The sequence below is a fragment of the Choloepus didactylus genome, chromosome 11 (genome assembly GCF_015220235.1).
Source record: "Choloepus didactylus isolate mChoDid1 chromosome 11, mChoDid1.pri, whole genome shotgun sequence".
NCBI classification, from domain to species: domain Eukaryota; kingdom Metazoa; phylum Chordata; class Mammalia; order Pilosa; family Megalonychidae; genus Choloepus; species Choloepus didactylus.
In genome coordinates, this window is record NC_051317.1 from 79,235,185 (window position 1) to 79,307,273 (window position 72,089).

Consider the following 72,089-nt stretch of genomic DNA (forward strand, 5'->3'; position numbering starts at 1 on the left):
CCTGATTGTTGATGCCTTATCTTGGACACTTTGTGGCCTTAAGACTGTAACTTTGAACCAAATAAAACCCTTTTATAAAAACCGATCCATTTCTGGTGTTTTGCAAAAAGGCAGCATCAGCAAACTGGAACATACACTCTCCTCCAAGCCTCTCTCTCTTGTCTTTTCCTTTCAGCCTGCAGAACTTCCTTTAGTATTTCTAGTAGGACAGGTCACTTGTTAATGAACTCTCTCAGTTTCTGTTTGTGAATATTTTAAACTCTCCCTCATTTTTGTTTTTTTTTTAAATGCATTTTTAGTTGTGAACTTTAATATATATACAAAACAGTGATAACTTTCAAAATATGATTTAACAAGTAGTTAGAGAGCAAATTTCAAAGAATGTCATGGGTTACAGTTCCACTTCAGCTATTTCCATTATTGCAAAATATAACATACATACAGAAAGGTGTTAACTTTCAATATACAGCTCAACAAGCAGTTATATAGGTAATTTTAAAAATTGTTATGGGTTCCAGTTCCACCATTCAGTTCTTTCCTTATTATAAAATATAGAGTATATAAAGAAAGGTGAAGAGTTTCAAAGCACAATTCAACCCATAGCTATAGAGCAAATTTCAAAGGATGTTATTGGTTACAGTTCCACCATGTCATTTACCTCCTTCCAGCCATTCCAATACCCCAGCATCTAATATATATAAAAAGTTTCAGTATTCAAAGACCTTTGTTAAATCTTATCTTAGTTTTTTGCTATCCCTTCTTTTCACTTAATCTCTTTCTCCATCTTCAGAGGTGTCTAGTCAGTGAGAACCCTAACTTGTTCATATTGAAAGGGGGTGTCAATAGCATGGCAAAAGGGCTGCATTTCATTGTTGCTCTTAAAGACGTTGTTGCCTCAGGTTTTAGGACTTCTCTGGCATAGGAACACTGGTGGATCTAAGTTTCTGAGAGATAAAACTTAGTGAGTGAGGGGAGGCAGGGCAAGATGGTGGACTGGTGAGCTGTATGTTTTAGTTACTCCTCCAGGAAAGTAGGTAGAAAGCCAGGAACTGCATGGACTGGACACCGCAGAGCAATCTGACTTTGGACATACTTCATACAACACTCATGAAAATGTCGAACTGCTGAAATCAGCAAAATCTGTAAGTTTTTGTGGCCAGGGGACCCGCAACCCTCCCTGCCAGGCTCAGTCCTGTGGGAGGAGGGGCTGTTAGCTCCAGGAAGGAGAAGGGAGAACTGCAGTGGCAGCCCTTATCAGAAACTCATTCTACTGATCCAAACTCCAACCATAGATAGACTGAGACCAGACACCAGAGAAGCTGAGAGCAACCAGCCCAGCAGAGAGGAAACAGGCATAGAAAAAAACAACATGAAAAACTCCAAAATAAAAGCGGAGGATTTTTGGAGTTCCAGTGAACATAGAAAGGGGAAGGGCAGAGCTCAGGCCCTGAGGCTCATATGCAAATCCCAAAGAAAAGCTGATCTCCCTGCCCTGTGGACCTTTCCTTAATGGCCCTAATTGCTTTGTCTCTTAGCATTTCAATAACCCATTAGATCTCTGAGGAGGGCCCCCCCTTTTTTTAATCCTTTTTTCTTTTTCTAAAACAATTACTCTAAGAAGCCCAATACAGAAAGCTTCAAAGACTTGCAATTTGGGCAGGTCAAGACAAGAGCAGAACTAAGAGAGCTCTGAGACAAAAGGCAATAATCCAGTGGCTGAGAAAATTCACTAAACACCACAACTTCCCAAGAAAAGGGGGGTGTCCGCTCACAGCCATCATCCTGGTGGACAGGAAACACTCCTGCTGGTCGCCAGCCCCATAGCCCAGAGCTGCCCCAAACAACCCAGTGTGATGGAAGTGCTTCAAATAACAGGCACACAACACAAAACTGGACATGGACATTAGCCTTCCCTGCAACCTCAGCTGATTGTCCCAGAGCTGGGAAGGTGGAGCAGTGTGAATTAACAAAGCCCCACTCAGCCATCATTTCAGCAGACTGGGAGCCTCCCTACACAGCCCAGCAGCCCAGAACTGCCCTGGGGGGATGGTACTCACCTGTGACATAGCATAGTCATCCCTCAAAAGAGGACCAGGGGGTGCACAGCCTGGAAGAGGGGCCCACTTGCAAGTCTCAGGAGCCATGTGCCAATACCAAGGACTTGTGGGTCAGTGGCAGAGACAAACTGTGGCAGGACTGAACTGAGGGATTAGACTATTGCAGCAGCTTTAAAACTCCAGGATCACCAGGGAGATTTGATTGTTAGAGCCACCCCCAATCCCTGACTGCCCAGAAACACGCCCCATATACAGGGCGGGCAACACCAACTACACACGCAAGCTTGGTACACCAATTGGACCCCACAAGACTCACTCCGCACTCACCACAAAGGCTAAGCAGGGGAGAACTGGCTTGTGGAGAACAGGTGGCTCGTGGATGCCACCTGCTGGTTAGTTAGAGAAAGTGTACTCCATGAAGCTGTAGATCTGATAAATTAGAGATAAGGACTTCAGTTGGTCTACAAATCTTAAAAGAACCCTATCAAGTTCAGCAAATGCCAAGAGGCCAAAAACAACAAAAAATTATAAAGCATATGAAAAAACCAGATGATATGGATAACCCAAGCCCAAGCACCCAAATCAAAAGATCAGAAGAGACACAGCATCTAGAGCAGCTACTCAAAGAACTAAAGATGAACAATGAGACCATAGTATGGGATACAAAGGATATCAAGAAGACCCTAGAAGAGCATAAAGAAGACATTGCAAGACTAAATAAAAAAAAATATGATCTTATGGAAATTAAAGAAACTGTTGAGCAAATTAAAAAGATTCTGGACACTCATAGTACAAGACTAGAGGAAGTTGAACAACGAATCAGTGACCTGGAAGATGACAGAATGGAAAATGAAAGCATAAAAGAAAGAATGGGGAAAAAAATTGAAAAAATCAAAACGGACCTCAGGGATATGATAGATAATATAAAACGTCCAAATATAAGACTCATTGGTGTTTCAGAAGGGGAAGAAAAGGGTAAAGGTCTAGGAAGAGTATTCAAAGAAATTGTTGGGGAAAACTTCCCAAATCTTCTAAACAACATAAATACACAAATCATAAATGCTCAGCGAATTCCAAATAGAATAAATCCAAATAAACCCACTCCGAGACATATTCTGATCACACTGTCAAACACGGAAGAGAAGGAGCAAGTTCTGAAAGCAGCAAGAGAAAAGCAATTCACCACATACAAAGGAAACAGCATAAGACTAAGTAGTGACTACTCAGCAGCCACCATGGAGGCAAGAAGGCAGTGGCACGATATATTTAAAATTCTGAGTGAGAAAAATTTCCAGCCAAGAATACTTTATCCAGCAAAGCTCTCCTTCAAATTTGAGGGAGAGCTTAAATTTTTCACAGACAAACAAATGCTGAGAGAATTTGCTAACAAGAGACCTGCCCTACTGGAGATACTAAAGGGAGCCCTACAGACAGAGAAACAAAGAAAGGACAGAGAGACTTGGAGAAAGGTTCAGTACTAAAGAGATTCAGTATTGGTACAATAAAGGAGGGGAAAAATATGACAAACATAAACCAAAGGATAAGATGGCTGATTCAAGAAATGCCTTCACGGTTATAACGTTGAATGTAAATGGATTAAACTCCCCAATTAAAAGATATAGATTTGCAGAATGGATCAAAAAAAAATGAACCATCAATATGTTGCATACAAGAGACTCATCTTAGACACAGGGACACAAAGAAATTGAAAGTGAAAGGATGGAAAAAAATATTTCATGCAAGCTACAGCCAAAAGAAAGCAGGTGTAGCAATATTAATCTCAGATAAAATAGACTTTAAATGCAGGGATGTTTTGAGAGACAAAGAAGGCCACTACGTACTAATAAAAGGGGCAATTCAACAAGAAGAAATAACAATCATAAATGTCTATGCACCCAGTCAAGGTGCCACAAAATACATGAGAGAAACACTGGCAAAACTAAAGGAAGCAATTGATGTTTCCACAATAATTGTGGGAGACTTCAACACATCACTCTCTCCTATAGATAGATCAACCAGACAGAAGACCAATAAGGAAACTGAAAACCTAAACAATCTGATAAATGAATTAGATTTAACAGACATATACAGGACATTACATCCCAAATCACCAGGATACACATACTTTTCTAGTGCTCACGGAACTTTCTCCAGAATAGATCATATGCTGGGACATAAAACAAGCCTCAATAAATTTAAAAACATTGAAATTATTCAAAGCACATTCTCTGACCACAATGGAATACAATTAGAAGTCAATAACCATCAGAGATTTAGAAAATTCACAAATACCTGGAGGTTAAACAACGCACTCCTAAACAATCAGTGGGTTAAAGAAGAAATAGCAAGAGAAATTGCTAAATATATAGAGACGAATGAAAATGAGAACACAACATATCAAAACCTATGGGATGCAGCAAAAGCAGTACTGAGGGGGAAATTTATAGCACTAAACACATATATTAAAAAGGAAGAAAGAGCCAAAATCAAAGAACTAATGGATCAACTGAAGAAGCTAGAAAATGAACAGCAAACCAATCCTAAACCAAGTACAAGAAAAGAAATAACAAGGATTAAAGCAGAAATAAATGACATAGAGAACAAAAAAAAACAATAGAGAGGATAAATATCACCAAAAGTTGGTTCTTTGAGAAGATCAACAAGATTGACAAGCCCCTAGCTAGACTGACAGAATCAAAAAGAGAGAAGACCCATATAAACAAAATAATGAATGAAAAAGGTGACATAACTGCAGATCCCGAAGAAATTAAAGAAATCATAAGAGGATACTATGAACAAATGTATGCCAACAAACTGGATAATGTAGAGGAAATGGACAATTTCCTGGAAACATATGAACAACCTAGACTGACCAGAGAAGAAATAGAAGACCTCAATCAACCCATCACAAGCAAAGAGATCCAATCAGTCATCAAAAATCTTCCCACAAATAAATGCCCAGGGCCAGATGGCTTCACAGGGGAATTCTACCAAACTTTCCAGAAAGAACTGACACCAATCTTACTCAAACTCTTTCAAAATATTGAAGAAAATAGAACACTACCTACCTCATTTTATGAAGCTAACATCAATCTAATACCAAAACCAGGCAAAGATGCTACAAAAAAGGAAAACTACCGGCCAATCTCCCTAATGAATATAGATGCAAAAATCCTCAACAAAATACTTGCAAATCGAATCCAAAGACACATTAAAAAAATCATACACCATGACCAAGTGGGGTTCATTCCAGGCATGCAAGGATGGTTCAACATAAGAAAATCAATCAATGTATTACAACACATTAACAAGTCAAAAGGGAAAAATCAAATGATCATCTCAATAGATGCTGAAAAAGCATTTGACAAAATCCAACATCCGTTTTTGATAAAAACACTTCAAAAGGTAGGAATTGAGGGAAACTTCCTCAATATGATAAAGAGCATATATGAAAAACCCACAGCCATCATGGTACTCAATGGTGAGAGACTGAAAGTCTTCCCTCTAAGATCAGGAACAAGACAAGGATGCCCGCTGTCACCACTGTTATTCAACATTGTGCTGGAAGTGCTAGCCAGGGCAATCTGGCAAGACAAAGAAATAAAAGGCATCCAAATTGGAAAAGAAGTAAAACTGTCATTGTTTGCAGATGATATGATCTTATATCTGGAAAACCCTGAGAAATCGACGATACAGCTACTAGAGCTAATAAACCAATTTAGCAAAGTAGCGGGATACAAGATTAATGCACATAAGTCAGTAATGTTTCTATATGCTAGAAATGAACAAACTGAAGAGACACTCAAGAAAAAGATACCATTTTCAATAGCAACTAAAAAAATCAAGTACCTAGGAATAAACTTAACAAAGATGTAAAAGACCTGTACAAAGAAAACTACATAACTCTACTAAAAGAAATAGAAGGGAATCTTAAAAGACGGAAAAATATTCCATGTTCATGGATAGGAAGGCTAAATGTCATTAAGATGTCAATTCTACCCAAACTCATCTACAGATTCAATGCAATCCCAATCAAAATTCCAACAACCTACTTTGCAGACTTGGAAAAGCTAGTTATCAAATTTATTTGGAAAGTGAAGATGCCTTGAATTGCTAAAGACACTCTAAAAAAGAAAAACAAAGTGGGAGGACTTACACTCCCTGACTTTGAAGCTTATTATAAAGCCACAGTTGTCAGAACAGCATGGTACTGGCACAAAGATAGACATATAGATCAATGGAATTGAATTGAGAATTCAGAAATAGACCCTCAGATCTATGGCCGACTGATCTTTGATAAGGCCCCCAAAGTCACTGAACTGAGTCATAATGGTCTTTTCAACAAATGGGGCTGGGAGAGTTGGATATCCATATCCAAAAGAAGGAAAGAGGACCCCTACCTCACTCCCTACACAAAAATTAACTCAAAATGGACCAAAGATCTCAATATAAAAGAAAGTACCATAAAACTCCTAGAAGATAATGTAGGAAAACATCTTCAAGACCTTGTATTAGGCGGCCACTTCCTGGACTTTACACCCAAAGCACAAGCAACAAATGAAAAAAATAGATAAATGGGAACTCCTCAAGCTTAGAAGTTTCTGCACCTCAAAGGTATTTCTCAAAAAGGTAAAGAGGCAGCCAACTCAATGGGAAAAAATTTTTGGAAACCATGTATCTGACAAAAGACTGATATCTTGCATATATAAAGAAATCCTACAACTCAATGACAATAGAACTGACAGCCCAATTATAAAATGGGCAAAAGACATGAAAAGAGAGTTCTCTGAAGAGGAAATACAAATGGCCAAGAAACACATGAAAAAATGTTCAGCTTCACTTGCTATTAGAGAGATGCAAATTTAGACCACAATGAGATACCATCTAACACCGGTTAGAATGGCTGCCATTAAACAAACAGGAAACTACAAATGCTGGAGGGGATGTGGAGAAATTGGAACTCTTATTCATTGTTGGTGGGACTGTATAATGGTTCAGCCACTCTGGAAGTCAGTCTGGCAGTTCCTTAGAAAACTAGATATAGAGTTACCCTTCGATCCAGTGATTGCACTTCTCGGTATATACCCGGAAGATCGGAAAGCAGTGACACGAACAGATATCTGCACGCCAATGTTCATAGCAGCATTATTCACAATTGCCAAGAGATGGAAACAACCCAAATGTCCTTCAACAGATGAGTGGATAAATAAAATGTGGTATATACACACGATGGAATACTACACGGCAGTAAGAAGGAACGATCTCGTGAAACATATGACAACATGGATGAACTTTGAAGACATAATGCTGAGCGAAATAAGCCAGGCACAAAAAGAGAAATATTATATGCTACCACTAATGTGAACTTTGAAAAATATAAAACAAATGGTTTATAATGTAGAATGTAGGGGAACTAGCAATAGAGAGCAATTAAGGAAGGGGGAACAATAATCCAAGAAGAACAGATAAGCTATTTAACGTTCTGGGGATGCCCAGGAATGACTATGGTCTGTTAATTTCTGATAGATATAGTAGGAACAAGTTCACAGAAATGTTGCTATATTAGGTAACTTTCTTGGGGTAAAGCAGGAACACGTTGGAAGTAAAGCAGTTATCTTAGGTTAGTTGTCTTTTCCTTACTCCCTTGTTGTGGTCTCTTTGAAATGTTCTTTTATTGTATGTTTTTTTTTTAAATTTTTTTTTCATACAGTTGTTTTAAAAAAGAAAGGAAAGTTAAAAAAAAAAAAGAAAAACAAGGAAGAAAATATGTAGTGCCCCCTTGAGGAGCCTGTGGAGAATGCAGGGGTGTTGGCCTACCCCACCTCGATGGTTGCTAACATGACCACAGACATAGGGGACTGGTGGTTTGATCGGTTGAGCCCTCTACCATAGGTTTTACCCTTGGGAAGACGTTTGCTGCAAAGGAGAGGCTAGGCCTCCCTATGGTTGTGCCTAAGAGCCTCCTCCCGAATGCCTCTTTGTTGCTCAGATGTGGCCCTCTCTCTCTCTGGCTAAGCCAACTTGAAAGGTGAAATCACTGCCCTCCCCCCTACGTGGGATCAGACACCCAGGGGTGTGAATCTCCCTGGCAACGTGGAATATGACTCCCGGGGAGGAAGGTAGACCTGGCATCGTGGGACGGAGAACATCTTCTTGACCAAAAGGGGGATGTGAAAGGAAATGAAATAAGCTTCAGTGGCAGAGAGATTCCAAAAGGAGCCGAGAGGTCACTCTGGTGGGCACTCTTATGCACACTTTAGACAACCCTTTTTAGGTTCTAAAGAACTGGGGTAGCTGGTGGTGGATACCTGAAACTATCAAACTACAACCCAGAACCCATGAATCTCGAAGAGAGTTGTATAAAAATGTAGCTTATGAGGGGTGACAATGGGATTGGGAAAGCCATAAGGACCACACTCCACTTTGTCTAGTTTATGGATGGATGAGTAGAAAAATAGGGGAAGGAAACAAACAGACAAAGGTACCCAGTGTTCTTTTTTACTTCAATTGCTCTTTTTCACTTTAATTATTATTCTTGTTATTTTTGTGTGTGTGCTAATGAAGGTGTCAGGGATTGATTTAGGTGATGAATGTACAACTATGTAATGGTACTGTGAACAATCGAATGTACGATTTGTTTTGTATGACGGCGTGGTATGTGAATATATCTCAATAAAATGAGGATTAAAAAAAAACTTAGTGAGTGAATCTTTTAGGGCATCTCAGGTAGGGACCTAGGTATTTGGGGACTACTTTTGGTAAGGGCATGCATATTGTAGCCATTTGGGATCTCTAGCTGGAGCTTGCATAAGAGAAACCTTCAGGATACCCTATCAACTCTATTTGGGATCTCTCAGTCACTGTTACCTCAGCTTGCTACCTTTCTTTTTTCCCCCTTATGGTCAAGTAGGCATTTTGAATCCCCCACTGACAGAGCCAGTCCCATTCCTGGGAGTCATGTCCCACATTGCCAGGGAGATTCATTCCCATGGGAGTCATGTCCCTCATGTGGGAGAGGTTAATGAATTTATTTGTCAAGTTGGGCTTAGAGAGAGAAGGCCACATTTGAGCAACAAAAGAGGTTCCCTGGAGGTGCCTCTTAGCATAATTATAGGAGGCTCAGCTTCCCATTTAAAACCCTAAGTTTCACAAGAGCAAGCCTCAAATCGAGGGCTTCATTTATTAAGTAGTGGGTTCCTAATTTCATCCCAAGATAAATGGTCAGTTTCTTACATTATCTTCACTTAGTTGTACAATCAGCATCACTCTCACTTTAAATAATTATCATAATAGATCCCAGAGCTCTTATCAGCTGCTAATCATTCATCCCTAGTCTTAGGGTAGTGTTGGTAAGATATTCTTTTAAATATAGTCTTTAATATGTAATGGGTAGTTTTTCTACATACCCTTCTGTTGTTAACCCTCTGCACCAGTATCACACCTTATATCATGCTAACACTTATTCAGGTTTGTGGTGCTACTCAGTGGGTTACATGCCTTTAAACAACCATTTAAAAACATGTTCACTTTTAATGAGTCACTGATACTTACAATCCCATTAAAGAACCATAGTCACACCTGACCATTCCCATACCATTAAGTTCACCCTTATTATCATATCTGTGCATATTAGATTATCATTCCCCCTTTTCTAGCTTCTCTCTATCCCTAGGTTTCCCTCCCTCATTTTTGAAGGACAGTTTGTCAGATAAAGTATTCTTGACTAGCAGTTTTTCTCTTTCAGTATCTTAAATATATCATACAGCTGCCATCTCACCTCCATGAGCATCCCTTGTATGTGACAGATCATTTTCTCTCTTTTTGCTTTTCAGAATTCTCTCTTTATCTTCAGCAGTTGACAGTCTGATTAGTGTGTTCTTGGAGTAGGTCTATTCAGATTCTTTTTGGAGTACATTGTACTTCTGGGACCATATTTATGTCTTTCATAAGAGTTGGGATGTTTTCAGCCATTATTTCTTCAAATATTCTTTTGGGCAGAGGGTCAACAAAAATGCCAAAAAAACTTTGTTTTTTTTCCAGCTCCTCAAGGCTGCACTTTCCTACCATGTCCATCAAATAGTGCTCTTCAGCATCTTATTCCCTGCAGCCCTAAGAAGGTAGGATATTTTTTAGCCCTTTTTCAGCTCCACCTGTGACATGGGTCAAAGCAATGGTGTGGCTGGTGGTGCTAGTCCAGGACAGGTTAAAGCAGGGGACCCAATGGTCTAAATTCACTGGCCAATAGCTGGATCACTACTGGACCATGTCCCACTCTGTTCTTGGGGAGGAGGACGTCTGCAGCCCTCCCAGTCCGCAGGAGCCTGCCAGGCAGGGACCAGACTTGCCTTGAGGGCAGGAGATGGGCACCAGGACTCACAGCTGAGTGAGTTACTCACAGTTCTTCAGCACAGTTTCTCAGTCTCTTCATCCCACTCTTCGCTGGATGCTGCACAGTACTCCCTGGTTTCTGGAGCACTGGAACAGTTGTTTTGGACAGTTTATGCCTGTCCAGTAGCCATTTCTGGAAGAGGAGCGAGCCCTGCAGCTCCTTACTCCACCATTTGCCTGGAAGTCTACCCACTACAGCATTGTTCTTGAATCCAGAACTTCTATTAAACCTCGGCTATAAGGCCTCCAGCAAGCAGCCAGTGAGCTATAGCTAATGATAATAGTGCCCTTGAGTAGCCGACGGGGGCAGACCCACAAGTTAGATGATGGGGGTCTCAGGACAGCTGATTAGCCACTGGGCCACTCACCTGCTATTCGACCTCAGCAGAGAACCCTCTCTGGGACTGTTTTCTGATCTGTGATAGTAGAGATGATATGTACTCTGCTCATGGAAGAATTGCTGTGACAATACAGCAGGAAAAAAGACACTTAAGGTGAAAGTGCTTATAAAATCATATTTATACATTTGTTCAATGCAAGGAAAATATGAATTAGTGCCCCTCCCCCCAAATAATGACCCTCTCAGCTGATGGTGAAATTTCCAGCAATCTCAGAAAATTTGGAGTGCTGCTCTAGGTGGTTGAGTTAGCGTTAAAGTTCTTGATTTAAAGATATGTGTTATCTGTTTGCTCTTAGAAACAGTTACAACTGGCAGCAAAGGGACAGAGGCAAATAGACCCAGACACACTAAGAGCTACTGAAAAGAGCTGACATACAGAGAGGGAATAATCAGCATTCCCTATTCATTCACTGAACAAAATTTATCGGTTGCCTACCATACCTATTTTGTTCATTGCTGTATCCTCAACGCTGGGGACAAACTCACTGTCTTCAAAAGGTTTACCTTCTCATATAAAATATTAAATACAGATGTATTAGTTTATGTTAGGTAATGATTACTACAAAGAAAAATAAGGCTTCAAGATGGAAGGGGGTGGGAGGGAGGGAGAGTATTGGGGTAATTAATGCCCGCTGCTTCAGAAAACAAACCGTGCAATCTCGGCTTAGCCTCACAAAGGTTTTTTATTTTTCTTCTCACAAAGTCTGATGGGGGTCGGCGACTAAAGGAGCCAGGCTCTCTCTGTCTTATGGGAACACTATCTGAATGTAGAACTTCCCAGTTTTCCGAGAGAGAAGGAAGAGGGGCTGGAGGAGCCACAGTGGTTCAAAATGAAGTAAAGGTGCAGCATGGTGGATCTATGGGAGAGGAAGATTCCAGGCAGAGAGAACAGCAATGGAAAACCTGAGGCAGAAATGTGCTTGGTTTATACCAAAAATAACAAAGAAAGCTCAAGGTGGCGTCCTTCAATGGGAGAGAAGATTCAAAAGACAGTCAGGGGCCAGGCCACCTAAGGCCTCTCAGGCCAAGAGAAGTGTGAAAATGCAGTTGTTTGAGAACTTTCCTTTACAAAAGTATAATGAATGCATTGATGGTTATAATGATGACTGTGTAAATTAAATTATGGGTAATATGATCCATTTACTAAAGAAATCTTTTAAAAATGCATTACCGTGTTTACTTCTCTGAGTGAACAGTTATAAGTTTTTACATACTTGAGTACATTTTCTAGGGACCCAAAATGCCTCAAGGGAAATGAATTTTCCTCTCACCTGAAGCTATAGGGCCCTACACCAGCACAGCCTGCCTTGCCCTTCAAATATCCTGGCCAAGCACAAAGGTTTCCCATCAGATTGCAAAAAGGTGATGCACAAGTGCCTGCAGGTGCCTGTACAGGTGCTACAAACAACCTCAGATTCTCATCCACAGTTCCTGAACTACTGCTTCTGCAAACCACCCAACCAGTCTATAAAAACCATCACCTCCATCTCCTGAAATCTTCATCTCTGAAATTTATTTTCCATCTCCCTGCTTCAAAACTTGAACATTACAAGTTTCATGACACTGTAATTAACACTTAAACTTAAAAAGTAAGCACCACATGAATAGTAGGGATGAAACTAAATGTATTCACCTTAAATATTATAGGATTGCTGCTCATGAGTTAATAAGTAATATAAATTATATTCTAGATTTTAGTTAATGTTGACTTATGTTTCTGACCACATAAAATGTTGACATTGAAATTCAATGACTCATGTTACTTATTGTGAGAACAGTCATAAATAACCAGAATTCTCAGCTAAAGATATAATTTAGATTTTGCTTACTGAATTGCATTAGAAATAAACACTGTGGGAGGAATTCCCGTATACTGGGTTGGTGGTTTTGTGCAGGATGCTTAAATACCACAGCCCTTACAATAATTGTATACTCTTCTGGCCCATTTCCCAGATTTGCTTGAAACAGGTCAGAGGACAAGCTGAATTTAATGACATATGTATGCTGAATTCCAATTAGAGATGTCTTCAAAGGAATAATTAGGCTAGACTTAATAAGAGGGGATTATGAGAACAAAAAGCTTTGTGCAAATTATGCACTGAAGGAAAAGTTGTGAAACAAGGCAACTATAAAAGTATGGATTTGATTAATTTTGCAGGAAGTGAGTTTTGATCTACTTATATCAGAAATAATATAAATTTAGTAAGACAGAGATGACTGGAGAGGGAGGCCACTGGTCTGACATCAGGTGTACGGCTGGGAACACTGGGTCCCTTCCCGTGCACACACTTTGGAACTGTGGTTTTAGGACCCCTGTTCTCTTTGTGAAGGAGGACAGGGCTTTTGCTTTCCAAAATAAGTAGCAACAGCAAATACTTAAACTGAGCTGACCATGTACAACAGTTGCCATATATTAATCTCGCTGTGCTTCATTTCTTTATCTGTACAATGAGGATTAAATTATCTAATCCCCACAGCAACCGCAGGCTCAATTATATGATAGGCTCAAGGTCACGCAGCACTTAGTGTCAGAATGCAGATTCGAATCTTGAAGCCGGCTCGGAGGTCTGAGTTCTCATTCACAGCACTACGGGAGAGAATTCATCTTTCTGAGAAAGGGATACATGCAAAATTCTAGAACGCTTATGTTGTATGCATCCCAGCTGATTATTTTGTCAAATTACATGGCCCGAACTTTGCTCTTGTCAATCTCTTCCCCTCCTTGACAAAAGGCTCCAATGACTAGAAGAGGAACTTGAGCTGCCCTGTGTACAGTCCTCTGGCACAGGCATCTTGTCTGTCGTCTTAGTGCAAATTGCTAATAGTCGTTTGCAAAATGGACATATGGGTTGTCATTCTAAGGAGTATTCACTGAGCCCTCAGAGTGGGAACATTTATCAGGAATGCAACTCTTTTCCTTGTTTTCGAGGAAGAGTTTTTTAACTTGAAACCCCACAAAATTTCTCAGTGCGTAGCAACTTTTCTCCGCAGCGCCCTTACCCTGGCACCCTACTGCCCAGAAACTGCCGCGAGGGGGCAGTAGGGGCCGCGGAACCCGGCCGGCCCGGCGCCTCGGCCATCGCTTGCTCTCGCCTGGCGCGCGGCTCTCGGCCGTGGATTAGCTCATCTGAGGACGTGGGAGGCCGCGGGCCCCGCCCCCGGCCCGCGGTGGCGGCCCAGCGCGGCACTTGGCTCTGCAAGGCGAGAGCCGAGCGGGCGGGTGCTACCGGCGGGCCGGGGTTCTAGGGTGCTTGTTGTCTTCTGTGGTCCAGTCGGCGCACCAGGGCGCGGGCAGCACCCGGGGCCCCTAGGGCGGGCCCCGGGCTCGGGGCGGCGGGAGTCAGGGGCCTCCTGCCCGGGCGCCGGGACCATGGCGCTGCGCGCCCGGGCGCTGTACGACTTCAGGTCCGAGAACCCCGGCGAGATCTCACTGCGGGAGCACGAGGTGCTGAGCCTGTGCAGCGAGCAGGACATCGAGGGCTGGCTCGAAGGGGTCAACAGCCGCGGCGACCGCGGCCTCTTCCCGGCCTCGTACGTGCAGGTGATCCGCGCCCCCGAGCCCAGCCCCGCAGGCGACGGCGGCCCTGGCGCCCCGGCTCGCTACGCCAACGTGCCGCCCGGCGGCTTCGAGCCCCTGCCCGCGGTGCCGCCCGCCTCCTTCAAGCCGCCGGCCGACGCCTTCCAGCCGTTGCTTCAGCCTCAGCAGGCGCCGCCGCCGAGCACCTTTCAGCCGCTGGGCGCGGGCTTCCCGTACGGCGGGGGCGCCCTGCAGCCGTCGCCTCAGCAGCTCTACGGCGGCGGCGGCGGCGGCGGCGGCGGCTACCAGGCCAGCCAGGGCAGCGACGATGACTGGGACGACGAGTGGGACGACAGCTCCACGGTGGCGGACGAGCCGGGTGCGCTGGGCAGCGGCGCGTACCCGGACCTCGACGGCTCGTCGTCTGGGGTCGGCGTGGCCGGTTCGCTACCGTCTGTCGACGCGCTCTGACCTGTCGCTGGGGTCCCGCGGCGGCTCGGCGCCCCCGCCACCACCCGCAGCACCACCCGTCGGGGGCCAAGAGCTCGGCCACCGTGAGCCGCCAACCTCAACCGCTTCTCCACCTTCGTCAAGTCGGGTGGGGAGGCCTTCGTGCTCGGCAGAGGCGTCGGGCTTCGTGAAGGACGGGGAACAAGCTGTGCGTGGTGTTGGGGCCCTACGGTCCGGAGTGGCAGGAGAACCCCTACCCTTTTCCAGTGCACCATCGACGACCCCACCAAGCAGACCAAGTTTTAAGGGCATGAAGAGCTACATCTCCTACAAGCTGGTGCCCACCCACACGCAGGTGCCCGTGCACCGGCGCTACAAGCACTTCGACTGGCTGTACGCGCGCCTGGCCGAGAAGTTCCCGGTCATCTCGGTGCCCCACCTGCCCGAGAAGCAGGCCACGGGCCGCTTCGAGGAGGACTTCATCTCCAAGCGCAGGAAGGGCCTGATCTGGTGGATGAACCACATGGCCAGCCACCCGGTGCTGGCGCAGTGCGACGTCTTCCAGCACTTCCTGACGTGCCCCAGCAGCACCGACGAGAAGGCCTGGAAACAGGGCAAGAGGAAGGCCGAAAAGGATGAGATGGTGGGCGCCAACTTCTTCCTGACCCTGAGCACGCCCCCCGCTGCCGCCCTCGACCTGCAGGAGGTGGAGAGTAAGATCGACGGCTTCAAGTGTTTCACCAAGAAGATGGACGACAGCGCGCTGCAGCTCAACCACACGGCCAACGAGTTCGCGCGCAAGCAGGTGACAGGCTTCAAGAAGGAGTATCAGAAGGTGGGCCAGTCTTTCCGCGGCCTCAGCCAGGCCTTTGAGCTGGACCAGCAGGCCTTCTCGGTGGGCCTGAACCAGGCCATCGCCTTCACCGGAGATGCCTATGACGCCATCGGCGAGCTGTTCGCCGAGCAACCCAGGCAGGACCTGGACCCGGTCATGGACCTGTTAGCGCTGTATCAGGGGCACCTGGCCAACTTCCCGGACATCATCCACGTGCAAAAAGGTAAAGCTTGACCTTTAGAGCAAATGATATTGAATATGTGGGTGTGTGTGGGTTTTTTTTGTTTTGTTTTTTTTTTCCAGGTTTAAAGGGATGACTTCGAAAGAAGTACCGCTTTCAGTTTCCTGTAATATTCTACCGGTCGGGAATTGAGCAGGGATGTGCAGAGCTAGACCCTTTCCCTAAAGCATCCGGTGGATTGTCGGGCTGGTAGCATCCTTAAAGTGCCTTCCAGACAGGGAGTGAGTACTCTTCAGAGAATTTTCTGAGAGCACTTTTTATGACAGTGCTATCATTTTTTAGAGTTTGAGTAGTTGAGTAATTAGCGTCTCCAGTCTGTAATCTTGAGACTAGAATAGAATTAAATGGGAAGGCGAACCTTGTTAAGCATCCTTTTGAACACTGCAGTGGCACTTGTGATGGGTTTTGAAAGGCATGGAAATAATGGGGAAAATGCATATCTGCAAGTAAAGGTAAGTCGGCTCCCAGCCTCCACACCTCTAGAAGAATTTATCTTGGGCAACTTAGGAACTTCCTGAACAGGCTTCTTGTTTGCAGCCTTTGTAAAAATGAGGTAAAAGGCTCCCTCTAATTTCAGGAAGTCTAAAGAAAACGAATTTCTGTAAGCTTAATCATTTTTAGTTTGAAATCTATTAGCAGACCAAAATTAAGAATGTTATTTAGGAAAATAATGTAGGGAAACTACATAGTGTATAGAATCTGAGTATCTGAGAAGAGTCTTTCCAGTATTGTTTTATTGTTAATTATTAGTTGTTTTATTATTTTGTTATTAGTGACCCTAACTTTTGTTAAAGCACCAAAATTTGCAAAACAAATTTTAATACAGTAAATTAGAGCAGTAATGCCTGTCCTAACGTTACTTACTAATTTGTATAATGATGTAATGTCATGAGACCCGGGGGAGGTGTTGGAATTAGGGAGGCAGTCTTGCCTGTGGAAGCCTTCTGTCCAGTGTGGGGGGAGAGTGGGAGGAAGAAGTCATCTAATCGGACTTTGTGTGCTGGCTGGTGGAAACCACCTCAGGTCATCAGGTCTAGCCTCCCCACCAGAGGCTTTCAGTCCTAAGTCCCTCAATTCCAGGTGTGCCAGTGCATTTGTGAACAGCCGGGATCTTTGAGATATTCTTCCTTGAATTGACTAAAATTTGCCTCTCTTGAATCTCTTTTTGCCCCCTGGGACTACACAAAATAAGGCTATTCCTTATTCACATGTCACCCCTCAGACATTTGGAGACAGCAGTCTTGCTTCCTTCCCCTCTGCTTTTCTCCTTCCCCTTCCAAATGTGTGACTAGTCTTCTGACCTACTGAGGAGGGGGGTGGGGTGGAGGGCGCTCCTACAGATCCCTTGAGTGTGTCGTTACCTTTGCTGAGATGTGTCGTTACCTTTGCTGAGATGTGTGTACTCTGAAACATCTGCAGTACTAACTTTAGTTGAGAATAGTAACTTTTTCAGCAATTGGAAATTTGTAAATGACACCTAAGATTGAATTAGCTTTTTGAGCACCCATGTCCCTGCCACTTATGTTGTACTTGCTTCTACATTCACCGTCTTTTTTCTTTTTGCAAAACTTGCCATGAATCCTTGACTTACTGGCTGGTGCTAGTGGAAATGACTTTCAAGACCTTAATATAGGACTTTTTGCTTAAATTCCATTGTGTTACATCATTCTGGATCCTTGCTGCTACCTTTTTTTTTTGTTTTTTTACATATTTCTGTGTGTTTATGCAAAAGAGGGCAGAGCCAAGTACAGAACCCCTTGACACAGACTTCCCACTCCAGGATGACTCCATTCATTCACTGTATTTCGCTGTTGTTCGGGCAATACACCCAAAAATTATGGTGGCAAACTTTGTCAAGTGCCCTCCTGTGGAAATTACTTATTAGAAAAGATATGGTGTCTATCCTAAGGTCTATTTTTATTTACAGCAGTATTCTGCTTAGTCTGTTCAACCACCTAGTTTATTTTTTGAAAATCCTAGGACTGAAATTGTTGCCTGTTGCTTGGGATTTGAAAAGCCTCCTTCATTAAAACTAGGGCTGTTTTATGTTGTTGAAACATATTCAAGGACACTAAATATAATCTCTAGGAACTTCAGAAAGGACACCAGTTGATATTCAATGTAGTTTGTTTCTGTTGTACCTTGGTGTGTAATGTACAGGGAGCCTGTGTCCCTAGGTGACTTATCTTTAGAATGAACTAACATTAAAGCTATAGTTTGCCGTACATAAAAATTACTAAAAGCAATTGCTTACAACTAGTATTAATCAGGGTTGCTATTGTTGGTGAATTTTAGGAATACCGATGAGACAAATATCATAAACTAGGCTAAAGCTTTTTTAAGCATGTTAATGACTTGTGGTTGTAAAGAGCGGCTCAATTTTTTCCCTCCCTTAACTACGCAGTTGCTATTGGAATGAATCTTTCTTAGTCTGAGCACTTGGGGATTTTGTTTATAGGTTGTTTTTTCCTCCAACATCTCAGAGCATAATGACATCAAAGGTCTTACGCTGACTTTTGAGAACAGACTAAAAAAAATAGATAAAAACCTTAGCAATTTAAACAACCGTTTTGTTGTACATTTTTGGTCCAAAAATTATTCTTCAACTTAGGGAGAAATTTAAAAAAAAAAATTCAGAAGGATTATTTTACCTGTTAAGTTCTCATTGTTTTTAGAGAAAAACAATTCCACTACTTTTACATTTCATGTGTTCTAAAATAAATTAGGAAGCTGTTCTAGTTTGCTAATGCTGCCACAATGCAAAACACCAGAGATGGATTGGCTTTTATAAAAGGGGGTTTATTTGGTTACACAATTACAGTCTTAAGGCCATAAAGTATCCAAGGTAACACATCAGCAATCGGGTACCTTCACTGGAGGATAGCCAATGGTGTCTGGAAAACCTCTGTTAGCTGGGAAGGCACGTGGCTGGCATCTGCTCCAAAGTTCTGGGTTCAAAATGGCTTTCTCCCAGGACGTTCCTCTCTAGGCTGCAGTTCCTCAAAATGTCACTCTTAGTTGCACTTGGGATATTTGTCCTCTCTCAGCTTCTCTGGAGGAAGAGTCTGCTTTCAGTGGCATTCTCCATACTCTCTCTCATCTGCAGCCCCTGTGCTTTCTTCAAAGTGTCCCTCTTGGCCATAGCAGCTTGCTCCTTCTGTCTGATCTTATGTAATGCTCCAGTAATTTAATTCAGACCCACCCTGAATGGGCAAGCCAACACCTTCATGGAAATTATCCAATCAGAGTTGTCACCCACAGTTAGGTGGGGCACATCTCCATGGAAACACTGGAAGAATTACAATCTAATTAACTCTGATAGGTCTGCCCACACAAGATTACATCAAAGATAATGGCATTTGGGGGGACATAATACATTCAAACTGGCACAGAAGCCAACATTCAGATGAGGTAGAAAGTGCCTTTTAGTTACAAAAGCAGTTAAGAAGGAGAGTTAGACATTTTTTCCTCAATTCCTGGGAGAAAGGAAAGGAACATTAAGCTCTTCTGAGCTTTTTTTCTTATCCAGAAGACTGTTATGACCATTCAGGTTTTAGAGTGTTCTAGACCTGTACTGATTTGGACCTGTACTGTAGTGTAACTGTGAGTCATATGTGGCTATTTAAATTTAAGTTAATTAAAATTAAAGTTAAAAATCCAATTCCTTAGTCACACTAGCCATATTTCCAGCACTTAATAGCTAACAGCTACCATGTTCCACAGCAGATTCAGAACATATCCATCATCATAGAAAGTCCTGTTGGACAGAGCTGTACTAGAAGGTTGACCATAGTTTAACTATGTCATGAATTTCTCCAGCAAATTATTGTTTAATGTACTTTCCAGTATATTCCAGGTAGCTTTCTTTTTACTTGGTCATTTCATGGCATCCCTCCTTCCTATATAGGCTTAAGATTTAAAACTGGAAGGAGCAGCAGGCCCTGCTAGATCCCTCTTCATAGAATGTCCCAGGCCCTCAGCCTGTGAGTAGTGTTTCAGCGGCTTTGCATTCTACCTTCATATCCCATTCACAAAATGCAACTGGTCTCCAAATGGATGTCTGAGTCCTATGAGGAATCAGTTATAGAATCAGGGTGGAAAACTCAAATACTCTTAAATGTGGCGGACTGCCATTTTAACCAACTATACCTAGTACCAAAACCATTGCTTAGGCTTAATAATGGTTTTGGTGTAAGTACTTTCTACAAAAGGGAAGAAAGAAAAACATATGGTTCTTTCAGCTGGAAGAAAATTCTAGAATTCTAATCTTTTCATCAGTTAATGGGGTCTTAGATCAACAGACCTATTTAGATGAATGGAGTAGGGTGAAGGAAGAAGGCAGCTTGCTATAGTTTGTAGCACTTCAGATGGGAATTCGGAATCTGATTGAATGTATTCCTATTTTGCTTTGACTAAACAGGAGCCCCTTAAATTCTTTGTTTATAGGCCGTGTGTTGATCCCTGGCTGGGCAGTACACACCCATCTATCACTGATGAACTTTGTAACCCGGTGGTCTCAATTTTCTTTTCTTGAAGTGGTTGCTTTTATCTCCTCCTTATCATCCCATGCCTGCAGTATGCCTTTATAATGCTGATGTTGGTAAGGTTGGGGTAGTATATAGAATATAATTCACTGTCAGTTTCTTAGCACACACTGTTTTGCTTCCAAAGATGTGATTAACTTCTAGTATAATATTTAGTGAAGCTAAATCTGGATGGCAGCGAGTCATGGTTTAAAAGCTTTAGGCTTATCTCTTGGGGGATATTGTGAAAGAGACTGTAAGAGACTATGAGAAGTGTTGATTTCATCTTTGTTTATGGCTATGCACTGGATAGGTGGAGTTAGAGTGAAATTTCATTATTCCAGAAAAAGAGTGTAAAATCATATAAAAATGGTTGATAAAATCTAGACTGAGCTTTGTGAAACAGAGAGGCAGGATTGGACAAATAAACAGTCAGGCAGTGCTGTTTTCTGTACTCTTAAATATGCAGAATCTACTCCATTGCTCTCTGTAAATGTTCCAGGTGGAGGCTTCTTTTCAACAAAAAGTAGCCCCACGACCTCAGGAATAGTACACTAGTAGTAGGCCTATCAATCTTACTGGGTAGAATTTCACCATTGTGCTTCCTTTCACCACTTGGAGGGTTAGTCTTAGTCCCTCAGACATTAATTAAAGATAGCCAGAGTCCTGGCAGGGCACGCAAGGTAAGGCTGGGCTGTAGTGAGACCTTTTTTATCTGCTCCCCAGTCTCCTGCAGCTAAAATAGCCCTGAGAGGTGGTGCCAGGAATACAGAGAAAAGTTCTAATAAGTTGGGCTGTTTGCAAACTCATCTTCATTTTGAAACATTTGGGCTGGAAATTGAAGCTATTGAGCCCCATCTTAATTGCACCTATTAATTGCACCTGTTTTTTTTAGCCCCATTGGAATTTCACCTCTTTTTCCTCTCTCTTACCTCCACTCCCATCTGCTCTAAGGAGACTTCAGTTCTAGCCTTAATCTTTGGCCCAGTATGTATTTTTGTAGTGAAAATAAGGTAATTCTTTGGGGCTTTGGAAGTAGGTGACTCAGTTCCTTGGTTAAAACACAATTGTGACTGGCCAAGATGTTGGCATAAGCTGGGTGTGAGTTCTGCTTATATTATCCTGTCACTGGTTTCTCAGACTTCTTGTCTGAGCCCTGGAGCCCTCATCACAATCCCGCTGGGAAGGCTGGTAGGTCACACTGATCCCAGCAGGACTGAAAGGAGGTTGGGAACCCACATGCCATGAATGTTCTTCCAGTCACTCTCGGAGCATTGTGGACTCACTTGGACCTTCCTCTGTTTAGAAATGTTATCTGCATGGGTTTCTGAATGGTCGCCTTAGGATTTCCAAACACTATGGTAGAACCCAAACAACGGACAAATTTATGAGCGGAAGAAGGTATAAATTCGCTTACAAACATGATGTTTACCTTAAACTATGTTCCTTTCTTTAGGCTGAAGGAAAATCAGTTGTTAGGTTGTTTCAAAGTGTTTTTAAAGTAAAATTTTAATATCAACTTAGATTTAACTTGTCATCTCTTTGTGAGGCTCCTTGACATCATTAACTAAGTGATTATCACAAATCAAATGGCACAAGTAAATTAGTAAGTAATGATTAGCTCTGTTGGATGAGATTGTATCCTGTACCATTTGTCATACCACGTTTATTCATGCAGATTAGATTCTAGTTACTCTGCTGGTGTCTGCAGGAGGGCTGTACAGGCTCCGTTTGGTCCTCAGTGAGTTCTTTGACTAGTGGGGCAACAGGGAAACCAGCTGTAGCAACTCAGTGTGCAGGTCCAGACATCCTGTCCAGGATGTGAAGGGCCCAGAGGAGGCCAAACCCACCTGGAAGGGGCTATCCTGGGTCTGAGGAGGGGGCTGAGTGAGGCAAGGCAGTGGGATGCAGTCTCGGTGCAGTGGGAGCAGGCCTGTCCATGAACCTCCCTGGAATCTCGCTGATGTATGTGGGTATGAGGAGAGCCCTGGACGAATTATTTAACTCTCTGAGCCTCAGTCTTCTCAACGGCAAAGTCCGGACACTTCCTCACAAGGTCATCATGAGGATTAAATGTTACGGGTCATAATAGCTGCTCACTAACTTTAATTTTTGAAGAGTAGAAAGGTGCTTTTAAAACGAGAGGTGCTGTCTTTTAAAAGGTGTTTCCAGTATTCTTATCGTCCGGCAGCCCTTCACCACCGAAATTGTAGGCAAAGTACCCAAGCCCAGGGAGTCACTGATACAGAAATTAAATAATATATTTTAGTAAGGTTTTGTTGCATTGCACACCTAATAGTAACGATAATGGGATAATGGGATAATGGGATAAATGTAGTTTGTTGGTGTTCACATGGGAGAATTTATGTGAATTTTCTCCTGCAAACCTCCTCCTCGCCCAATTACTGTGTCCTGGTACAAATCATTTAACATCCAGCTTCAGTTTCCTCCCTGTAAATATGAGGTTAATGATTACCTAGGTACCATTTTGTTGGTTGATTTTTTTTCTTTTTAATAGCATCATTCCTGCCTTGAAATTAAAATCCTCTTATGTAGACAGTAAACATTTAAGATGTTCTTTCTTGGCTGGTTTTAGTAGTGTTCTATCTACTTATGCAATTTTATAATCTGAGAGCATGAAAATCTTTATCAGTTGACGTGAAGGGAAATGTATGCACGTTTAATTCAGATCAGCAAACATGCGTGGGGGCTTTCCCCTCAGATGCTGCCAGTGTGAGAGTGATTGATACCTGGCCACTGCCACCTGCGCCTGTTGGCTCCCAGGTGTTCTAAAGCTGAGATGCAGTGGGCAGCTGGGGCGACTTCTCTCTGACCCAAATGAGGGATGTAACAGGGCCACCAAAGGGATAAATTGTGATGGCTTTTCCCTCCTGCACTTTGAGTTCTAAATACTGTCTATCTTCCAAAAATAGAAACAATCTAATACTGATCTTGTATTTATAGTTTGATTTAACTTTATTCTGAATGAGTGTTAGCCCACATACCATTTCCATACCTTTTCTGAGAACTTTTTTTTAATCTCTCACTGTGATTTGCCTTTCCTTTTCTAGATAAATAAAGTTCATATATTATTTAGCAGGTAGGGAGACAGCGATTAGAGAGGGTAGCTAAAAACATTAGATTTATTCATAGGACCCTTAAAAAGAAAAATTTGATTTTATTCAACAAATATTTAAGTGCCCATCATAGGTCAGGCACTTTTAAAAATGCTAGGGCTGTATCAGTGGCCAGAACAAAGGTCATCACCCTTACTTTCTAGGAAGGTGGAGACACACAATGAAAAACAAGCACAGTAGGTAAATTGTGAAGATTGTTGGAGTATGGTAGGTATTGAAGAAAATAGAAAAAGTGGAGCAGCGTAGGAGGGTGTGGGAGGCAGTATGAGGTATTAAAAAGTATGGTCAAAGTAGGCCTTATTGAGAAGTCAGGATTTCAGCAGAGACCTGGAGGAGGTGAGGGAGTTAGCTAAGCAGGTATCTGGAGTATGAGCTTTTCAGGCAGAGGTTACAGCCAGAGGAAAGGCCTGGGGGTGGGCCTGTGCCAGGCATGTTGAGGAACAGCAAGGAAGCCAGGTGATTGGAGTTAAGAGCCTATTGGTAGATAAGGTTATGGGAGGTCACATTTGTAGGGCTTTGTAGGTTGTTGTCAGGACTTGGAATAAAAGCCTTGGTGAGATGGAAGTCATTGCAGGGTTTTGAGCCAAAGAATGATGTTCAACTTGACCTGCTGTGTTGAGAATAGTCTGTGGATAGTCGAGGGTAGCAGCAGGGAGAACAGAAGGAGACTACACCTATAATCAGATCATGGTCCCTTGAACCTGGGTGGGGGCAGCAGAAGTGGTGAGAAGGGGTCTGAGTCTGGATATATTTTAAAGGTAGAATCAGTAGGTTTTCCTGAAGGATCCCATGTGGAACATGAAAGAAAGACAAGTTGTCATGGTTTTGGTTTTTGGCGTGACCAACAATAAGAATGGAGTTTCGGTCAACTGAGATGGGGAAGGTTGTGAGTGGAACAGGGATGGGGATGGTGAATCAGGACTTTAGTTTAATCCTTCTGAATTGGGATCCTGCATTCAGTTCCTCAACCCCCTCTCCCCCCCACACTCCCAACACATGCACAGACAGCCAAGTCTCAGATCCAGTCCTTCTTCTTTGGAGTGTCCACCTTTGATCCTTTTCCAAGTAATTACAGCTGATATAATGCTAAATGGTGTGATGAAGACTCTGCATTGCTCAGTGTTCTGGTTTGCTAATGCTGCTGGAATGCAAAACACCAGAAATGGATTGGCTTTTATAAAAGGGGGTTTATTTAGTTACACAGATACAGCCTTAAGGCCATAAAGTGTCTAAGGTAACGCATCAACAGTCGCGTACCTTCACTGGAGGATGGACAATGGTGTCCGGAAAACCTCTGTTAGCTGGGAAGGCACATGGCTGGTGTCTGCTCCAAGTTCTGGTTTCAAAATGGCTTTTCTCCCAGGATGTTCCTCTATAGGCCGCAGCTCCTCTTCAGAATGTCATTCTCAGTTGCTCTTGGGGCATTTGTCCTCTCTTGGCTTCTCTGGAGCAAGAGTCTGCTTTCAACGGCTGTCTTCAAACTCTCTCTTATCTGCAGCTACTCTCTCAGCTTCTGTACATTCTTCAAAGTGTCCCTCCTGGCTGTAGCAAACTCACTCCTTCTGTCTGAGCTTATATAGTGCCCTAGTAAACTAATCAAGACCCACGCTGAATGGGTGGGGCCACACCTCCATGGAAATCATCCAGTCAGAGTTATCACCTGCAGTTGGGTGGGTCACATCTCCATGGAGACACTCAATCAAAAGATCACACCCTAATCAAAAAGATTAATCCGTCTGTCCCACAAGATTTCATCAAAGAAAATGGCATTTTGGGGGACATAATACGTTCAAACCAGCACACTCAGTGATTGGTTAGTGTGTGCTGACCATGTTTTTATGTTCCTATATATAGTATGTAGAATATATGCTCCACTGTTACATATATGCATAAGTGCTTAATATGGTATGAAGAATATATACTTCAGTGTTACATATATGCATAAGTGCTTAATGAAAGTGTTGGATTAATTAATGAAGATAATGAAGTAGGCACTCAATAAGTATATCTTGGTTGATTTTGAAGTAGTTGTCTTCTGTAATTTATAGTGTTTTTGTTTTTCTATTCTGATGATGATGGATAACAGAATTTAAAAGTGTACAGGAAATAAAGATGATAGGATCTGGATATATTTTATGGATGGATGAAGACATTAATTAACATGTGAGCGATTTAAAAGTCTTAGACTTCTGTACCTGTAAAATGACTTTCCAGAATTCTTTGGAGAGAGGAGAGGGAGTTTGAAAATGCTTTATTTTATATGCCTGAAAAATTAATTTTATGTACTGCATGATTTTACTTTCTATTAATTTTTGGTGCTTGAACTCTTTGTGTGTGTGTGTACTTCTTTCCTCTTTGGTAAGCTTTAATTATTTTTTTTCACTGCCCCCCCCCCCTTTCCTTATTGTGAAATATAACATATATACAGAAAAGCGATAGTTTTCAAAGTATGATTTAACAAGTAGTTATGGAGCAAATTTCAAAGAATGTTATGGGTTACAGTTCCACAATTTTCAGTTATTTCTTTATTGTGAAATATATACAGAAAGATAACTTTCAAAATACAATTTACCAAGTAGCTATAGAGCAAATTTCAAAGAATGTGATATGTTACAGTTCCACCACATCAGTTATTTCCTTCTAGCTAGTCTAATACCCTAAAAACTAAAAAAAAAAAAATTATATAAAGATTCATTGTTTGTAATTGTTTCAGTTTGTTAATGCTGCCATTTCACTAAATACCAGAAATGGATTGGCTTTTATAAAGGGGGTTTATTTGGTTACAGAGTTTTAGTCTTAAGGCCGTTCAGGCCATTGAGTGTCCAAGGTAAAGCATCAACAATAGGTTACCTTCACTGGAGAAAGGCCATTGGCATCCAGAAAGAAAACTGCTGTTAGCTGGGAAGGCACGTGGCTGGTGTCTGCTTGGTGCTAGGTTGTGTTTTGGCTCCTCTCTCAGCTCCTGTGTGTTCTTCACAGTGTCCCTTGTGGCTGTGGCAAGCATTTGGGCCTTTGTGGCTATTTCTAAAGTACTCCAGTAAGTCAATGAAGACCCACCCTGAATGGGAGGGGCCACACATCCATGGAAATTATCTAATCAGAGTTATCACCTACAGTTGAGTGGGTCATATCTCCATGGAAACAATCCAATATTCCAACCTAATCAACACTGATACATCTGCCCCCACAAGATTGCATTGAAGAACATGGAGTTTTGGGGGACATAATACATCTAAACCATAATAGTAATCCTTTGTTAAATCCTATCTTGTCTGTTGCTACCCCTCCCTCTCATTTGATCACTTTCTCAGTCTACAGGGATATCTGGGCAGTGACCACCCTAACTTGTTCATATTGAAAAGGGATGTCAACATTATGGGAAAGTGGTATGCGTCTAGTTGACATGGCTTTCCCAATCACATTGTCACCCCTCATAAGCTACATTTTTATACAATCGTCTTCAAGATGCAAGGGTTCTGGGTTGTAGTTTGATAGTTTCAGGTATTCACTACTAGCTATTCCAATTCATTAGAACCTAAAAAGGGTTATCTATATTATGCGTAAGAGTGCCCACCAGAGTGACCTCTCGGCTCCTTTCGGACTCTCTCAGCCACTGAAACTTATTTCATTTCATTTCACATCTCTCTTTTGGTCAAGAAGATGTTCTCCATCCCACAAGGCTGGGTCTAGATTCCTCCCCGGGAGTCATTTTCCTTGTTGCCAGGGGTATTTGCACCCCTGGGTGTCAGATCCCATGTAGAGGGGAGGACAGTGATTTCATCTGCCAAGTTGGCTTAGCTAGAGAGAGACGGCCACATCTTGAGCAACAAAGACGCATGTTGATGTTCTTGAAGAGGTTGTTGCCTCTGGGTTTTGGGCCTTATCTGGCATAGGAACACTCTGGATGATATAAGTTTCTGAGAAATAAACTTAGTGAAACTTTTATAGAGTCTCACATAGGGACCTAGGTATTCTTGAGTATTTTCAAGACTACTTTTGATTAGGGCTTGGATAGGTATTCTTTAGTATTTTGGGGACTACTTTTGATTAGCGCTTGGCTTACTGTGGCCATTTGGAATATCTAGCTGAGACTTGCATAAGAAAAACCTCTAGGATATACTCTTGATTCTATTTGAAATCCCTTAGCCACTGAAACCTTATTTTGTTACCTTACTTTCCCCCTTTTGGTGAAGAAGGCATTCTCAATCCCTCTCAATCCCTTGATGCGAGGGCCAAGCTCATTCCTAGGAGTCGTGTCCCACATTGCCAGGGAGACTCACTCCCCTGGGAGTCATGTCCCACATAGGGGGGAGGGTAGTGAATTTATTTGCAGAGTTGGGCATAGAGAGAAAAAGGCCACATCTGAGCAACCTAAGAGGTTCTTTGGAAGTGACTCTTGGGCATAATTATAGGTAGACTTAGCCTTCCCTTTACAGCCACAAGAGCAAGCCTCAGGATCGAGGGCTCGACTTATTAAGTAGGGGGTTCCTAATTTCACATAGCATATTTTCTGTCCAAGATAAACAGTCAGTGTCTTACATTATTGTCACTTAGTTGTACAGTCATCATCACTCTCAATTTTAAATAATTATCATAACCCCAAACACCCCAAAGCTCTTATCAGCTTCACTGGGACTCCTTTTGCTTAATGTGGAGCATAAGATCCAGAGAGCGTATTCACCTTATTTATTGACTTGGATAAGCAAAGCAGTGAGTAGGTGTTGAGCAGTAGGTAACTTCCCTCATGGAGGGTACAGTTCTGTAAGGGAGGAAAGATGTGTGCACAGAGAATTGAAATAAAAGGTTGACTTTACTTAGTGCAGAGAGTAAAGAGAGTGCATGGAAGTTTAGAGGAGGGAGAATAATTCTAAATTTGTGTGAGGCGCGTGGGTGGGTAGCATTTGGTTTCCCTCTTTGGAAAAGGGCTGTATTTTGACATTTGGAGGAACAGAGGTGAAAAGTACATTCTTGATCTTGGAAATACCATAGGATAGATTTGATAAACATGTAGTAGCTGATTTTTGAAGTGTAGGGGAAAAGATTTCACTTTAATGCACCAGACAGTTACTAAGTGCCTGCTGGGTGCCCAGTGCTCTCATGAACTGCTCAGGTCAATGAAGGAGACCGACAAGAGTAGGTCTCAGAATCACCAAGATGTGCTGTGGTATGAAACAGGACAGAGGGAGAGAGTAATTAACTCTGGGGAGTGAATAGGAGGGTTCAGGGATGACTTCTTCCACTGTCAGGCTAAGAAGAGTTTTGTAAAGCATCTGGAAGTGTGCCAAGCAGGCAGTGAGGGTAAGGGCATTCTGGGCAAAGAGAATTATATGTGCAAAGCCAGGGGTAAATCCAGCTGCCTATCAGAATAGCCATGGTGTGGTTACAACTGTAAATTGGGTCTCACCCTAAACCTATTGAATTGGAATCTCAGGGGCGTGGGGCCTAGACATTGGCATTCTTTAAAAAAGCGCCTCAAGTGATTTTATTGTGCTGCTGGGTTTAAAAGCCCTGCTGGAGGTAATGAAGGGGACATCACAGGTCAAGCAGGGTATTGGTTTGGTCAGGCAGGTCTGCACTTTAGATGGACAGATGCTAGTGGCGGGGAGGAAAGTGTAGCTTGGAGTGGGGCAAGATGGGAAGCTCTTGCAGTAAACTATGGCAGTCAGTATCAGTGGGGGTGGGGAGGAGAAGACAGAGAGATCTGCTTGCCTCCAGGAGTGGGGTGAGGGACAGGGACAAGTCCAGTGACCTGCCGACTACAGTCTGTGGAGACGGCTTGGGGCAGGAGTCTGCAAACTACAGCCCCCAGGCCAAATCCAGCTAAGCTACCTGTTTAGTTAGAGTGCTTGAGCTAAGAATAGTTTTTACCTTTTTAAATGGTTCCATTTTAAATGGCTATTTAAGTATCGACATAATAACCTTAATCTTGCCTCTTGGCTTGCAAAGTCTACAATATTTGTTATCTGGCCTTTTAAGAAAAAGAAAGGAAGAGCATGTTGGAGGAGTAAGAGTAAATGGTAATTGCTACCATTTGTTGAGTACTCATGTGACTAGCAGTGTTCTAGGCATACAGTGTACCTTTACTCCATCCAGGGGTGGGTATGACCGCAGAGTGGCTGCAAGCATGGGCTCCACAACCAGGTGGATCTGCCACTTCCATTGTGTGACCTTGGGCCGTGAACTTTACTTTTCTCAGCCTCAGATACCTCGTGTATAAAATGGAGTAACCATCTTGTATGGTGAAGCTATCTAAATTTTTGAGCATCTATTCTTAGCTATTAACTCCCTTAGGAGATATAATCTTCATTTTATGGCTGCAAAAACTGAGGATAAGGAAAGCTAAGTGATTTCCAGGATCACAGCTAATAAGGAGAGCCAGGATTTGAATTGATTTTTTGCCTTGGCTTGAGAGTGATGCTCTTTAAACTATAATGAATACTATGCTTGCTAGAAAGTTGAGTTTTATTCTTTAGCCACTAAAGATTTTAAACTGAACAGTGGCGTCTTAATCATTATAAAAAGAGCTGAAGTGTTTTGAGGGCTTACTATGTGCCAGGCACTGTGCTTTGTATTTTTATATTTTTATGTTCAGTAAAATGTCACAGAAGGTTTTGAAGTAAGTATTTTTATCATCCTCATTTGACAGATGAGGAACTGAGCCATGAAGTGTAAACTATGAGTTCTTGGAGGTGGCCTTCCCCAGGGCACTGCTCAGGAAGTCGCTCCTGTTGACTGTGTTCTGTGATGAGCAGGCAGTGGGGGAGCGAGAGACACCAGCTCAGGAGAAGGGGCAGGACTTAGTGAGGGGACAGCCCTCTGGAGGTGTCTAGCAGTACCTTTGAGGTTTTAAGTTTGGGCAATAGAAAGTGGTGATGCCAATGATAGAAAAAGGCAGGTTAAGAAGAGGAGCAGGATTCTTGAATTTCTTAACTACACTTCATGTGATTACATAAATGAATATTCTTGTTCACAGGAAATGTATATGTGAATTATATTATTTGTTCAAGGGTGTGTGCAACTTGCTCTCATATGTTCAGAAGACAGAGCAATAGATGATGGATGATAGGGAGGGAGGGAGAGAGGGAAATAAAGAAATGGCAAAGTGATAAAATATTAAAGTTGGTAGATCTGGGTATCGGTGGAGGGGGGTTGGGGTAGGCTGGAGTTCTGTGTATGGGGTTAGTGTTATTTTTGCAACTGTCCTGTATGTTTGAATTTATTTCAAAATAAAAAGTAAAAAAAAAAAAAAGAGCAGGATTAGAAGGAAACAAAGAGTGGGGCTGAAGGGAGTCTTAAAATCCTATCCCTGGGCCTCTTATTGTATCTAGTTATTTTGGCATTTTTGTTTTTACAAAAACCACTTATTGTCTGTAGTGAGACATGTTTAACTAAATATTGTCAGCAAGGGCAATATATAAGTTTCCATGTTTTGTGACGTATTTTAAACTTAAAATATAATTTTGGGTGCTTTGTTTTGTCTCTATTTGTGATCTAATTCAAAGAATTCCAGATGTGGCCAGAGTAGACTCATAGCCACTGGACATCTGCCACCTGCCAGCATGAGGAAGCTGCAGTTCACCAGGGTGAGGGACGGGCTTAGATTTAGAACAGCTGATTCAGGAATTGTTGCGAAGGCTTTAGTGTTCATAATGGGGCGTGGAGTGCCAGTTGTGGGGGCACAACGGGGCACCTCTTTTAGAGATGATTAGTTACTAGTGTAAAATCCTCTGACGTGTGCTGAGGAGAAATGATTAAGGCTTGTGCTGCTCATTGCTAGTACCACCATAGTTTGAGTAGCAATTTGTGACAATGAAGTTTACAATTTCAGTCCTAAATTTTAAAAACTAGACATTATAAAATAACCAAATTTTGTCCCTTCCTGGCCCATAGAGAGTCTTGTCAGCATCTGTTAGATTCACTTTACCTTATCTCCCTTTATCTTCCTAGAAAAAAAGAAACTAAGGCTTTAACTTTAATTAAAGGTATTTTCCAAAGTTCACTCTCTGCTTACAACAAAAAGTCTGTTGTGAAACAAAAGGTCAACTGAACTCAAAGTGCTGGCAGCTTGCAGATATATCTAATGCTACTTTTTTTGTACAGACCAATATTGAAGCACATAGCTCAGATAAAATAATTAGGAAACCAGACCTCTGGCATCAATTATTTTCTCTGAATTTAAAACATACGGATTTTACTTTGCAAAATCAGTTGTTTTTAGAAATTTTATTTTGTTCATGATTAGCAAGGATATTCTTTCTGTTTCATTTTATTAAGAAAAGGAACAATACCTGCTTTTGTTCCTAGTCTCAAATTCTAAAGTCTTCATCTGTATTTGCTTGGCCAAAAGCAAATCAATATTTTCCATCATTGTATCCAAAAATTCTTCTGAACTAAAAGTATATTATATTTTCAGAATTCTTGTGACTCTATCCCCCTAGTAGTTTTATCATAATACTTAATATTCAATATAAGCTGAAAACACAAGAACCTTTACAGATACAGAATTTCCTGGCAGTGAACAACTTGTTTTACCAAGTAAGCCACAAGAGATATAATCATGTAATTTCCCTCTTTTCATTTTTAGAACTTGAATAGTACAGATACATGTACATAGTAAAAATGATCATACATTTAAAGATGTTTACACTTACTAATGTTCTCATTCATATTAAATGTCTTTCTGCCCTTAAACATTTGGCAATTACTGAATGAAACTATAAGAACTGCTTAGGCTATAACAAGGCTTTTACTTAGAACAAACTACTTCTTATTACATCTTCAGGACCAAACCAAAACTCGAATGCCTGAATTCTTTAAATGATTAATTTTTTCATCATTAAGCAACCAGGTTTATTTTTTCCCTTTTTGAAATTTATATTCTTGTCCTGAACCTCTTCCCTCCTTTTTAAAATGGCTTAACCAGCTCTCTTTGTCATTTATTATATTTATGCATTGAAAGTGAATTTTAAATTAATTTGTCTTTGATTTTTGATAGTTCTTGGCTTTAGGGACTTTTAGTCCCTTCAAAACACTGCTCTCACTGACTTGAGTTCATTATTAATATTTGCACCCTCCAGAGTTTATTAATATGGTCCAAATCTGGAGCCCACTTAGTATATATAACTTGATCAAAGAATAGAATTTCTAGGGCCTGGAGGTGGTTTGTGAGGTGCTCATGCCTGAGACCGTCCACTTCCGAGGGGCTAGGGGTGCAGGTTTTGGGTCCTGTGTTTTGAGGCTGATCCATGGGGCTTGGAAATCCTGATGAGTGAGGCAGTCCTTGGTTGGGCCCGGTACAAAGGAACCTCCTGGTTGGGAAGTTGGGCAGACCTGGGTTCACACGCAGCCTTGCACCTTTAGTAAAATTGCTTGGCTTCCCTAAGTTTCAGTTTCCACCTCTGAAAATAGGGGTGATAATTGCTTTCCTCTCTGGGTTAAAGAGGAGAAAATGAGATGTTCAGAGTGTGGAGCAGGTGCTCATGTGTGATTGTTTTGCCTAGTGGAGAACCAACCTACTTCTCTTTGTAGGTGGATGTTGACCTTTGTGTTTTGAGAGTTTTACTCAAAAGAATATGAAAGAGGAGAAATTGGAGCATTGGAGGGAAAGGGCAATCAACAAGTAGGTGGAGACCAAAAGGGAGGAAGGAAAGGGGAGGGAAAGAGGTTAGTGGAGAAGGAGAGGGTGTGGATACTAGTGATGAGAGGATAAGAAGGAAATAGGCCACAGTGACCAAATTAGCATTTTCTTTCAACATTTTGCAAGTGCCAGGAATGAGGAAAAACAGGCTGGCCACGTCTGGTTTTAAGCAGCTTCTACTCAGCTGTCCTTGCTGCCCTTTTAGCCTGTATCCTCTTCTCTCTTCTGCCCCTCACACCATGACTTCGGTTTTCTGGGGAAGGACCTAGGAAGGCAGAAACTCTAATTAATGTTTTTGGCATGTTCATGATTTCAAACTTAAATAAGGTGCTTTTTTCTTTTCTTTTTTTTTTTTAAGGGAGAAAATTTAGCCTTTGGATTCCTGTTGCTTAGTGACTGGGCCTTTTGTGTAATTGGTCTGAAGGGGAACAAAACATACTGAGAATAAGAGATTTGGTTGAGGAAAGGAAGGCAAAGTTCAGGTGCAGAAGCAGAACTGGGTAGCTGTGGGCACCTCGAACAACCAGCCAGCCCTGTGGGGGCCTGAGGAGATGGAAGAGAAGGGCTTAAGGAGGGAAAATTGCGGGGTGCTAGACAACTTCTTTTTTTTTTTTTTTTTTTTAATCATCATTTATTGAGATATATTCACATACCACGCAATCATACAAAACAAATCGTACTTTCGATTGTTTACAGTACCATTACATAGTTGTACATTCATCACCTAAATCAATCCCTGACACCTTCATTAGCACACACACAAAAATAACAAGAATAATAATTAGAGTGAAAAAGAGCAATTGAAGTAAAAAAGAACACTGGGTACCTTTGTCTGTTTGTTTCCTTCCCCTATTTTTCTACTCATCCATCCATAAACTAGACAAAGTGGAGTGTGGTCCTTATGGCTTTCCCAATCCCATTGTCACCCCTCATAAGCTACATTTTTATACAACTGTCTTCGAGGTTCATGGGTTCTGGGTTGTAGTTTGATAGTTTCAGGTATCCACCACCAGCTACCCCAATTCTTTAGAACCTAAAAAGGGTTGTCTAAAGTGTGCGTAAGAGTGCCCACCAGAGTGACCTCTCGGCTCGTTTTGGAATCTCTCTGCCACTGAAGCTTATTTCATTTCCTTTCACATCCCCCTTTTGGTCAAGAAGATGTTCTCCGTCCCACGATGCTGGGTCTACATTCCTCCCCGAGAGCCATATTCTACATTGTCAAGGAGATTCAGTCCCCTGGGTGCTAGACAACTTCTTAAACAGAGTTTAGGGCTCACTCTGATTAAAATGCCTGAGGCAGTGAAGTGTATGTGTTTTGTGTTGTTTTTTTTTTTTCCCGTCTCATTGTGCTCGATCACAAGTTGCCAGGAAAATTATTTCTCCCTGCAAATCAGAAGCAGAAGAAAATTATACAGTATGTTTAGTGTAATGCAGCAGCATTTGCTAGTGTGCTTAGTTCATTTTGCAGGGGGTTCTTAATATGTACTGATTGACTCAATAGCACCAGAGCCCAACTACTCTCATTTTAGAAAACCAGTTTACCAATGGAAATAATATAATGGTATGCTGTATAAATAATGTGACACATTTGAAAATGGTGCTCACTTCCTGGAACATAATTAATTTATAAAATGACTTAATATTCATGTTTGAGCCCTTTAAGGAAATATTAAGGAAACTTTAAATATGATTATATTCTTTTGTTTCAGTTATTCCGTATTCATTACAAATATGATTAACATAATCCCTCAAAAATTAAATGTGTGTGTATTATAAACAAGGATGTAGTTATTTCATGCTTTGCACTTTCCAGACTGAGTCTGTTTTAAAACCATGCAAGGTCAGATACACATAATAAAGTAGGAGGGAGGTAGGAGTGAATTTAAGACGTTGGTTTGGTGAAGCCAGAGAAGTGGGGCAAAGTGCCTTTCTTTAAGCCTGGACAATTACAGTTACAATAAATGTAAATATAAAAATAAATATAAAAATGAACACTGTTAGGAATTTTGCATATTCAGAGTCAGCTAAGAATGCCATAGGAGTCCAGGAGATTTTGTTTAATAACATCCTAAAGCAAAGTAAAAGTACTGGTTTAGTTTTCCTTTTAACCCTAAAAGTGTGAAAAGGGAGGGACCCTTTTCAGTGCGGTATAGCAGGTTAGGTCTCCATCTGAAATCTTAACACACTGATCCACCTATTATATACCGCAGGGAGGGTAAAGTGGTCTCCAGAATGAGGAAAACCCTGCATGGAATGAAAATGGAAAGTGCCAGGGCTGGCAGGCTGCTGGAACTTGGGCTTTGCCATGAATTACCTGTGGGACTTTGAGCAAGTGACTTAGCCTCTCTGGACCTCAGTTCGTGTTTGTAAACTGAGAGAATTATACCAAAAAAAAAACTGTTTTAAAGCCCTTTCACTTCTTAAAACAAAAGTCTGTGAACAAACTCTACCCTTCTCTCCTTCCCCAGTGGGTATCTTGTCAGCACTGGAGTTTGTTGTTAAGAAAGTCTCCAGGGTTCTTGATTCTGAGTGAACTTTCTGTCCTGTGGATAAATTCTAATAATTTGCGAAACTAATTAAAGTAGTTATTAAATAATTAGATAGAGTGGTCACCAGAAAATTCATTCTCAACTTGTAAGCTGTTGCACTTTGCTAATGCTGCCTTTTCGCAAAACACCAAGAGATGAATTGGCTTTTATAAAAGGGGGGTTATTTGGTTACACAGTTACAGTCTTAAGGCAATAAAGTGTCCAAGGTAAGTCATCAACAATCGGGTACCTTCACTGGAGGATGACCAATGGCATCAAGAAAACCTTTGTTAGCTGGGAAGCCACTCTTTGTTAGCTGGTGTCCACTCTGGACTTCTAGTTTCAAAATGCCTTTCTCCTGGGATGTTCCTCTCTAGGCTGCAGCTTCTCTTCAAAATGTCACTCCCAGTTGCTGTTAGGGTGTTTGTCCTCTCTTAGCTTCTCTGGAGCAAAAGTCTGCTCTCAAAGGCCATCTCCAAAATGTCTCTTTAAGTTGCAGCTCCTCTCTCAGCTCCTGCGCGTTTTTCAAAGTGTCCCTCTTAGCTGTAGCAAGCATCTGGGCCTGTGTAGCTCTTTTTAAAGTGCTCCAGTAAATCAATCAAGACCCAAGCTAATGGGCAGGGCCACACCTCTATGGAAATTATCCAGAGTTATCACCTACAGTTGGGTGGGGAGCATCTTCATGGAAGCACTTAATCAAAGAATAACAATCTAATCAACACTGATACGTCTGCCCACACACGATTGCATCAAAGATAATGGCATTTGGGGGACATAATACATTCAAACTGGCACATAAGCCCTTTGATGAGAGGGAACCCCCACCCCCACCCCAGGCCTTCCTCTGAACTCCCCAGGAAGAACAGTTGAAACGTGCTATGAGGCTTGGTGGGTGTCTGCAGGGCGGCCTGGGTTACTTTTGTCTGTTCGGGGCCACAGTGATGGTGTAAACCCACAAGTGAATATCGCCTCACTTTGAGATTTCTTGTACTTCACATACATTTGGAGAATTTATTTCTCTATTGTGTAACTTAGAGACTGCACTCTTTCATGTGTTATCTTCTTGTAAATGGTATTTTCTTCTGAACTAGAAACATTAGTACTTGGATTGGTCATTTTTTTTCCTAAGAAGAGTATATTCACACTGCTCTGTGTTGGCAGCCCCTTCTTATTTGATCTTAAGTTTTAATATTTGCCTGCATTTTCTTCTTATAATAAAATATTAATATGACCATATGTTATTCCAGATGCAGCTAAAGTCTCTTTTTTAGCCCAAGAAACAATTTCATTGTGTTTACTTATATCCCCATTCAAAAATATTTTTCCCTCGGATCACTTCTATGTATTATTTTCTTTTCAAACCGTTGCCCTACGCATGAGTGTTATAAGATCCTTTGTTTATCCCAGCAGTGACCGCTTTTCACCTTATACTATATTGTATAATTTCCCTCCCGATTCTTTCGTTTCCCTTTTCTGTTTTGAAAGCAAATGTGGCAATATTATGTTTATGAGGGGAACAGACTGGCAGCGGGTAGATTCCTTCTAAACTAACCACTTAAAAAGTAAAGCTTTTGGGTATGTTTTAGTTACTCCTCCAGGAAAGTAGGTAGAAAGCCAGGAACTGCATGGACTGGACACCACAGAGCAATCTGACTTTGGACATACTTCATACAACACTCATGAAAATGCGGAACTGCTGAGATCAGCGAAATCTGTAAGTTTTTGTGGCCAGGGGACCCGCACCCCTCCCTGCCAGGCTCAGTCCTGTGGGAGGAGGGGCTGTCAGCTCCGGGAAGGAGAAGGGAGAACTGCAGTGGCAGCCCTTATCAGAAGTTCATTCTACTGATCCAGACTCCAACCATAGATAGAGTGAGACCAGACACCAGAGAATCTGAGAGCAGCCAGCCCAGCAGAGAGGAGACAGGCATAGAAAAAAAACAACACGAAAAACTCCAAAATAAAAGTGGAGGATTTTTGGAGTTCTGGTGAGCATAGAAAGGGGAAGGGCAGAGCTCAGGCCCTGAGGCTCATATGCAAATCCCAAAGAAAAGCTGATCTCTCTGCCCTGTGGACCTTTCCTTAATGGCCCTAATTGCTTTGTCTCTTAGCATTTCAATAACCCATTAGATCTCTGAGGAGGGCCCTTTTTTTTTTTTTTTTTTTTAATCCTTTTTTCTTTTTCTAAAACAATTACTCTAAGAAGTCCAATACAGAAAGCTTCAAAGACTTGCAATTTGGGCAGCTCAAGTCAAGAGCAGAACTAAGAGAGCTCTGAGAAAAAAGGCAATAATCCAGTGGCTGAGAAAATTCACTAAACACCACAACTTCCCAAGAAAAGGGGGGTGTCTGCTCACAGCCATCATCCTGGTGGACAGGAAAAACACTCCTGCCCATCGCCAGCCCCATAGCCCAGAGCTGCCCCAGACAACCCAGTGTGACGGAAGTGCTTCAAATAACAGGCACACACCACAAAACTGGGCGTGGACATCAGCCTTCCCTGCAACCTCAGCTGATTGTCCCAGAGTTGGGAAGGTGGAGCAGTGTGAATTAACAAAGCCCCATTCAGCCATCATTTCAGCAGACTGGGAGCCTCCCTACACAGCCCAGAAGCCCAGAACTGCCCTGGGGGGACGGCACTCACCTGTGACATAGCACAGTCATCCCTCAACAGAGGACCCGGGGTGCACAGCCTGGAAGAGGGGCCCATTTGCAAGTCTCAGGAGCCATACACCAATAGCAAGGACTTGTGGGTCAGTGGCAGAGACAAACTGTGGCAGGACTGAACTGAAGGATTAGACTATTGCAGCATCCTTAAAACTCTAGGATCACCAGGGAGATTTGATTGTTAGAGCCACCCCCCCTCCCTGACTGCTCAGAAACACGCCCCATATACAGGGCAGGCAACACCAACTACACATGCAAGCTTGGTACACCAATTGGACCCCACAAGACTCACTCCCCCACTCACCAAAAAGGCTAAGCAGGGGAGAACTGGCTTGTGGAGAACAGGTGGCTCGTGGACGCCACCTGCTGGTTAGTTAGAGAAAGTGTACTCCACGAAGCTGTACATCTGACATATTAGAGATAAGGACTTCACTTGGTCTACAAATCCTAAAAGAACCCTATCAAGTTCAGCAAATGCCAAGAGGCCAAAAACAACAGAAAATTCTAAAGCATATGAAAAAACCAGACGATATGGATAACCCAAGCCCAAGCACCCAAATCAAAATATCAGAAGAGACACAGCACCTAGAGCAGCTACTCAAAGAACTAAAGACAAACAATGAGACCATAGTACGGGATACAAAGGAAATCAAGAAGACCCTAGAAGAGCATAAAGAAGGCATTGCAAGACTAAATAAAAAAATGGATGATCTTATGAAAATTAAAGAAACTGTTGACCAAATTAAAAAGATTCTGGACACTCATAGTACAAGACTAGAGGAAGTTGAACAACGAATCAGTGACCTGGAAGATGACAGAATGGAAAATGAAAGCATAAAAGAAAGAATGGGGAAAAAAATTGAAAAAATCGAAACGGACCTCAGGGATATGATAGATAATATGAAACATCCGAATATAAGACTCATTGGTGTTCCAGAAGGGGAAGAAAAGGGTAAAGGTCTAGGAAGAGTATTCAAAGAAATTGTTGGGGAAAACTTCCCAAATCTTCTAAACAACATAAATACACAAATCATAAATGCTCAGCGAACTCCAAATGGAATAAATCCAAATAAACCCACTCCGAGACATATTCTGATCACACTGTCAAACACAGAAGAGAAGGAGCAAGTTCTGAAAGCAGCAAGAGAAAAGCAATTCACCACATACAAAGGAAACAGCATAAGACTAAGTAATGACTACTCAGCAGCCACCATGGAGGCGAGAAGGCAGTGGCACGATATATTTAAAATTCTGAGTGAGAAAAATTTCCAGCCAAGAATACTTTATCCAGCAAAGCTCTCCTTCAAATTTGAGGGAGAGCTTAAATTTTTCACAGACAAACAAATGCTGAGAGAATTTGCTAACAAGAGATCTGCCCTACTGGAGATACTAAAGGGAGCCCTACAGACAGAGAAACAAAGAAAGGACAGAGAGACTTGGAGAAAGGTTCAGTACTAAAGAGATTCGGTATGGGTACAATAAAGGATATTAATAGAGAGAGGGGGAAAATATGACAAACATAAACCAAAGGATAAGATGGCTGATTCAAGAAATGCCTTCACGGTTATAACGTTGAATGTAAATGGATTAAACTCCCCAATTAAAAGATATAGATTCGCAGAATGGATCAAAAAAAATGAACCATCAATATGTTGCATACAAGAGACTCATCTTAGACACAGGGACACAAAGAAAATGAAAGTGAAAGGATGGAAAAAAATATTTCATGCAAGCTACAGCCAAAAGAAAGCAGGTGTAGCAATGTTAATCTCAGATAAAATAGACTTCAAATGCAGGGATGTTTTGAGAGACAAAGAAGGCCACTACATACTAATAAAAGGGGCAATTCAACAAGAAGAAATAACAATCGTAAATGTCTATGCACCCAGTCAAGGTGCCACAAAATACATGAGAGAACCACTGGCAAAACTAAAGGAAGCAATTGATGTTTCCACAGTAATTGTGGGAGACTTCAACACATCACTCTCTCCTATAGATAGATCAACCAGACAGAAGACCAATAAGGAAATTGAAAACCTAAACAATCTGATAAATGAATTAGATTTAACAGACATATACAGGACATTACATCCCAAATCACCAGGATACACATACTTTTCTAGTGCTCACGGAACTTTCTCCAGAATAGATCATATGCTGGGACAAGCCTAAATAAATTTAAAAAGATTGACATTATTCAAAGCACATTCTCTGACCACAATGGAATACAATTAGAAGTCAATAACCATCAGAGACTTAGAAAATTCACAAATACCTGGAGGTTAAACAACACACTCCTAAACAATCAGTGGGTTAAAGAAGAAATAGCAAGAGAAATTGCTAAATATATAGAGACGAATGAAAATGAGAACACAACATTCCAAAACCTATGGGATGCAGCAAAAGCAGTGCTGAGGGGGAAATTTATAGCACTAAACGCATATATTAAAAAGGAAGAAAGAGCCAAAATCAAAGAACTAATGGATCAACTGAAGAAGCTAGAAAATGAACAGCAAACCAATCCTAAACCAAGTAGAAGACAAGAAATAACAAGGATTAAAGCAGAAATAAATGACATAGAGAACAAAAAAACAATAGAGAGGATAAATATCACCAAAAGTTGGTTCTTTGAGAAGATCAACAAGATTGACAAGCCCCTAGCTAGACTGACAAAATCAAAAAGAGAGAAGACCCATATAAACAAAATAATGAATGAAAAAGGTGACATAACTGCAGATCCTGAAGAAATTAAAAAAATTATAGGAGGATATTATGAACAACTATATGGCAACAAACTGGATAATGTAGAGGAAATGGACAATTTCCTGGAAACATATGAACAACCTAGACTGACCAGAGAAGAAATAGAAGACCTCAACCAACCCATCACAAGCAAAGAGATCCAATCAGTCATCCAAAATCTTCCCACAAATAAAATGCCCAGGGCCAGATGGCTTCACAGGGGAATTCTACCAAACTTTCCAGAAAGAACTGACACCAATCTTACTCAAACTCTTTCAAAACATTGAAGAAAATGGAACACTACCTAACTCATTTTATGAAGCTAACATCAATCTAATACCAAAACCAGGCAAAGATGCTACAAAAAAGGAAAACTACCGGCCAATCTCCCTAATGAATATAGATGCAAAAATCCTCAACAAAATACTTGCAAATCGAATCCAAAGCCACATTAAAAAAATCATACACCATGACCAAGTGGGGTTCATTCCAGGCATGCAAGGATGGTTCAACATAAGAAAATCAATCAATGTATTACAACACATTAACAAGTCAAAAGGGAAAAATCAATTGATCATCTCAATAGATGCTGAAAAGCATTTGACAAAATCCAACATCCGTTTTTGATAAAAACACTTCAAAAGGTAGGAATTGAAGGAAACTTCCTCAACATGATAAAGAGCATATATGAAAAACCCACAGCCAGCATAGTACTCAATGGTGAGAGACTGAAAGCCTTCCCTCTAAGATCAGGAACAAGACAAGGATGCCCGCTGTCACCACTGTTATTCAGCATTGTGCTGGAAGTGCTAGGCAGGGCAATCCGGCAAGACAAAGAAATAAAAGGCATCCAAATTGGAAAAGAAGAAGTAAAACTGTCATTGTTTGCAGATGACATGATCTTATATCTAGAAAACCCTGAGAAATCGACGATACAGCTACTAGAGCTAATAAACAAATTTAGCAAAGTAGCGGGATACAAGATTAATGCACATAAGTCAGTAATGTTTCTATATGCTAGAAATGAACAAACTGAAGAGACACTCAAGAAAAAAATACCATTTTCAATAGCAACTAAAAAAATCAAGTACCTAGGAATAAACTTAACCAAAGATGTAAAAGACCTATACAAAGAAAACTACATAACTCTACTAAAAGAAATAGAAGGGGACCTTAAAAGTTGGAAAAATATTCCATGTTCATGGATAGGAAGGCTAAATGTCATTAAGATGTCAATTCTACCCAAACTCATCTACAGATTCAATGCGATCCCAATCAAAATTCCAACATCCTACTTTGCAGACTTGGAAAAGCTAGTTATCAAATTTATTTGGAAAGGAAAGATGCCTCGAATTGCTAAAGACACTCTAAAAAAGAAAAACGAAGTGGGAGGACTTACACTCCCTGACTTTGAAGCTTATTATAAAGCCACAGTTGCCAAAACAGCATGGTACTGGCACAATGATAGACATATAGATCAATGGAATCGAATTGAGAATTCAGAGATAGACCCTCAGATCTATGGCCGACTGATCTTTGATAAGGCCCCCAAAGTCACTGAACTGAGTCATAATGGTCTTTTCAACAAACGGGGCTGGGAGAGTTGGATATCCATATCCAAAAGAATGAAAGAGGACCCCTACCTCACCCCCTACACAAAAATTAACTCAAAATGGATGAAAGATCTCAATATAAAAGAAAGTACCATAAAACTCCTAGAAGATAATGTAGGAAAACATCTTCAAGACTTTGTATTAGGCAGCCACTTTCTAGACTTTACACCCAAAGCACAAGCAACAAAAGAAAAAATAAATGGGAACTCCTCAAGCTTAGAAGTTTCTGCACCTCAAAGGAATTTCTCAAAAAGGTAAAGAGGCAGCCAACTCAATGGGAAAAAATTTTTGGGAACCATGTATCTGACAAAAGACTGATATCTTGCATATATAAAGAAATCCTACAACTCAATGACAATAGTACAGACAGCTCTATTATAAAATGGGCAAAAGATATGAAAAGACAGTTCTCTGAAGAGGAAATACAAATGGCCAAGAAACACGTGAAAAAATGTTCAGCTTCACTAGCTATTAGAGAGATGCAAATTTAGACCACAATGAGATACCATCTCACACCGATTAGAATGGCTGCCATTAAACAAACAGGAAACTACAAATGCTGGAGGGGATGTGGAGAAATTGGAACTCTTATTCATTGTTGGTGGGACTGTATAATGGTTCAGCCACTCTGGAAGTCAGTCTGGCAGTTCCTTAGAAAACTAGATATAGAGTTACCATTTGATCCAGCGATTGCACTTCTTGGTATATACCCAGAAGATCGGATAGCAGTGACACGAACAGATGTCTGCACACCAATGTTCATAGCAGCACTATTCACAATTGCCAAGAGATGGAAACAACCCAAATGTCCTTCAACAGATGAGTGGATAAATAAAATGTGGTATATACACACGATGGAATACTACGCGACAGTAAGAAGGAATGATCTTGTGAAACATATGACAACATGGATGAACCTTGAAGACATAATGCTGAGCGAAATAAGCCAGGCAGAAAAAGAGAAATATTATATGCTACCACTAATGTGAACTTTGAAAAATGTAAAACAAATGGTTTATAATGTAGAATGTAGGGGAACTAGCAATAGAGAGCAATTAAGGAAGGGGGAACAATAATCTAAGAACAGATAAGCTATTTAACGTTCTGGGGATGCCCAGGAATGACTATGGTCTGTTAATTTCTGATGGATATAGTAGGAACAAGTTCACAGAAATGTTGCTATATTAGGTAACTTTCTTGGGGTAAAGTAGGAACATGTTGGAAGTTAAGCAGTTATCTTAGGTTAGTTGTCTTTTTCTTACTCCCTTGTTATGGTCTCTTTGAAATGTTCTTTTATTGTATGTTTGTTTTCTTTTTAACTTTTTTTCATACAGTTGATTTAAAAAAGAAGGGAAAGTTAAAAAACAAAACAAAACAAAAAAAAAAAAACAAGGAAAAAAAGATGTAGTGCCCCCTTGAGGAGCCTGTGGAGAATGCAGAGGTATTGGCCTACCCCACCTCGATGGTTGCTAACGTGACCACAGACCTAGGGGACTGGTGGTTTGATGGGTTGAGCCCTCTACCACAGGTTTTACCCTTGGGAAGACAGTTGCTGCAAAGGAGAGTCTAGGCCTTCCCATGGTTGTGCCTAAGAGCCTCCTCCCGAATGCCTCTTTGTTGCTCAGATGTGGCCCTGTCTCTCTAGCTAAGGCAACTTGAAAGGTGAAATCACTGCCCTCCCCCCTACGTGGGATCAGACACCCAGGGGAGTGAATCTCCCTGGCAACGTGGAATATGACTCCCAGGGAGGAATGTAGACCTGGCATCGTGGGACGGAGAACATCTTCTTGACCAAAAGGGGGATGTGAAAGGAAATGAAATAAGCTTCAGTGGCAGAGAGATTCCAAAACGAGCCGAGAGGTCACTCTGGTGGGCACTCTTATGCACACTTTAGACAACCCTTTTTAGGTTCTAAAGAATTGGGGTAGCTGGTGGTGGATACCTGAAACTATCAAACTACAACCCAGAACCCATGAATCTCGAAGAGAGTTGTATAAAAATGTAGCTTATGAGGGGTGACAATGGGATTGGGAAAGCCATAAGGACCACACTCCACTTTGTCTAGTTTATGGATGGATGAGTAGAAAAATAGGGGAAGGAAACAAAGAGACAAAGGTACCCAGTGTTCTTTTTTACTTCAATTGCTCTTTTTCACTCTAATTATTATTCTTGTTATTTTTGTGTGTGTGCTAATGAAGGTGTCAGGGATTGATTTAGGTGATGAATGTACAACTCTGTAATGGTACTGTGAACAATCAAATGTACGATTTGTTTTGTATGACTGCATGGTATGTGAATATATCTCAATAAAATGAAGATTAAAAAAAAAAAAAAAAAGTAAAGTTTTTGAAAACCTTTGCCTGTTTTTGTATGGATTCCATGATAAAAATGTGTAGTTCCTCTGTTCCTCTGAGTCTGGATAACGTTTATAGCTTTTGTTTTTCACTCTTCTTGGGTTCGGTAAAAAATGCAGTACAGCTGAGAAAATGCTTAAAAGATGCTATAATACTTTGTTACAATTCTGCATCTGGTTGTATTGTACTTCTGCAATTGCTTCTTAAGCAGCTACAAATATGTTTAACTTTTAAAGGAATCCTAGAAGTAACAAGTCCGTAAATGGTTTAACTCCACCCCGATAGTGTTCTTTCTCCAACTTCCCACTCCACAGATGCTAAGCCTGATTTGCTCCCTCTGGTTTTCTTGCGATATTTTAAATATTAAAATATGTGAACTCTAGAAATGTTTGCAGACAATTCTCAGTTTTAGAATTACCACATCAACTGTGAGAACACAGCTCTTTGTAACAAAACCCAAATTCTAGTTCTAAAAATAATACTATTTCAATTACGTCTAACTAATGTTTGTAATATTGTTTCTATTAGAAAAAAATATGCTGCTGCTTTTGTCTTGAGAGAGCATAGAGTGTAGAAGCACAGTGGGTCAAGGTGTAGGGTAAAGGGAAGCTTTCTGATAGCTTGGTTAGTAGTTCTGTTTGTCATTCCCAGGTGTTAAACACCCTTGCTGTTTTTTCTTATGTATAGCTTGAGCTGTTCAAAGATGTCACATTTTGTCTGTTTGCTCCCGGTCATTAAACCAGTAAACTAACTTTCATAATTAGCTTACTAATGGCACTCTTACTCTTTGTTAAAATGTATATGAGAAAAACTGTTTCTTTCTTCCATATTGTGTTGCCAGACTGCCACACCATGTGTACTGGACTTTCTCTCTCTTTCTCTCTCTCAATCTCAATCTCAATCTCTTTCTCTTGTCTTGTCATTAATAGAATGAGTGCTAGATGAAATTGGGAAATTTGAGTTCTTGAACTGGTTGTGTTCAGGAGATTTGAGATTTATTATCGCTCATACCCAAGAACCCATGAATTTCCTATGTTTTCCACTCCTGACCATCCCTGGCCTTTCATGTCTGTCTAGACTGTGCTTCTTGGGGAGGTTCTCCCCCACGTGGCACCTGCCAGGGTGACTAATTCCCCACCCCAGCCCTGCACACACCCTCTGGTGATATTTCTTGACTAGAGGCTGTGGTGCCTCTGGCTTGATTCCCAAGTCATCTTGCATGCAATTATGGCAGACGTAAAACTCCCTGATCTTTGCAGTCCTAAAGAAAGGTAGCGACTTATTTCACAAGGCCCTTATCCTTCAGGTGTGGGTCTCCTAATAGAGTCTGGAGTCAGAACCAGGCATGTATTATTCACCCCTTCATTGTTGAACACAGCTGTGTTGGTGCTTACATGTTTCAGAGCCTGGGTTGAGGTCTTTTACAGTAATTCTTTAGTGAGACTTTTTGAGGAAGTGGTTTTGCATCCTCTATGGGGTATCGTTTTAATATTCTATTTATATATGTGTATATAATATCCAACCTTTTCTCTTAAGAACGTGAACATGACTGCAGAGTTTCACAGTCTGTCTTTATTTAGAGACAATTATTTGCAGTTTATTATCTGTTATATATAGTATCTCTATTGGAAGAGATGGAAAATACTACAGGTATTCAGTCAGTATGGTAAACATCAGTAATTCCAAAGGACCTTAAAATAGTTTTTGCAAGCATTTACAATGTCTAAGATTCTGCTTAATATGTAGCTATGTCATTGGGAGATGTGTGTGTATATATATTTTTAATGTTTTTTGTTTTTAAACTACAGGAGCTCTTACCAAAGTAAAGGAGAGTAGGCGACATGTGGAAGAAGGGAAAATGGAGGTTCAAAAGGCTGATGGCATTCAAGATCGCTGTAACACTATTTCTTTTGCCACTTTGGCTGAAATTCACCACTTCCATCAAATTCGAGTAAGAGACTTTAAATCACAGATGCAGCATTTCTTACAACAACAAATAATATTTTTCCAAAAAGTGACCCAGAAATTGGAAGAAGCTCTTCACAAATATGACAGTGTTTAATGACTGGACATTGAATTATGGACTTTTTTTCAGTTTGAGGAAATTTCTACAGCAGAATAAAAACTGCTATCAAAGACCTATTGCCAACTGTCAGTGGTGGTACAAGGATGATTTTGTGTTCAAATGAAACCCAGCTGAATATATAATTATGTAGGAAAGAAACAGTTAATATGGTTATGTAATAGAAACAGTACCACACATTGTAACTAAATTATACTACGTATGCCTACACTACCATTGTAACTTTTTGAATAATGATTATACTATTTGCCTTATTGCTTTTTGAAGTATGGGTATTTTAGTGCATACTTTGTAGACCTCAAAACCCATGAAGAGTCTCAAAGAAGCTGGCTGGATAAAAGCCTGCTGTGGATGCCTTTTTACTCTCATAGATCGGGATTACCTAAATTCAACCTATTCTCTGTTTACAAACTCCAACTAGAGCAGCTATGCTACTTTGTGCCTTTAGACTCTTGGTTTTCATTTCTTCCCCCTCCTTTTAATTTTTTTTTTTTTTAAGTAAGCCACAACTTTTATGAATGAAAGTGTAAAAGGCCAGTGCATATAATGACAAACTGATGGCCACCTCATGTTTGCTGAGGGTGGGGGTGGGGATCAGCTGTCATCAGTTTGCACGGCGAGTATTATCTCCTGATAAAATGCCGGCAAGAGCAGAGAAGAGGGACTCGATGGTCATCTCAGAATGAAGTCTTTTAGGAAGGGATGTGGTGCCACTCTATTCCCTTAGATGCTATAGTAGCAGAAGTCTCTTTACTCAAGGGAAAACTTGGCATGAAGATTTAAGCGAACATGTCTTATAAAATGGAGAAGAGGAGTCTGGTCAATCAGGGGATACAAGTACAGGATCAGTGACAATACACACTCAGTTTTAAGTTCTTAAAGATTTTTTGTTTTGTTTTTAGCTTAAAGATTTTAATATTTAGTGTGTGTGTTTTTTTCTTAATGGATCCATACTGTTAACTGATTGAGACTCCACTGTGATTCACTCGTTTACTTAATCAAAAACTTTTCAGGGATGTCTGTAAAATTCAGTGTTATTCGTGATGAAAAGTAGTGTTGGTTGCTATGAGGAGGGACCAGAAATAATTTCTATTATTCCAAATACTGAAGGAAAAAATAATTGATTTATACTGCATTTAAAAAAAAAAGTATTGATAAGCCCCAGAATATTTGACCTTAAAAGTTATTTTAATATATTCTTTTATTATTATAAGGGAAATACAAATGGCTGATAAATACCAAAAAGATTCAAAAGCAGCTTAATTTAAAAAGCACAAAGATTCTGGCTTGAAATGCCAAACTCTCAATGTTTTTGTAGTTGGTGAGCTAAATAATGTGATCCTTGAGTTTACAGATTTAAAACTGTCACTGAAAGGTTAAAATATCCACTGTTTTTATGAAGTCAAATTTATGCTGCCTCAGAAATCCCTTGGTACTGAAATGGTAACCTGGAAGTAAAGAGGTCAGTTGGAAAATTGGTGAGTCACTAGGTCAGTTTGCAGATAGTAAAAAACGAAAAGGTTATTGAAACAGATACTCAACAGCACATTTAATTTCTAAAAAGTAATTCATATGGGTTATATTTTTTAAGACTAGTTTATCATTTTGACCCTTGGTCAAAATTTCATACCTTAGAAATTTTTGATTTGACATCATGTGGCTTTATCTTTACTATAGATATTCAGAACTGTAACCAAATACATTGTCCTCTAAAAAGTAACCTTTATCTTCTTGATTGCAAAATACAGTTCTGTAAACAAAATCCATATATATAAAAATGTTAATTTTATTGTAGGAGTTGGGAGAGTATAGTGTTTAAAGTTTGAGTCTGTATTGGACAGATAAGCACTATGCTTTTCAAATGATGTGAAAAATCACTTGTCTCTATTTTGATGTTGGTTTGAGGGTTTTTTGTTTTTGTTTTTTTTGTTTGTTTTTTTTAAAGAAAATCACTAAACTTGTGCAATGATAGCATGGAAATTATCTGAGGTCTTGTATGATTGTGCTTTAGCCAGGGTGGATATAGCTTAAATTATAACAACTAAAGATTAAAGTACAAGGAAGTAGCAGTTCATGCTGCCTACTTCTAAGAGAACCTTTTTACTTTGTAACTACATTACATTATAATGCCACTGATTCATAAGGGGTTTCAATTATTTTTGTGAGGTAGAACACCAGAATTACTAGTCTTCCTTTTCATCTAAGATCTTTATTTCTCAGACAGTCCTGTTGGAGCATTTCAGGACTCAACATTGCTGCAACGTTAATGCCCAAGAGAAAAGCCATCATGAGTGTGTGCTGGTTGTCACGACCAGCGTGGAACGATTTTTAAAAAATAAACTGTCATGCCCTTCATGCCATTACTTGTCTTTATTTCTGTAATTTGTCATTCTGGTATGTGATGTGTTTGTAATGCAAGGGCATCCTTTTGAGCCTGGCTTTGCTGTTTTAATTACAGCTGGCATCGTGTATGTGCTGCAACTACAGTGCAGCGAGACTGGTGCCACGAGCTGTGCCTTAGAACCCTTTTACCCTTCCAGGCTGTCGTTTCTGAACGTATGGTTTGTACCCGGACCAAGGGAACACGTTTGAAAGTGAAACATGAAGTTAGTGCAGCAGGAACTGGGATTGCAGTAGGAATTAGGGTTTTTATTGGGCTTCACTGGTACAGTTGAGTCTTGCATCTGTTCATAACAACACAGCAGATTCTTAAGAGCCGATTTTTAATTGTCCTAAATTTTGCTGCTGTTCTCATAGTTAAGGACTTGAAATATATTTTAGTCTGTAAAGTTGTGCATGTAAGTTTATGTATAGACTTTTAGATGTCATTCTTTACCAAGTTCATTACTATAGGCTTTTTCCCCCTTTATGTCTTTATTTCCTCAGAAGCAAATACCATGTCTGATACTTTTAAATCAATAAGCATTATTCATTTTCTCATCAATAACTTTATCTTTGTCTAACAGAATAAGTAAAACAGGGTATTATTTATTTATCAACTAGGACTGTTGAGTATGGTTTGTTTTATTTCCTTCAAAATGTTATGATTAGTGAGATCAGCCATGTTTATCTCTTAAAAAATAAGAGTTTTATTCCTCAGCTTTAATGGAATATTATAATTAATTTTTTCTCCATTAGCCGAGAGTGTAGTGATTTAATGTTGAAAGACTTAACACAGGATAAAAAGAGTTGTGAGCTTCCATCTGCAATTGCTATGAAAATTGTTCCTAAAACTCTAGAGCAATTTGACTAATTTAAAACCAGAGCCATTCAAGTAGTCCCACTGCGTGTCTGCTTATGTTAGTAGTAACATCAGTAACTATTAAACATACAGCAGTAAAGTGAGTGTTTTTTGAAATAAATGCTGTGAGTCCAGCATCTGACACATAGTAGGTGCTTAAGTACAGTGCTTCACCCTCTCTGTCAGGGACTAGTCCATTGCCAGAAACAGAGGTGTCCTGCTCAAACCACCTAAGCCAAATAAAAAGGGTAGTGGGTGGGTGCCAGGACATGGTGAATCCCACCAGGGACTAAAGTCCCTTCAGGAATCAAGATTGCCCTCTGTGGGGCTTTGTAATCTGGTGTCTGCTTGTTTTAACATACCTGTTTTATTATTTTTTTTCTTTGTGGCCTGGTTTTCTCAGCATCTCCCAGTATGTCTAAGATGGCCATGTCAACTTCTGCTTCACAAGTCTGCTTGGACCAGTGGTGGATACCTGATCCACTATGAGAAGGAAGAAAGGGAATGATGGTGTCCTTAAAGATAAACTTGATCTGCTAGTCTTTACAACCCTATAAGGAAGATTCCATCTCCAGTTTATAGGTGAATTAAAAGGTCAGAGAGATCTGATATCCTTTACCCAAGGTCACACAACAAAGTGATGAGCTGAGATTCAAATTGGAGACTTGTGGAGACACGGAAGGTCCCCTGGCTCGATAGATTATACATAGGGCCCATTTCCCAAAATCTGGAAGCCTGAAGGTGGGCTCCAGAATGGGAAAAGGCCAAAAGCCTTGCATGTCTGAAAGGGGACTGCAATTTAGATGAGGTAATAGTTTCTGAGCTCCTGTCTCCTGCCCCCACTGCTTCCTGTCTAGCTCCCAAAGAAATTGTCCCTTAAGACTAAAGATATGTAAAGACACCTCATGGCTTTAGAAAAAATGTACCTGAGAACAGTCACGTAGGAGACTACCTTGTATGCTATAAAGACCTGTAGAAATGAGTAGAATAAAACTTTCTTTTGCATGGACACTGAGGATGGAGTTGTGCTCCCCTTCTTTCACAGAGACTGTCTCAAGCGTAGGCTTTTAAGAAAAAACTGGATTTCACTGGGTGAAGTCTCCCAGCTTTCAGAAATCCTAACCGCCCCAGTCCCCCCCGCTGGATTCCTAAGGATTCTATTCTCCAGGCACTAGGCATGAAGGTGCAAAGGGAAACTCAAAATCTGCTCTTTTCTTCATCACCTCCCTGCTGTGTATGTGTTGCGTTGCTTTGTCTTTTGCTGGACGGGGCTGACTACAGTATTATCACATAGACTGGAAAGCAGGCCACGTGTGACCTTTTGATACAAGAACCAAAACCTGACTGGTTTTCCCTTCTCTCCAATCCCCACCTCTATGCAAATACAAGCATGTTTTGTCATAAGAATGGCTTTAGCCAGGACCTCAGGAACTGACATTTAATTCCAGTTTGTCAAGGTTTCTGGTTAGCTGGAGTGAATAATGCTTGGCCACAGATGGGAATGAAAGGGAATTCCTCAAATAGTAAACTCTGGTGAGGCTGGAAAGTGGTGGACTAGGCTTTGGGGTAGAGTACAGAAGGATGCTGTGCTACGGTTCTGTGGGCAGCCAAGTATCTGCCTCCATCTTGGGGCCCCTTTGGGGTGTGGTGATCCATCTGGGACCAAGCCATGGCTAAGCCTTTCCAGGGATCCCAAGCTCTTCCTCCTTGGTCCTGATCCCAGAATGTCCCAGTCCCATTATTTCTGTGGCAGAGATGGAACTTCCAAAACTGCCACATCAGTCAGCCTGTCAAATGAAATTAAACTTCATCGGGTGAACTTGTGCCAGAAGTGTGCCAAGGGCAAGGCCAGTTGTCTGTAAGAAGGCCACCTTCAGCACAGCTCAGAAATGCTCAGGATATGTGGCATTCCATCACCATGAGGTCCACCTGTCTATCTTGGAAATGATTTCCAAGTTCAAAGTAGACAGATGCATCAGACCTTATGTTTCCAGTAGTTTAAATTTTCAATCACTCCAGGAAATAACTCAGGATGTAATAATTACTGAGTTGTTGGACTTCTTTGCAAGTGAGGAAGCAGATCCGGGATATCAGAGAAAAGCAATGATTTGGATCTGGAGACATGGGTCAGATCCTAGCTTCACCATCCTCTGTACGATCTTAGGCAACTCACCAACCATCTCTGAGCCTCAGTTTCCTCAATTGTATGATGGGCCTACTTAGATTTTATTGAATTATTAAGGGTATTAAATTAACTAGCATGCAAAGTACTTTGTGCATATGCTTAACCATTTTGTAATATTACTTCTCAAACATGGGTAAGTGATAAGAATTACAGAAGTAGGTACTCAGTAAATGATAGCTGTGTTCGCAGACACTCGATAACTTTGGGCTGGTCATAACCTCTCTGAGTCTGCTTTCTCATCTCTAGTGGAATGAGAATGGGTGAAGTGAGGAGCGAGTGACAATGAAAAGCCCTGAGTGCAATGCAAGACAGGAGCAAAAACACAATAAAGATCCTCTGGGATTATATGACAAGTGATAAGAGGAGGGATTTAAAAAATGAGAACTTCATGTCAGCTCTACTGTGGAAGATTAAAGAATCCACATTTGGGTCCCAGCCAAGCAGGGGTTCCTGTTTTAAACCCTGGTTCTTCCACCTTCCACCCTGGTTCTTGTCCCTGCCACAGGACAAACTCCTGCCACAGCCTGGTTGGTGCCCTGCCCAGCCCTGGTCTGCCCCTTCTGTGATGTTGGAGTAGGAAGGGGCTTATTTCTCTAGAGAGAAACCCCTTTCAGTAAGACCCCTACTTGTTTTTGAAGAGCTAAGTACCAATATTTTTAGGAAGTTTTCCTGTGGCTCTCACCAGGAATATCTGGAGGAGATAGCTCAGAATTCTGGTTTTTGTTATTAAATTAGTAATAATTTTGTTGAATTCTGCTGCTTTCACACCTTAGAAATACATACTTGAAATCCAGGACAAAGAGGGGCAGTAGGCCCAGTGCTCAATATCTCATGACCTCATTCTACACAGAACCAATTTGAATTGATGATCAGTGCATTCATTCACTGGGAATCTGAATGTTATGCCTCTGAGGGGCTTTTGGAGCAACCATGCCTTGAATCAGATAAAATGTTAATTTAGACCAAGTTTGGTTAAATAACTTATTTGTTCCACTTTTGTAGAACATTTTAGAAAATGCAAAGTTTTAGTTATTGATTCAAATGATTTCGTTTGGGGGGGGTATCTTTAAAAATTGGAGTACAGTGGAGAATTTAGCAAATTAGGTTCAGCCTAAAACTGATGGTTGTTCAGCATACCACTTGGTGGTGAGGGTCTGTATTCTCTTATCACCTGGCCCGTTTTGGCCAACTGGAGTAATGGGGTGCTAACCACATATTCAGTACAAGGCAGCAACTGTGTCATGATTCTGTGTTCTTTATATGAACCAAAATATCTGGGGAAAGTGAAGCCTGTATTCCAGGGGGAAAAAAAAGGGACTTCCTTGACAAGTGCCCTCTGCTTGGGTGCTTTTTAATGGCTTCTATTTTAGAATCCATGTAAAAAAAATTTGACCTTTAGGTACTCGTGCTGACAGAGAGTTGGTCTCATGATGAATTTCACAGTTATCTGGAGGATTAAAAACTAGTGTCAGTCATTAAAAAAAAAAAAAAGATAAGGAAGCTCTTTATATACCGATATAGAATTTTCCCAAGAAAAATTTAATGAAAAAAAGAAAGGGATAGAACAATATTTTGAGTACCCTTTGAGTAAAAGAGAAATATATTTGCATATATATTTATATGCTGGTATAAGTTGAAGCATGTCCCCCATAAAGACATGTTGAAGACTTACCCTTGGTACCTGTGAATATGACCTTATTTGGAACTAGGATCATTGCAGATGGAATTTGTTAGGTTAAAATGAGCCTCTATTGGAATAGGGTGGGCCATTAAGCCAGTATGACCACGGCCCTTACAGGAAGAGAAAGAGACACCTGCAGACACAGGAGTAGATAGCTATGCGACAGCAGAGGCAGAGACAAGCACTGCAGCTGCAAGCCAAAGCATATCAGGGATGGTGGGCAAACCGTCAGAAGCTGGGAAGGGGCAAGGATGCTTTCTCTTCAAGTTTCAGAGGGAAAATGGCCCTGCTGATACTGGGATTTCTGGTTTCTAGCCTCCTGAACTGTGAAACAATAAATTTCTGCTTTCAGCCACCAAGTTGGTGGTACTTTGTTATGGCAGCCCTAAATAAGTAAGACATATGCATGGGTTATTTCTGGAAGTAGATGCAAAAAATTTCTAATAACAACAATGGTAACATACTAACATTATTTGCTTTGAGGGCTAGTAACTGGGTTAACTGGGTGACTGGGTTCCAGGGGTGGAAGAGACACTTTTCTTGCATACCCTTTTGTATCTTTTGAACATAAAAGTTGAATGTATTTCTATTTAAAAATAGAAAATAAACAAATTTAAAATAACTAAAGAGAAAGTTTTAAGTTGACAGAAGGACTAGCCTGTATATATATGTAAAGGATGGCAATGTGCACCCCCTTTGACACCTGGAAAAAAATTGTACAATTGTACAAGGCACAGGGAGAACAATGTTGTATAGACCTTGGACTCACTATAATGACCAAATCAGTCTTCACTGTGTTAGTCTTTGATGAAATTCCACAGCATTAAGAAATACACTGTTAAGAAAACGAACATGTAGACTGTAAGGAGAGAGAGATGACCAAACCATGGTATGTTGTTTTATATGGTACAGGCTATTCTCTTGTCTTCTAAATCCAAAGCCCTTCTCTTCTTCCCTTCCCTGTGATGTCTTCCAAATAGTCCTCTACTCCAGTGTTTTGTTTCTTCTCTGCACTCTCATCCCTTTTGTGTTGGTATTTAGCAATTAATGGATTGTGGGCTAGTTTACTTTCTTTATCCCACCATGATCTAGGTATGGTACCATTACCTGCCATTTCATACATTTAAAAAAATTATCTTCAGAAATCTCCCACAAAACCATTTTGCAAGCAAGGTTTCAAATGAGAGCTATGGGCTTTGCATGATGGTCACACAGCCATGAAGAGGCAGAGCTGAGATCTGAATGCAGGTCACCTGGCTTCAAAGCCCATGTTCTTTAATCACCTTAATCACAACTTGAGACTACAAGGCAAACATGCACAAAGCAATTAGGAGGTGAGGAGGACAAGGCCTACCAGTTCTCACACTTCCCCTGAGGATCTGGCACCATGCTATACACTCAGCAGTAAATATAGCAGGACCCTTGTGTTGAAGAGCAGAAGATGTTTGTGACTCACCAAGTTTGTGACTAACACTAAATTGCATTTTCTAAAAGAAATGAAATGCTGACTTGCTCATCCTCCTTACCCTCATCACCAGCACAAGCAAGTGGCCTTCTTATGAGGGCCATTTTTAAAGAAGTCTGCTGTGGGGGGACAGAAAGCCCTGGTGCCTGGGGCCACAGAACTGTCTTTGCTCAGCTGCTGGCATTGCATTTGTATATCAGCCTGTGGGATGCAACTTCGTGCCTCAGCAACATGGCAAATTACTGCACAACCAGGCCCTTCGGAGCCATTTGTGAATGGTTCTCATCTTGACTGTCAAATCTCTGCATGCCAAGAGGTGCTGTTTGTTCTTCTTAAACACAACTGGCAAAATTTGAAAGAAAGGCACAAGCTGAGGTCCAAGAATCATGAAGGAGGCTGGCCTCTGTGTGGGTGGTTCAGGAATCTCATGAGAGGTCAAGACCCGGGACGCTCACCACCATCAAAGTTGCTAGGAGTCTGAAGTCCTAAATAAGATGGGGAATTAATCTATTGCCTTTGTGGTTCTTTTTGTCCTTTGATACAAAATCTTTCAATGAAAGTAGACTTCATGCCTTCTGACCATCATATTCTTTCTTGGAAACAAACCCCGTGGGAAAGCAAATTATCATCAAAAGCTTCTGAGATGAAAATAGCCTAAGACAGCCATGGGACACCATCAAGCACAACAAAATACACATTACGGGAGTCCCAGGAGGAGAAGAAAGAAAGAAAGAAGGGGGCAGAAGGAATAGTCAAAGAAATAATGACAGAGAACTTCCCAAACTTAGCAGAAGATGTGAAAATGCACATCCAAGAAGCTCAGAGAACGCCAAACAGGATAAACATGATGAAAAATATACCCCATTATATATTGATTACACTATAAAATGCAAAAGACAAGGAGAGAGTTCTGAAAGCTGCAAGACAAAAGCCGTATGTTACATATAAGAAAATCCCAGTTAGACTGAGTACTGATTTCTCTTCAGAAACCATGGAGTCAAAAAGGCAGTGGGTTGGAATACTTAAAGATCTGGAGGAAAAAAAAAGTCAGCCAAGAATTTCATATCTGGCGAGGCTCTCTTTCAAAAATGAGGGAGATTAACACATTTTCAGATAAACAAAAGCTGAGGGACTGCATCACAACTAGATCTACCCTACAAGCAATGCTAAAGGGAGTTCTTCAGACTGAAATGAAAGGACACTAGACAGTGGTTCAAAGCAGCATAAAGAAAGAACTACAATAAAGGTAACCATTTGAGTAATTATAAATGCAAATATTATTGTATTGCATTGTTTGGTATGTAACTCTTACTTCTTATCTCCTACAGATGCTAAGTTGCAAATGCATAAAAATAATGATAAGTTTAGGTTTTTGGACACATAAGGTACAAAGATATAAGGGGTAACAAATACAAAAAAAGATAGGGGGTGTTAAGGGATGTAGGAAAAGTATATGTGCATGCTATTTGAAGTTAAGGTAGTATAAAACCAAATATGACTGCTATATATTTAGTATGATACATTTTAACCCCATGGTAACTACAAGGAAAACAGGTGAAAAATATATCCAGATAGAAATGAAAAGGCACTAAATATGGTAAAACACATAAAAATCAAATAAATATAAAGGAAGGCATTAAGAGAAGTGAGGGACAAAAGAGATATAAGACTTACAAAGGTTAATTAGCAAAATGGCAGAAGAAAGTTCTGTATTATCAGTAGTGACTTTAAATGGATTAAACTCTCCAGTCAAAAGGGCAGAGATTGAAAGAATGGATAAAAAAGAATGACCCAACTATGTGCTGTCTGTAAGAGGCTCACCTTAAAGTTAAAGATATGTAGGTTGATGGTGAAAGGATGGAAAAAAAAATACTATGCAAGTTATTATCCAAAAGAGAACTGGGATGGCTATACTAATATCAGATAAAATAGACTTTAAGTTAAAAACAGTTATGAGGGACAAAGATAGTCCTTACATACTGATAAAGGGGACATTCAACAGGAAGATGTAATAATCATAAATATATATGCACCTAATAGCAGAGCCTCCAAAATACATGAAGAAAATACAGACTGATTTGAAGGGAGAAATTGATGGTTCTACATTAATAGTAGGAGACTTTAACACATCACTCTCAATAATGGATAGAACATCTAGTCAGAAGCTCAATAAAGAAGTACCTGACTTGAATGATACACTAAACCAAATAGACCCAACAGACATATATAGAACACTGCACCCAATGAAAACAGAATACACATTCTTCTTGAGTGCACATGGATCATTCTCCAGGATAGACCATATGTTGGTTCACAAAACAAATCTCAATAAATTAAAAATTATTGAAATCATGGAATGTATATTCTCCGACCATAACACAAGCTAGAAATCAATAACACAGGGAGAAAAGGAAAATTCATAAATAAGTGAAAATTAAGCAACATACTCTTAAACAACCAATGGGTTAAAGAGGAAATCAGAAGTGAAATGTTTATGAAATATCTTGAAGTGAATGAAAATGAAAATACAACACACTAAAGCTTATAGGATGCAGTGAAGGTGGTGCAGAGAGGGAAATTTATAGCTCTAAATGCTTATATTAAAAAAGAAGTAAGATTTCAAATCAGAGACCTAATCTCCAAACTGGAAGAATTAGAAAAAGAAGAGCAAACCAAACCCAAAGCAAGCAGAAGGCAAGGAATAACAAAGATTAGAGTCAAAATAAATTAAATAGGGGTAAAAAAAAAAAAAAACAAACAAAAACTATATAGAGAACAAAACTAAATGTTGATTTTTCTGAAAGATCAACAAAATCAACAAGTTTTTAGCTAGACTGACAAAGAAAAAAGAGAAAGGACACAAATAATGAAAATCAGAAATGAAAAGGGGGACATTACTACCGACCCTCCTTAAGTTAAAGGACTATAAGTGGATACTGTGAACAACTGTATGCCAACAAATTAGATAACCTAGATGAAATGGACAAATTCTTAGAAACACACAAACTACCTACATTGACTAAAGAAGAAATAGAAGATCTCAACAAATCAATTACTAATAAAGAGATTGAATCACTAATCAAAAACCTCTCAACAAAGAAAAGCCGAGGACCAGACAGCTTCACAGGGGAATTCTACCAAACATTTGAAGACTTAACTCCAGTTCTGCTCAAACTCTTAAAAAATTGAAGAGAAGGGAACATTCCCTAACTCATTCTGTGAGGTCATCAACACCCTCATATCATAGTTTGATAAAAGTATCACAAGAAACAAAAACTACAGACCAATATCTCTTGCAAATATAAGATGCAAAAATCCTCAACAAAATACTAGCAAACTGAATCCAACAGCATATTAAAAGAATTATACACCATGATCAAGTGGGATTTATCCCTGGTATGCAAGGTTGGTTCAACAAAGGAAAATCAATTAATGTAATATACAACATTAACATAATGAAAGGAAAAAAAACAAACGCATGATCATCTCAACGCAGAAGAGACATTTGGCAAAATACCACACCCTTTCTTGATAAAAAAAACATTTAGAACACTAGGAATAGAAGGAAATTTCCTTAACATCATAAAAGACATATATGAAAAACCCACAGTTAACATCTTCCTTTAAGGGTGAAAGTCTGAAAGCTTTCCTTCCAAGATTAGGAACAAGAAAATGATGCCCACTATCATCAGTGTTATTCAACATTGTACTGGAATTTCTTGCCAGAACTATTAGGCAAGAAAAAGAAATAAAAGGCATCCAAAGGAAAGAAGCAAAACCTTCCCTATTTGCAGATGATATGATCCTATATACAGAAAATCCTGAAAAATCCACAGCAAAGCTCCTGGAGCTAATAAATTAATTTAGCAAAGTGACAGAATACAAGATCAACACTCTTAAGTTAGTAGTGTTTCTATACATAAGCAATGAACAATCAGAACAGGAAATCAAGAAAAAAATTCCTTTCACAATAGTAACTAAAAGAATCAAATATCTAGTAATAAATCTAGCTGAGGAAGTAAAGGACTTATACACAGAAAACTATAAAACATTGCTAAAAGAAATTAAAGAAGACCTAAATAAATGGAAGGATATTCAGTGTTCATGGATTGGAAGTCTAAATTTCATTAAGATGTCAATCCTCCCCAAAGCAATTTATAGATTTAATGCAATCTCAATCAAAATTCCTAAAACTTTCTTTGCAGAAGTGGAAAAGCCAATCACCAAATTTATTTGGAAGGGTAAGGGGCCCCAAATAGATGAAGCTGTCTTGAAAAAGAATAACTAAGTTGGAGGATGCACACTTCCAGATCTTAAAACTTATTACAAGTCCATAGTAATCAAAATAGCATGGAACTGTCACAAGGATAGATATATAGATCAAAGGAATAGAACTGAGAGCTCAGAATTTAACCTTCACAAATATGGCAAGGTGGCAAAGACTACTCAACTAGGAGAGAATAGTCTCTTCAACAAATGGTGCTGGAAAAACTGATCTGCATTTGCAAAAAAATGAAAAAAAAAAAAAAAAAAGGAGGTCCCCTGCCCCATACCATATACAAAAATCAACTCAAAGTGAATCAAAGACCTAAATATAAGAATGAGGGCTATAAAACTCCTAGAAGAAAATGTAGGGAAACATCTTCAGGACCTCATGTTAGGCAATGGTTTCTTAGACTTTACACCCAAAGCTCAAGCAACAAAGGAAAAAAATAGGTAAATGGCACCTCATCAAAATAAAAAACTTTTGCTCCTCAAAGGACTTTATCATGAAAGTAAAAATATAATATACACAATAGAATAAAATATTTGGAAACCACATATCTGATAAAGGATTAATATCTGGTATATATAAAGAAATTCTTCAACTTAACAGAAAATAATTAGGAAAGGTACAAAATCCTTGAACAAATATCTCTCCAAAGAAGGTATACAAATGGCCAGAAAGCATTTGAAAATATGCTCAACATCATTAGCCATCAGGGAAATGCAAATCAAGACCAAAATGAGATACTATTTCACACCCATTAGAATGGCTGCTATTTAAAAGAAAAAGAAAATAACTAGTGTTGAAGAGGATGCAGAGAAATGGGAACACTCATTCATTGTTGGTGGGAATGTACAATGGTGCAGCCCCTGGGGAAGACAGTTTGGTGCTTCTTCAGAAAGCGAAGTATAGAACTACTGTATGACCCGGCAATCCCACTAGTAGGTATATACACAAAAGAACTGAGAGCAGGGCCTCAAACAAATATTTACATACTGATGTTCATAGCAGTATTATTCACAGTTGCCAAAAGATGAAAGCATCTCAAGTGTCCATCAAGTGTTGAATGAATAAACAAATGTGGTATTACCTACAATGGAATACCATTCAGCCAAAAAAGGGATGAAGCCCTGATGCATGCAACAACATGGATGAACTTTGAAGACATCATGTTGAGTGAAATAAGCCAGACACAAATGGACAAATATTGTATGATCTCACTGATTTGAAACAATTACAGTAAACAAACTCATAGGATTAGAATCTAGAACATAGTTTACCAGGGGATAGGGTGGGGACAGAGAATGGGAATTTACGGCTTAAAAGCTACAGCATTCCAATTTGGAATGACGGAAATGTTTTGGTAACAGATGATGGTGATGGTAGCACAACATCATGAGTGCAATTAACAGCACTGAAATATATATCTGAATATGACTAAGAGGGGAAATGTTAGATTGTATATACGGTAACAGAATAAAATTTAAAAAAAAATCCATGGAACTACACAACACAAACAGTAAACCCTAAGTTAAACCATGGACTACAGTTAACAGCACAATTATAAAAATGTGCTCTCATCAATTGTAACGAATGTTCCACACCACTGCAAGGCGGTGATGGCGGGGTGGTTTATGGAAATCCTGTATTTCATGCATGATTGTTCAATAAACTTACAACTTCTCTAATAAAGGGAAAAAAAAAGTTGCTTTGAGATACTTGTCCACCAAGTTTATAACAGCATTATACATGATAGCCAAAAGGTGGGAGCAACCCAGGTGTCCATCCATAGATGACTGGCTAAACGAAATGAGGCATAGTCCTACAATGGAACACTATTCAGCCTTAAAAAGTAATGAAGTTGTGTTACATGTGACAACAGGATAAAACCTTGAAAACATTATGCTGAGTGAAATAAGTCAGACACGGACAAATTTTGCATGATTCCACTTATATAAAATATTTAGAAAAAGCAAATTCATAGACACAGAAGGTAGATTAGAGGTTACTGGGGCTGCGGGAGGGGGGATGGGAGGAAGGAATGGGGAGTTACTGCTTAATGGGGACAGAGTTTCTGTTTGGGGAGTGGAAAAGTTTTGGTTCAGGATGGTGGTGATAGTAGCAAAACATCATGAATACCACCAAAGTGTACAGTTAAAAATGGTTAAAATGGGCAATTTTATGGTAATATGTTACCACAATAAAATTAAAAAAAAAAAAAACATGTTGACAAGAAAAAGGTAGTTCGCCAGTACTAACACACATTCAAGTCATTTAGTTTCAAAAGCCTGATGAAGCTGTGGGCACAGCAGGGATATCCTGGACACTGGGATTGATTGATTCATCATTCAACAAATATTTATTGAATATTTACTTATGTTCCAGGTACTGAGAATAGAGCAGTGAACAAAACTGACCAAAATTGCTGCACTCCTGAATTTACAACCGGTGGGGGAAGGCATAAGAATCAAATATTTTAGTGAAAAATGTGTTTAGAAGGTGATAAATTCTTTGGGGGAAAATAAAGCAGGGGAAATGGGGAGGGAGTAGGGGTAGTGACAGGTGAGGGGATTTGTTATTTTAAATAAAGCGGGCAGGGGAGGCCTCATTGAGCTTAAGTAAAGACCCAAAGGACTTGAGTGAGCCAAATGTATACCCAAGAGAAGGAATTCCAGGGTATCAACAACGAATGCAAAGGCCCCGAGACAGGAGCACACCTGGTATGCATGACGAACTGCAGGGATACAGTGTGGCTGGGACAGGGAGGGGCGGGGTACAGGGGGGAGTGGAAGGAGATGAGTCCCAGAGGTAAGTGGGAGAGGGTCCAGACCGCAGAGGGCCATGTGGCCAATGTGAAGACTTTGACTTTGGCGCTGAGTAAGAAGCCAAAGTGTCATGGGTCACTCTGGCTGCTCTATGGGGTGAGCAAAGGCAGAAGCAGGTTGACCAGTTAGGAAGCTTTGCAATGATCCCAGCCAGACACGGAGGCACACACACAAAGACGGTGGCCATGGAGGCTGAGGACAATCGGTTGAGGCCGTTGACCAGGGCACCATGTCCCCAATATGGAGCTTGGCCAGCACAGGCAACTGTTCTCGCCTCTGTTTTCTAGGCTTCCGTAACTGATGACCATCCTTTTTTGATTGCTACCTTCTTACTTTATAGTGTAACAATCTATCTTGCTCTGATTCAGGAACCATTCATTCTCTTTCGAGTGACTCTTCTGCCCTGTTAAGTATTGGTTTTATAAATCAGCTCTCAGGGAATACTCATTAATTTTATTATAATTTTATTTATAAGTTCCTAGGGGCCACTCACCATTGTCCTTGAGGTGTAGCCTGCAACTACAGGTCAGACACTGAAAACTGACTTCCAAGGATCTTGAAGCACACATCTGTATTTTGGCAGTAGATTGGTCTAGTGATGGTCTGCAGATTTGGTCTCTGTTTCAGTACAGTTATGCCTGTCTGGTTGCTATAATGGCTGCCTTTGACCAGTTCTGGTATTTCTAACAAAGGGGTCGAAGGCCCAGCAGTCACTCGCCATTCTCCTTAGTGAACTCATTCTTGCAAACATGCACCGACTGAATCTGCAAACTTTAATAGACTGCTCGCAATTCTTTTGGCTTCCTTTCCACTCCCTAACATGCAAACATTTGATTATTTCCCATTATGATTCTGCCTCCATTGAGCTATTATTGGCTCTGCCTGCCAAGGGCTCTTCGGCGTTACCATCAGTCTACTGTAGGACGCTTTGTAGTTTATCTGCCTTTTGCTCTCATTTGTTTATTTTTTACCATTGTTGCTTTTTTATTGTTTTGTTTTGTTTTTTTAATCTGCAAATGAATTAATCAAACCTCAAAGATGTCTTTCTCAGTCTCTCCTACTTTCAGGTATGGCCTTTTTGAATCTCGTTTTGTATTAGCCATAATAAAAAATATTGTGGTGTCTGGGTCCTACTCTAGACCAGTTAAATCAGAATCTGACACACAACTTCACTTTCTTTCTTCAAGTAAATACAAATAGGGCCTGGTAGTACCAGCCCATTGACCGAGTCTTCTCATTCACCAAGGCCCTCAAAGGTTCTCTCTAAATGAGGTTTTACAGAGAGCCACAGAGATTCAGTGCAGGGACTGAAAGAAGAAAACATTCATTACATAAACTTAAATCTCTGTTCCATTACCAGAACACGTGGCCCGTAATGAACTATGAATTAATAGGGCTTTCAGTCTGTAATCATTTTCGAATAGCACAATTGTATCTCATTGTATTTTATGCATATGTGTTTAAAAGTGGTGATTTGTTAACTATAAATGATTATACCACAAAATGTTTTTCATTCTTTAATACCTCAGGGCTTTAAAATACGGGATGTGGCGGTTCGCGGCACTTCTCTGGGAGGTGGCCATGGCCTGGAGGGGCTCTGCAGAGACTGGTCTTCCTTTTCTGGCCCTGGAACTCTTGGCAGACCCCTTAATTGCCCCCCACTCCTCACCCGCAGGAAGATTTTATGATTCTCATATTACAAAGTAGGGAAACTAAGGTTCAGAGAACATAAAAAAGGTAACTATGTAAAGAACTCTGCGTGGCCTTTGAGAGTTTACCATCCCCTCATTTGCCGCCCTGCCCGTACACCCAGATTGAACGTTGTGCCGACCAGCCTTTTGTAAGCTGTTTCCCCTGCTGCTGTGGCCTTCCAAGTGTTCTTCGGTTGAATTCTACTCCTCTTTTGGGACTGGGTTCAGGAATTCCTTCCTCCTGGCAGCCGAACTTCTCCCTTCTTCCTAACCTCTCTTGGTTTGGTGCCCTTCCCTTTGCTCCCAAGGTACCCAGTGCTTTCCTCCACCTTGGCATTTGTTGTACTGTAGTGCAATTTTCTCACCTGTTTGTCCTTCTCTTCCTCCTGTCTGTGAGTTTCTTTTCTCTATATTTTCCAGTGTTCAATACAACACCTGTGATGGTTCGGTTCATGTGTCGACTTGGCCAGGTGATGGTGTCCAGGTGTCTGGTCAAGCAAGCACTGGCCTAACCATTACTGCAAGGACATTTGTGGCTGGTTGATTAAATCATCAGTCAGTTGACTGCATCTGTGACTGATTACATCAACAAAGGTCACATCTTCTACAGTGAGAGAATTCAATCAGCTGGATTTAATCCAACCAGTTGAAGACTTTTAAGGGAGAAGAGAGAGAACCTTCATTTCTTCTTTAGCCAGCCAGCCTCTCCTGGGGAGTTCATTGAAGACCTTCATTGGAGTTGCCAGTTCGCTGCCTACCCTGCGGAATTTGGACTCATGCATCCTGCCCTATGGAATTTGGACTCAATGCATCCCCGCAGTTGCATGAGACACTTTTATAAAATCTTATATTTACAGATATCTCCTATTCGTTCTGTTTCCCTAGAGAACCCTAACTAATACAATGCCTGACATGTTTATGGATTTATCTTAAGAATGAAATATAAGACTGGGCTGATTCAAAAGTACTACAAGCTCATTGTGGTGTTATATTTTATAAGCATTTACAAGCAGGACAATTTATCAACTAGAGTTTCTGTGCTATATTTTGCCTCCCTCCTATTTTAAACTGGCTGGTAAGCCCTTCAGTTTTCTCATCACGGGGGTCTTCAAAAGGCCAAAAGTAGATAGAGAGGATACCTCCAGCAGCATGCCTTTGGAGAAAGCCTAAAATCTTCAACATCCATAGCAATGACACATTATCAGTATCTTATTGATGGGCATTCAGGTTGCTTACAGTAATTTATTACAATCAATGTTGCAATGACATACTTAGTCACTTTGTTAGTTTCCTATTGTTATTGTTAAAAATCACCACAAACTTAGTGGCTTAAAACAACCCAAATTTATTATCATACAGTTCTGGAGGTCAAAAGTCTTAAAATCAAGATGTTGGCAGGCTGCATTCCTTTCTAGAGACTCCAGGGGAGAGTGAAATTGCATCATTTCATTTAATCCTTTTTTATGGTTAATTTCATGTTTCAAATTGGCTAGATTATGGTGTCTACTTGTTTGTTCAAGCAAACACTGGCCCAGTTGTTACTATGAGGTATTTTGTAGATGGATTTAAATCAATAGTCAGTTGATTGCCTTTATAGCAGATTGCATCTACAATCAACATAGGAGATGGCCTTCAGCAGTTGAGAGGATCTCCTCATCCAATCAATTGGAAGCCCTAAAATAAGAACTGAGGATTTCAGAAATCAGAAAGAAGAAGTTCTCTCTCCATTTCAGCCAGCTAGCTTCTCCCGGGGAATTCAATGTTACCTTCATCGAATTTCCAACTTGTGGCCTGCCCTATGGAAATTCGGCTTTAAATCCCCATGGTTTCAAGAGCCAGTTCTATAAGAAATTTATATTAATTATAAATTAAAAAATATTTATATGGAAAGTGGGGTGGGAGTGGGGGATTCTGTTTCTCTGGAGCACCCTAACTAATATATCCTTTCAGCAACTCTATGAAATAGGTATTAATTGGCTTATTTTATTGGTGAGAAGACTAAAAAACTTACCCAGAGTCAAGCTGGGATTTGCACTTGGTTTTATCTTTCCCCTATGTCCTCATGCCTTATAATTAAAAGTGAATAATGAGAGCAAAAAGATTTATACTTGTGAACATCCTCCCAAAAATTCTCTAATGTAGAAATGCTCATATTAAAAATGACATAACTAGGAAATATTATTTGTAGAAATGTTGACTTTCTTTCCCAGCTAAGGTTTATCTAACAAATAACTAGAATTTTAACACCTTTCCCCATCCCCTCTCTCCGTCCTTCCCTCCCTCCCTCCCTCCCTTCCTTCCTTCATCATTCTTTCTTTCAATTTTAGAATGTCTACACCACAGCCACACAGAGCAGTACACCCATGTTGAGGTAATGTAATAATTAAATAAGCTCCTGCCCTTACTATTCTTTTTGTTCAGAGAGGACTGGCAACCGATTCTAATGGAGAGGCCAAAGGATACCCCCGCCCATTCTTCCTCTGACACGGGCTCTCATTGCCATCACATAAAAAGTCATTTCCTGCTTGTCCCTTATCTCCACTGCTGACTTAATTAATGGCCTTTCTTCCTTGTGTTTAATGGAATTTAGAAATAAAAGTAAAATCACTTCCTTTTGGAGTTTATACTTCGGTACCTTAAAGTTCACGGATTTGGATGCTTTTCCCCCTCTTGGGACTACAAGGTTGTTTGAAGTAGAAAAATAACAAGCCATAAAAAGCCATGCTGAATCCAATGAGAGCCATAGTTTTCCTACCCAGGTTCTGGCAAATGGATTTCCAGCCCACAAACTTGCTGTAAATTTGGAAGGAAGAAAACTGAACTCATACCAGTGTGGAGATTTTTACACTAATTAAAGAGGATGGCTCTTATTACAAACTAAATTGCTGCATGTGGCACTTTGAAGAAGCTGTCTATGCAGTTGGGACAATGAATGGGCGCTGGACTTCATCCTCTTTGGCAACAGAACCAGGAGCTGCCTAGCCCAAAGTGGGTCTGAGACACCAAGGGACAATCAGGTTTATGGAAGTTCCAACCCTCCAACCCCCGAGGAGAGGTAGGGGTGCCCAAATCTGTGTTCCTTCTGAATGGAATCAGGCTGGAAGTTGAGGAGCTACCTCATAAGCAGTGACTGCCAGCTTTTACATTCAGTCAGTGTCTTAGTTTTCTAGGGCTGCTGTAGCAAATGACCATGAGCTAGCTGACTTAAAACCACAGAAATCTATTGTAACATGGCTCAGGAGCCAGAAGTCTGAAACCAGCATGTCAGAAGGACTATGCTCCCTCTGAAGTCTGCAGGAGCCTTCTCTGTTCCGTGCCTCTTTTGTGGCTCTGGAGGTGGCCATTCCCAGCCTGGGGAGCATAACTGCCATCTCTGCCTCCATTTCCCCATGGCCTTCTTTCTCGTCTCCACAAATCATGGTGTTTTCCTCCCCTATCTCTTCTCTCCCCTTCTCAGAAGAACACCAGTTATATTGGATTAAGGCTCACCCTAATCCAATCTGGATCCAGAAGGTGTTTGACTAATAACTTATTTTAAGACCCTATTTCCAAATAAGGTCACATTCAATTGTCTGGGGTTTAGGCTTGAACATGTCTTTTTGGGGGACACATTTCAACCCATAACACTGTTATAAATGGTCATATTTAGATGGCTCTATGATCAAATCAGCACTCAAACTTAGTAAGCCAAATTCACTGAAAACTGCCTCTCTTCCCTGCCCCTTTTTATTATCAGAAGCATTCTCCACCTTGCCTCCCATTATTTGGGGTATAGGATCATACTCATTGTCAAATGTGGAAACTGGGTGCTTTTTATGCAATGGCTTGAGGGTGGCATCTGTTACGTAGAATTAATGACCTTGAGAATAAAAATACCCAGAAACTCTAAACTCTCGACCTTTCAATAGAGCTGGTATGTCTTTATTATTCTCCTTATCAACAGGAAGCAGGTCTACAGCAGACAGGACCTGATGCAAGGCAGCAAGTTAAAATTTTTATAGTTTTTCATCAGGCCATGATTATTTTTTAAATTTCAGGGAAGGATAACATCAAGTTGGGATTTTTTGAAAATGAGGCTTTTGTTTTTCTGATGATAAAAGTAATACATAGCCACCAAAAACAAAGAAAATAAGTACAGAAGAGTATTACAAGCACAATCACTGCCATTTATTTAGCACTTTCTCTTTGTGGGCCTCTCTGCCAGGGGCATTGCCTCATTCCACCCTCCTCCACAGCCAGAGGGGTTTAAACCTGATGGTTGCCTTCTTGGTGTTTATTCTGGTTTTCCTTCTAAAACCATTACAAATATGGATGCAGAAAAATATGGCGGTAAGAGTTAGATGTTCTTCGTACTGTGTGAGCAGAATGTTGTGGCTACGAGAAGGGGTATGGTAAGAAAAGGGACCATCTGATCTCCATCCCCTTTTAAATGTATGACCTCAGGCTGATGACTTCACCTGAAACTCCACTTTTTTGATCCAGATAGAGGTGAGTTTAACCTGGCAGGCTGGTTCTGCTCAGAGGCCCTGTTCTGGTTTGCTAATGCTGCTGGAATGCAAAACACCAGAAATGGATTGGCTTTTATAAAAGGGGGTTTATTTGGGTACACAATTACTGTCTTAAGGCCATAAAGTGTCCAAGGTAACACATCAACAATCGGGTACATTCACTGGAGGATGGCCAATGGTGCCCAGAAAACCTCAGTCAGCTGGGAAGGCATGTGGCTGGCATCTGTTCCGGAGTTGTGGTTTCAAAATGGCTTTCTCCCAGGATGTTCCTCTCTAGGCTGCAGCTCCTCTTCAAAATGTCACTCTCAGTTGCTCTTGTGGCATTTGTCCTCTCTTAGATTCTCAGGAACAAAAGACTGCTTTCAAAGGCCGTCTCCAAAATGTCTCTGTAAGCTGCAGCTCCTCTCTCAGCTCCTGTGCATTCTTCAAAGCATCCCTCTTGGCTGTAGCAAGCTTGCTCCTTCTGTCTGAGCTTATATAGTGCTCTAGTAAACTAATCAAGGCCCACACTGAATGGTCAGGGCCACGCCTCCATGGAAGTTATCTAATCAGAGTTATCACCTACAATTGGGTGGGTCGCATCATCATGGAAGCACTCTATCAAAGAATTACAATCTAATCAACACTATGATTGATTGGGCAACAATATGTCTGCCCATACAGGATTGCATCAAAGATAATGGCATTTTGGGGGACATAATACATTCAAACTGCCACAGGCCCCTAGAGCAGCCTCTCCTCCAGTCTTTCCCGTGATTTTGTACAGATCTGATTCTTTATTTTGAACCCCTTTTTGTTTGATATAGTTTGATTGGTTTCTCTTTTCTGCACCTGAACCCTGATGGATGCAACATATATATTATATATCAAGCACATAATTTTTATAATTGGAATCAGATAGAGGTTTATAAACTGCTTTTTTAAAAATTTAATATTATCTCATAAAAATTCCACAACTTTTAAAATCAATGGTTTGCTGGTTGCATAATATTCTTTCATACGGATGTAGCAACATGACTTTTCTATTCCTTTATTATTGGACATAAAGGTTGATTACAGATTTTTACTCTAATAAATGAGTAGTTCTTTGACACAGTTATTCTCCTTCTAGGAGTTCATCCTGAGAAAGAATCAGTAATGCAGATAAAGGATATGAACTTTTCAAGCCTTCTGACGTGTTGTCAAAAATAATTGTACCATTTTATAATCCCATTTGTGATGTTTAAAAATATCTATTTCATTCTCAGTACACCACTGCCAGTGTTGAATATTATTGTTTCTCAATATCTTTCTGGTATAGGTGTTTTTTTTTTAATAGGCTTTTTAATAAATACAATACCTACATGTGATAGAAAATTCAAAGAATACAGAAGTAAGTCTCCTGCTTCCCCCAGTCTCCTTCCCAAGAGGAGAGGAAGCCCACTTTTACGTACTATTATAGAGATACTCTGTGCATATGTAAGCATGTATATGGATAGGTCCCTCATTTTTGCACAAATGGTAGCATACTATGCACATTTTCTTGACCTCCTCACAGATTTTTGAGATATGATTAGTGGGGATAAATTAATATATCATCCCTGATCTAGAAGTCTGATATTTTCTAAAATAGCCACAATGAATTATTATTTATTTTATTTTAGTGAATGAAGGACTATTCTCATCTTTTACTTAAAAGTGCAAATTCATCAGGACTGTAATTTTTGTAGGTACAAGTTTTCAATGCACAAAGGCGTATTTCAAAATGTGTTCAATCTCAGAAGAGACATATTTGGTTATCACTAGATCTTATTGTTGTGTTCATACTATAAAAATGAATGGTGTGTTCTGTAATATAAAAATAGTGGCTGTTTCTAGCTGAGAAAACTTATACTGTAACATATCAAGCTGCAAAATAATTCACTATCATGAATTTATATTTTCATAAGAATTATACTGTTACCACAGCTAATAATCACTTTCTGAAGCTCTATGCAGCATTCTCCAAATGTGTTCTGGAAGATAATAATAGTTGTCAGGGGGGAAAAAATCTATGATCAAAGAAATTCAACCTGGCTTCTTATATTCAAACAATTACCAGTTATATATGAATCATAAAGGAAAAAAAATCATTCACAATAGTAGGAAAATGTTGAACATGTGGGGATAAATTTAACAAAAAGCATATAACACATAAAATAAGTTATACAATTTTATAAGAACATCAAAAAGAGTGACTAAATGGAGAGACATAGTTTTAATAAGATGACTCAATATTTAAAAAGATAAAAAATTTTCCCTAATCTCTACATATAAGGCAAACGCAATCAAAACTCCAATAAACTTTGTTGGGAAATTATGATGCTAAGTTTTGTCTGGAAATTTAAATACACTATCCTTAGAGAAGAAGAGTAACAAAGGGAATTTACCTTTTGCCACCTAGATATAAAGTCATATTACAAAGTAACAATTATTAAATAATGTGGTACAAGGGTAGGACTAAACAGATCAATGGGACAGAATATGAAGTCCAGAAATAGATTTGAATTTATATGGGAATGTAGTCTATGAGAAAAAAAAAAAGCCCTCAAATCATTGGAGAAAAGATACATTTGTGCCATATTTTTGGAGGGTGATTTCATAAATCAGCACAAATCTAAATTTACATACCCCTTGAACATTTGCATATGTGTTTCTATAGGTTAACTTGCTAAAAGTGGAATTGCTGGAGCAAAGATATTCACAAATGATGTTTATTTTAGCGTTATCCATAATATCAAAGAATTTACAAAATAACCTAACTGTTCATAAAGGATTGATTAAATGATGCTACATGCATAAACATTGACTACTATACATTTTTTTAAAGAAAGAAAAGCAGAATAGGTACTTTCATGTTCATAAATATAGATGTCCAGGATATTGTTCCATAACCTATTGTCATAATCTGGTGTATGCAAAAACTCTATATATCTGCTCCAAAGGGGCCTGAAGGTCATACACCAAACTGTTAACAGCAGGAACTTGAGCTTATCAGCAGTGGGCAGCAGTGGGGATGTTGGGAGTGGTTAGGGTGAA

At 40.3% G+C, this 72,089-nt stretch overlaps 1 protein-coding gene across 1 annotated transcript; it reads left to right on the plus strand.

The window, feature by feature from the left end:
* Positions 1-14,005: 14,005 nt before the first annotated feature.
* SNX18 (sorting nexin 18) lies at positions 14,006-49,524 on the plus strand. The gene is given in 9 exon segments (XM_037799158.1): positions 14,006-14,806; positions 14,808-14,867; positions 14,869-14,925; positions 14,927-14,983; positions 14,985-15,014; positions 15,016-15,072; positions 15,074-15,112; positions 15,114-15,870; positions 46,895-49,524. Coding segments are annotated over 9 exon segments (1,902 nt in total). The 5' UTR covers positions 14,006-14,215; the 3' UTR covers positions 47,149-49,524.
* Positions 49,525-72,089: the final 22,565 nt, after the last annotated feature.